Source organism: Microcebus murinus, chromosome 18 (genome assembly GCF_040939455.1).
Source record: "Microcebus murinus isolate Inina chromosome 18, M.murinus_Inina_mat1.0, whole genome shotgun sequence".
NCBI lineage: Eukaryota > Metazoa > Chordata > Mammalia > Primates > Cheirogaleidae > Microcebus > Microcebus murinus.
This window is the reverse complement of record NC_134121.1, coordinates 3,157,286-3,228,635: the sequence shown is the minus strand read 5'-3', so window position 1 is coordinate 3,228,635 and position 71,350 is coordinate 3,157,286. Positions and strand designations below refer to the sequence as shown.

Sequence of the window (71,350 nt, the reverse complement as noted above, 5' to 3'; positions counted from 1 at the left end):
GCAGCGAGCACATCAAACAGATTGCCACTTGTCCTGTCGGCGTCTTTGAGACACACTTGCCCATCTAGGAAAGCACAGTGCAGGTATCTGTGTATTCTGCCACCGTGTGCCGGCCGGACCAGCTCACAGACAGCCCCGCCTGTCTTACTTGGGCTGCTTGGCTTCACTCTCTCAGGGCCTCTGGGCCTCCCTGAGCTCTTCTCCGTGATTGTTGGAATGTGAGTATAGCCGTGTGCTCTGAGTTCCTGTTTTATAATCTCGTGAAGATGTGCTTGATCTGCTTCTGGTCATGATGCAAGGCAGCCCGGGCATTCAGAAGGCCAGGCGCACTGGACTAAATGTTCAGGTTTTAGGATTAAGTTATTTATTGTGGCCTTCCCTTCCCCTGGCCTGTGCAACTGTCTGCCCCAGCATTTTTTTAGGCAGCCAGTTCTGTGGGATTACTTCTAGGTCTTCCCATTCATGCCTTATTCCCCAGGCCCTCAATCTGTGAACTCAGATGTCCCTGGTGGCTGCTGGAGACTCATCCAGCTGGACCGGGGGACCGCAGCCTGTGGGCAGGTTGGCTCATGTTCCTGGGGTGATGGGCCCCCCTTCTGATCTGATCCTTCCCTTTTAGACTCTTAGGGTTTGGGAGTGTTTAATTTTTCCCAAAAGACTCCCATTCTTGCTCTTGTGTGTGGAGGGGCTTTTCTTTCCTCCAGGTCAGGGGGAGAAGAGCAGATACAGGATTTACACCCCAGTCTGTGGATGTGGAGGGCGGCGAGGAGGTGCCCTGACGTGCTCGTCAGTGAGTGAGGGGCAGTGGAGGGGCCGGCGTTCCACGAGAACGAGCACGCCTGGCAACCTCCCCGCTGCCACTGTGTTCTGTCCCTGGTGCCAGCAGCTACTCTGTGGGAACAGTTCTTGGGAAAAGCCAACAACCATTTAGGAGTCAGAGCAGCTCTTTAGATCAGGGCTGTCCAGGAGGACTTTCTGGCATGACAAAAGTGTTTTGGCTCCCTGCTGTCCGCTAGGCAGCCATCGGGCACATGTGGCTGTTGAGTACTTGCAGTGTGGCTGGCATGTCTGAGGAACTGAGCTTGTTCATCTCTCTAATTTTAATTAATTTTAATTGAAACAGCCACATGTGCCTTACACTGGGGTGGTGCTTTGCGACTGCCACCTTTGGTTTGCACACCGGCCCTCGTCACATCTTCACTGAAGTTCTCTGGCAGAGCACGGGCCTTTGGTCCCATTTGACGTGAGGGAAACTGGCTTGGAGTAGCCAGGTGTTCTGCCCTTGGACACGAAGCCAGGAGTAGCTGAGAGGGGACTGGGACCCAGCCTCTTGCCCCCACACTGGGTGCACAGTGCTGGTGTCCCAGAGCAGGAGAGCTGCCCAGTCACTGGCGCGCAGAACAGGAAATCACCCCCTTGTACGCGGTCTCCCCTGAAACAGAGGAAAGTGTCAGGTGCCCTGTGGAAGTTCCTCAGCCTGCTGCGCACCAGCTGTAGCACAGGCTGTTCCTGCATTATCTTTCTGCTTTCTTTGGGTTCCTGAGGAAGCAGTTCTTAGTCTTCCTAGACCTGGGGGTGAGGTTGAGCCTAGCAGGTCATATATCATAGGTAATCAAGCGGCCAGTGTCCAGTAAGTGCAAGGCAACCTGACATACAGACCCAATTTAGTTTTTCCCACACCAGTCCTCTTAATTGCTGTAATTGTTTTTCTCCTTCTGTCCCTTATTACAAACATCCCTCCACTCATGTCTTTTGGGAACCTGTTACATTCAGGCCCAATGCTGGGGAAAACATGAAAACAGTCTCTGCCTTCAGCCTTCAGTGGGCTCCTGTGTCCTTTGTGTGTGGGAGCCCAGGTCGATGCCAGCAAGGGTGCCTAAAGCAAGTGCTTCCGCTATGGTTGGGTTTGGTTCTTCTGGGTCTAGCAGGACCAGAAGATGACGGTGGCTTGCAGGGCACATTGGCCAGTGCTTGCTTGAGTGAAACAAGAAAATAGCATTGCCCTCCTCCTCTTCTCTGGCAGGACTTCGGGGTGTGAACCAGCATGACAGCCTCAGCCGTGAGCAGCTACCTGCGCCCAGACCGGGCTGGCAGGGGTGCACTGGTGTCCTCTGGCTTCTCCACAGGCACCAAGAAGGTTCTGGAGCAGGAAATGAGCCACCTCCTTCTCTCCTTGGCAGTGAAAGGAGGCCTCAGGGTGTCTGGTCACATCACCTGAAGGGATATAGGGTTGAACAAGATTTTTCTTTTTAAGAAAAAGTTTATAATTATATTTCCCATTATAAAAGAAGCATATGTTTATTTGGTTTTTTGAAAAATACAGAAAAGCTGGAAGAAAAATAAAATTTAAAAGTTACCTGAGACCACCATCTGAAGAAAACTGCTGTTAATCTTTTTTTCATGTATAGTACCTTTGATCTTTCCTCCCATATACCTTGTCTTAGATTTTTAAAAATTCTATGTTAAACACATCAAAAGTTACAACATGAGAAACGTAAACTTGCTGCGATGTGCCGGGCAGGGTGGTGGTATGTGCCTGCAGTCCCAGCTACCTGGCCTCCAGGCAGGAGGATCACTTTAGCCCAGGAGTTCAAGGCTGCAGTGAGCTATGATTGTGCCACTGCACTCCAGCCTGGGCAACATAGTGAGACCCTGCTTCTAAATAAATAAACATGATACAATGTGATTCCTTTAAAAACATAATGCTAAATGAAGGAAGCCAGTCACAAAGACCACATATTATACGAAATGCCCAGAATTGGCAAATCTATAGAGTCAGAAAGCAGATCAGTGGTTGCCAAGGACTGGGAAAGGTCAGAGAAAATATGAGTGCTAATGGGTACAAGGTTTCCTTTTGAGATAGTGAAAATGCTCTAAAAGCAGTTGTGGTGGTGTTTGCATAACTGTGGAAGTGCTGAGCCACTGAATTGTCCACTATAAATGGGTGAATTATATGGACTCTGAATTCTATCTCAAAGCTGTTATTAAGGAAAAAAACCCAAACAAATCACGCCTGGCATGGCTTACGGTTGTAATCCTAGCACTTTGCGAAGCCAAGGTGGGAGGATCGCTTGAGGTCAGTAGTTTGAGACCAGCCTGAGCAACATAGCAAGTCTCTGTCTATACAAAAAATGGAAAAATTAGCCGGGCGTGGTAGCTTGCACCTGTAATTCCACACTACTCAGGAGGCTGAGGCAGGAGGATCACTTGAGCCCAAGAGTTTGAGGTTGCAGTGAGCTACAATAACACCACTGCACTCCATCCTGGGGGACACAGCGAGACTCTGTCTCCTAGAAAAAAAAAAATACAAATCAAAACTTGTAGGATGGGCCGGGCGCTGTGGCTCACGCCTGTAATCCTAGCTCTTGGGAGGCCGAGGCGGGCGGATTGCTCAAGGTCAGGAGTTCAAAACCAGCCTGAGCAAGAGCGAGACCCCGTCTCTACTATAAATAGAAAGAAATTAATTGGCCAACTGATATATATATATATAAAAAAATTAGCCGGGCATGGTGGCGCATGCCTGTAGTCCCAGCTACCTGGGAGGCTGAGGCAGCAGGATCACTTGAGCCCAGGAGTTTGAGGTTGCTGTGAGCTAGGCTGACGCCACGGCACTCACTCTAGCCTGGGCAACAAAGTGAGACTCTGTCTCAAAAAAAAAAAAAAAAAAAAAACTTGTAGGATGGCTACTATTAAAAAACACAAAACATAAGGCAGAAAATAACAAGTGTTTATGAGGATTTAGAGAGAAATTGGAACCCTTGTGTACTGTTGGTGGAAATGTAAAATGGCGTAGCTGCTCTGGAAAACAGTATGGAGTTTTTTAATTTTTAAAAACATTAAAAATAAATTAAAACATTAATTTAAAATAATAAAATTTTATAATTTTTAATAATAAAATTAATAATAAAATTAATTAATTAATAATAAAATTAAAAATAAATTAAAAACATTAAAAATAAATACCATATGATCCAGCAATTCCACTTCTGAGTCTATACCCAAAAGAACTGAAAACAGGGACACAAACAGATACTTGTATACCCACGTTCATAGCATCAGTGTGGATGAATGGATAGACAAAATGTGTTTTATACATACAGTGGAACACTAGTCAACCTTAAAAAGGAAGAAAATTCTGATACATGGTACAATACGGATGACCCTCAGAGACATTATTCTGAGTGAAATCAGCCAGGCGCAGAAGGGAAAGTATCATACATGATCCCATGGTGTCAGGCCCTAGAGTAGTCAGACCCACAGAGGCAGGAAGTAGAGTGGAGGTTGCCGGGGCTGGGAGGAGGAGGAGGTAAGCGCTTAATGGGGACAGAGTTTCAGTTTGGGAAGGTGAGTCTTAGAGATGGAGTGTGGTGATGGCTGCATGACAGTGTGAATATACTTAGGTATAGAAGTGCACACGTAAACATGGTCAAGATGGTCAATCTTATATGTATTTTTACCACAGTTAAAGCGATAAACGGGTGTGCTCCCTGCTCAGCCTACGAAGTAAAGAATAGCCTTAACCTTGGTCCATGTGCCCTTCAGCAGAGGCCCCCTTGCTCCTGAGCTGTCACCATGCCCTTGCCACCTTCGTGGTTGCCTGCCCTTGCTGTTGCCTGGCAGCACCTCCGTGACTCTGCGCCTTGTGGTGCGTCTGAAGGGAGCCAGTTGCAGCGTCGCCTGCGTGGCTGCTGGAGCCCATCTCTCGCCTGAGGCCGGAGTCACTTCTGTCCACTCTCGTCAGTCATTTTTGCTCTCATCAAGCAGTGCTGTTCTGAACCTTCTTGTGCAGTTTCTCGCTTTAATGGAGGTGCCTCCAGACTTTGGGGAGCCCCACATTTGAGATCCCTTCCAGGCCAGCCTTGCAGTGGTATGGGGTGGACCACGTGGCTGGGTTTTGGACAGGCTGCCAGGACAGGCACAGGGTGCCCAGATCCCAGGGGGGAGACAGGGCTGTCCTGCCGAGTTTTCGTCATGCCACCTTTTACTGGGGTGCTAGCATCCCAGGGGAGGCCTTTGCCGACTGCCCGGAGCTGACTCAGTGCTGCTCCATGGTGGTGAGATGAGGGCCTGAAGGCCAAGGGAGGCAGGCTCACAACGCCAGTCACAAGTGCCTGTGACCCTGAGGTGGGACAGTGGGTCTCCTGGGGCAGTGTCTGCAGCAGCCCCCTCTGAGGTATGTGAACAGGTTGACACCCAGCTCCTTAGCACTGACGGCTCAGAACGCAAACCCACCTCAGTACTGCAAAAGCGCGTGCTAGAGATTGTGCCAAATTCAAAGGGATCAAAAGTCATTAGTGAAAAGGGGCTTCCTCCCTCCTTCTTCTCTCCTGAGCCAGTCAGGTCTCTCTCTAGTAAGTCATACATGTCAGGTCTGTGTGTGTCCTTTCAGAAATGCTCTATGCATATAAAAGCAGTAGATGCTGGCCGGGCGCGGTGGCTCACACCTGTAATCCTAGCTCTCTGGGAGGCTGAGGCGGGAGGATCGCTCAAAGATCAGGAGTTTGAATCCAGCCTGAGCAAGAGTGATACTCCATCTCTACTAAAAATAGAAAGATAATTGGCCAACTAAAAATATATAGAAAAAAATTAGCCAGGCATGGTGGTGCATGCCTGTAGTCCCAGCTACTCGGGAGGCTGAGGCAGGAGGATTTCCTGAGCCCAGGAGTTTGAGGTTGCTGTGAGCTAGGCTGACGCTATGGCACTCTAGCCTGGGCAACAGAGTGAGATTCTGTCTCAAAAAAAAAAAGCAGTAGATGCTTTTTAAAACATACGATAGCTAGCATACTGTATACATTGTTCTGTACCTTGCCTTTTCCCCTTAACTTGGTTTCTTGGAGACTTTCCTCCTGTGTCAGTGCTCTTATTTTTTTTAACATAGACTCTTCACTGTGTTCTCTTGTTGGTCATTTCACGCCTACAATGAAAAGCAAAAATACAGTCCCTTAGGAAGCCCAGAACTTGAAAGATTCTAACTAGCTATTACTTTTTTCATTTGTTTGTTTGTTTGTTTTGTTTTTTTAAGAGTTAGGATCTTGCTCACCCAGCCTGGAGTGCAGCAGTGGGATCACAGCTCACTGTTACCTCGAACTCCTGGCTCAAGCTCCCCTCCAGCCTAAGCCTCCCGAGTAGCTGGGGCCACCAGTGTGAGCCACATTTTACTTTTTTTTTTTTTTTTTTTGAGACAGAGTCTCGCTTTGTTGTCCAGGCTAGAGTGAGTGCCGTGGCGTCAGCCTGGCTCACAGCAACCTCAAACTCCTGGGTTCGAGTGATCCTTCTGCCTCAGCCTCCCGAGTAGCTGGGACTACAGGCATGCGCCACCATGCCCGGCTAATTTTTATATATATATATATATCAGTTGGCCAATTGATTTCTTTCTATTTATAGTAGAGACGGGGTCTCGCTCTTGCTCAGGCTGGTTTTGAACTCCTGACCTTGAGCAATCCGCCCGCCTCTGCCTCCCAAGAGCTAGGATTACAGGCGTGAGCCACAGCGCCCGGCCCCCACATTTTACTTTTTAAAAAATCTGCTTCCGTGTCTCAGGGTTCAGGTAGCCCAGGTTCTCAGGCGGGTCTGTGGGGGCGGACTCTGACAAAGGGACCCTCTGGCTTTGTGTGTGCCTGTGTTTCGGCTTGAACCTTGCCCTCTCCTTCCTTGTACATCATTATGAGATCCTGGAAATTTACTTCTCTAGGCTTCAGATTTTATCCTTTCCCAATGGAAACTGAAAATCCTTTTCCTTAATTGGCTTTAAAAGCAGAATTGGTGAGTCTCTGGTCTCTGGGCAGTTGTGCCGGGCATTGCCTGCTGGGCTGACTTCAGAGACTGCCTTTGTTTGAAGGTAGCTGGAAGGTTCCTTCAGTATGGCTGTGCTCTTTGTTTTGAACCGGGTGTAGTTGGTTTCCATAGTGGGTAGGAGTGGAGTGGCCTGTCCACATACACTTGGGCTCCAGGAAGCCGAGGCAGTGCTTTGGCAGGAAGAGGGAGCTGATCTCAGGCTTCTCCCGAGAGGAGTCTCCACACGCTCACTCTCAGACTCCTGCAGCCGAGGGCAGAGGATACTCAGGCCCAGTGAGGGTTGAATACCACGTGTCTACTCACTGTCACCCTCTGCACTGTGGGGGCTGATGCTAGGCACACCTGCCCACAGTAGTGAGGTGGGAGCCTGGAGAGCATGGACCTCTCCCAGGCAAGTTGGGACTCGTGGACTGTTTTAACTAGTGATAGGAGATAGCCCTGCCCACCAGGCCCGCCCAACCAACCACAGGGAGCCCAGCCTACAGAGCAGGGAAGGTGGGCCCGAGTAGACGTGGGTGCCAGCCTGGCTCGCAGAGGGTGAGGCAGCTAGGGGTGAGGGCACTTAGGGTTGGGGGTGGGCACCTGCCCACTAATGTCTTTCCAAAATGGAAATGGAGCAGTCTGTTCCAGGGCTTTCAACTGGAATTTCCTGAGTGGGACAGACTGTTTTTTCACTACATTCAGAATGGCTACTGGCTGTGCAGAGAAGGGCATGACACTAGGGTGGATTTGGGTTTTAGCAAGAACATTCTGTAACCCCAACTTGACACCCTTGTTTTCCTTTGGGTGTTTCAGAGGGATGAAAGCTCACTTCTTCTGATGCCCGGCAGCGCGGTGCCCCCAACCTCGCACACGGACTTGAGCGTGACTCCTTTTCACTTGCACAGATGGGTCCGTGATGTGGCCCTGCCGTCCCCCATTCTCCTCTGGCCTCTCTGCCTCTCTTGGCGGATCGACTTGACCGTGGAGGAACTCCCTTGGTTAGGGTGCTCCTGCCTGCCCTCCCCGCACACTCGAGCCACAGCCAGCCGTTGCCACCGCCTTGCCTTCCTAGCGCGCCCATGTGAGTGTCGCTCGGCCCTCAGTCCTTCGTCCCTGCCTCAGGCTTGCTTGTTTGCTGGAGGTGGCTTTTAAAATGCTGAATTTTAGAAGAGAGAGTACCAACTAAAGTGGCCTCCCTCTCACCTCTCCTCTGAGTTAAGTCCAAATGGAGAAATTCCACAAAGGACTTTAAAGGGAAAACCCTCCTTCTCCCATTCCCTAAACTTCAGTGCAGTCTTACAGAGACAGCTCATCAGGCTGTCCCGGGCATCAGGCCGCTGGCGGCTGGCATGGCCGCAGGAGCTGCTTTTGGCAGTCCCCTGTGTTTAGGTGGCTGCTTGTCTGGCCCCCAGGAAAGTGGTTTCCCCCCAGTGCACACAGTTTAATTTGGGCCTGTGATCTAATTAGGAGGCGTTGCCTTAGCCCAGCCTAATTACAGTGACTTTCCCACGGTAAAGAGTTCCTTGCCTGGCACTCTGGGAGGCCGAGGTGGGCGGATTGCTCGAGGTCAGGAGTTCGAAACCAGCCTGAGCAAGAGCGAGACCCCATCTCTATTATAAATAGAAAGAAATTAATTGGCCAACTAATATATATAGAAAAAATTAGCCGGGCATGGTGGCGCATGCCTGTAGTCCCAGCTACTCGGGAGGCTGAGGCAGAAGGATTGCTGGAGCCCAGGAGTTTGAGGTTGCTGTGAGCTAGGCTGACGCCACGGCACTCACTCTAGCCTGGGCAACAAAGTGAGACTCTGTCTCAAAAAGAAAAAAAAAAAAGAGTTCCTTGCCTGAGCCCAGTGCACGTGAGACGTGCACTCCTGAGCGCTTTTTATGAAAGTGGCTCCCACCTGGGAGCGGAGCCTCGCCCTCTGCACTCGTGGGCACAAGTGACTTTCATTTGCTGTGCAACCACAGGAGAGCAATTCAGTTGCTTCTCCAACTAGAATGAAACCTGCCTCTTAGGTTTGCATATTTGTTTGCTGAAAGTCAGCTTGGAAAGTGCCAGACTTGCCTGGGAGCAGCAATGGGAAGGGGTCCCTCTGGTGTTGGACTCTATAGTCTACTCTTTTCCTTTAAGTTTGCCTTTGACATCGGATTTCCATGCCCTTCATGTAGAATTACTTCCACCTTTGACCGGGGGGGGGGGGGGGGGGGGACTGGGTTACCTGATGCTGAACTGAGGTTCTGCAGGTGACCTTGTTTTCAACGTCTTGACTAGTCCCTGCTGTGCTGTGCTCACTGACCAGATAGCTCCAAGCCCAGATCCCTGTGGCGTTCTTCCACATGGCCACTTGGAGTGTGTGTGCCCAGGGTGGGGCCTTCCTGTCTGTGCACACTCAGGGCTGTGCTTCTTATTGGCCGCTGGAGAAGCCCAGGTCCTGTCAGGGACAGTGGGAGCTGCAGGTGGATGGGCCATGTTGACCCATGTGTGCCCTGGTATGCCATGCCAGAGCCTGCAGTGACCACCAGGTCCCTGGAGCCTCATCTCCTTTGTGGTGGAGTCTGACCAGCCTGGGGCTGGGGGCTGCTTTTCACTGAGGCATGTGACAGACGGTGGCTCTGCACAGCCTGGCTAGCAGTGATGTGAGTTAGAAAGCGAGGTGTTCTCCAGAGCTGTCTAGCAACGTCTCTCCAGGCATCTTGTCAGATGAGCAGGAGAAACAGTATGTGCCGATGACAGTGTGGAGATTCAGAAAGATCTGGACAGGTTGAAATGAGCCAAAGGAAACATGACAAGAGAGGTACAGCCCTGCATCTAGGCCTGCCCGTCATGGGTGTGGGAAGACTCATACCACGTTGGCCCATGGTCACTGTCAGAGCTGAGGCCAGGCTGCTGTCTGCCTTTAGCAGAGCTGAGCCTTCCGTACGGTTCTGAATCCCTCTTTGCCTGGTTGAGGTCAGGTCATCTATCCCCGGTCCCGGGTGGAAGGCTGGGGACTAGATCAGCCCCTTGTGTGGGTCTCTGTGGACAGTATTCTTTACACGAGTGAGAAGCAGCATTTATAAGTCATCAGAGTCCTGGGACCACGGGGCCAGAATGGGTGGCATCGTCTGGGCTGGATATTCAACAAGCCCCTCAGGTGACTGTCCTGCCCGCTGAATTTGAGAACCACTGCTGTTCTTGAGATGTCTCCAACTACTCAGTGAAGGGCTGCTGTTCCTATGCAGTGGACTGGCGCCCTGGGTCTCCACGTGGGGAGGAGCTGGGGGCCACCGCCACCTGTGGAGAGCAGTGAGGCCAGAGCAGTGTGGTCTTCTTCAGACAAAGCTGTCCCTTTCTGCCTTTTATTCTGCGGGCTCAGGATGTCCGTCTGTGAACTGTGCAAAGGCCAGGCTGTTTGGCCTTACCTTTCCCAGGGGTGTGTAGGTTTTCGCTGAAGAATCCTCCTATCCTGTACTTGCCCTGCCAGCCAAGAGCAGCTCGCGGGCCGTGGGCCTGCGCTGCGGCCGTGTGCCCGTCCGTGGGATTCTGTGCTGAAACTGTTCTTACCCCTTTGGGCTCCTTTGCTGACCCACAGACCTGTTGGTCCCTTGCATTCCGCTAACCACCAGGCTGGGTACAGATTATAATTTGTTCACTTATTAGACAAGAGGCATTCCTTTTTCTACGTGTTTTTATATTTCACTATTTTATTCTTTCAGAAGAAAAATCTTTACTGATTATCTTGTGTATTGGGGTTTAAAGGAGATAAAAACGTGAGACGTGCACTCCTGAGCGCAGGCTTTCTGTTGAGTCTGAGGCTCAGACTTGCCCCAGCAGCTTAAAGAAACACAGTGAAGTGTTCTCAGCCTAACTGTCTTGTCTCTCTCCCCACCCCCTGTCAAAAGGGTGAGTTTGTCGGCCACAGACTGCTACATCGTGCACGAGATCTACAATGGGGAGAACGCCCAAGACCAGTTTGAGTACGAGCTGGAGCAGGCTTTGGAAGCCCAGTACAAGTACATTGTGATCGAGCCCACGCGCATTGGTGACGAGACGGCGCGCTGGATCACCGTGGGCAACTGCCTGCACAAGACGGCTGTGCTGGCGGGCACCGCCTGCCTCTTCACCCCGTTGGCACTGCCCCTAGATTATTCCCACTACGTCTCTCTGCCTGCTGGTGTGCTGAGCCTGGCCTGCTGCACCCTCTACGGAATCTCCTGGCAGTTCGACCCTTGCTGCAAGTACCAAGTGGAGTACGATGCCTATAAACTGTCCCGCCTGCCGCTGCACACGCTGACCTCCTCCACCCCAGTGGTGCTGGTCCGGAAGGACGACCTGCACAGAAAGAGACTGCACAACACGATAGCACTGGCTGCCCTGGTGTACTGTGTAAAGAAGATTTACGAACTCTATGCCGTATGATTTCAGTAGAACAGGGAGAGAGCAGAACCATCTAGCCTACAAGAGACAACATAGCATTCAGATTGCCACAGTAACATTTTGTGCTCTGCAAGGCAGAGGAGCCTGGGAGGGTGTTTGGTTTATATTTGTTATTTTTTTAAAAATAACACAGATCACGGGTGTACCAAGGGTTTTTCAACTCATTACACTAAGATATGGATTTCCATAACCCAAGAAGGGGCGTCTGGGGCTGTGGAAGTCTGACTGGGCAGTGGAATGTTGATGGAAGCAAATGCTACTGAGGGGTGTGAATGCGCTTGGGGGAGGGCTTAAGAATATTGTTCGACTGTACCATTCAGAGCCAGCCAGAAGCTATTGACCATTAAAATTATGAGAATTTCAACTCCCACTGCTCTCTTTCCATGACTCTGCTGCAGCTGCTGCTTCACGTGGAATGAGCAGGTGCCGTGAAAGCTGCCCTGCTCCTCAATTGCAGGGCGGTGTTGCCACTTGTCGGGAGGACAGGCCTGGATCCAAAGTGGTTTCTGGGCCAGACTTTGCCCAGAAGCAGTCCCCTGGTTCTCCCTGGGCTTGTCGTTCCCAAGGCCAGCACTGCTGACGTGCTGTTCAGGGACAAGGGAGGACAAGGTGGCAAGGGCTAGCAGTCACGGAGTTTCCATTTGGGGCCACGTGAGGAATTCCGGAGCCCATGACCAGAGACTCTGATTTAGGGAGACACAGAAACTAACATCTGCCTTTTCTTTAAGGTACCAAAGCTGTCCCTGATGTGGACCCTGAGTTTAGCCCACTGCCCTAGGCTGAGGGGAGAGTCCTCAAAGTGGTCCCAGGAGCACCCACAGGAGCCGAGTGCTGCGCTTCTCCCTCACGCCACAAGGCATATAGCGTGTCACTTCCACATTCCCTCTAAGGTCTGGATGGATGGAACGTTACCCCCCTGGAGGCTGGGGCCTGCCTTGACTGCTCCATTCCTTCCTAAGGCCTCTGTCCCCCTTTCATCCCCGAGATCCCCACAGCTCTTCCTGCTGAAGGGCCAGTCTTTAAGAGATAACCGCATTGGTTTTTCATCTAGTTGTAAAGGACCTGGTGCTACAGAGTAATGAAGGGTGCTTAACCTGCGCTACGTGGGAGGCTTCAGGGCGGTGGTTGGGCCATTTTTGTAGGGAGATCTAGAACTTTTACCAGATTTACAAACTCATACAAAAGGTGAGTCCTGTGTGGGCCATTTCAGGGAACCCACAGCCCACAAAAAGTTTAAGAAACTCTGATTTAATTCCAAGGGCCCCATAAATGCTCATCACTCAGGTGAATGTTGGGTGGCAAAGTGGTGTCGGGTGCACACGGCTGTTGACATGGCAGTCTTTGGCCATCTGAAAATGGTAGAGGGGACTGCATTGGCTACGCAAAAGTGAGCCCAAAGATACTTCATCTCCACTGCAGCATGAATTGAAAAGCACGTGCCCATGCCCTCAGATGTCTGAGTGCTGGCTTCCCACCTGCTGGGCAGGGATGGCAGGTGTTTGTAACAAACAGGCCCAGACTTGCAAAGGGAGCCCATGCCTGGCCTGGAAGTGCCCTGCCTGCAAATCAGATTTCATAGGAAGGTGGCTGAGAGGGATAAGCCAGACAAGCCATAGTGATCTCAAGTCAGCTGAGCAGAAGTCCTCACCCAAAACAGAACGCAGGTACAAACAGTGGCTCTCCCACCATTCCCCAAGCTGCACTGAACAAAGTGATCAGTCCTGTTGGGACTAACCCAGATTCTGAAATGCCGTCCTAGTTACATGGTCCCTGGCCAGGGAGATGGGGATGAGGCACCTTTGTGGACAACAGGGCAAAGGTTTGGTTGCTTGAGGTGAGGTGGCAGGGAGGAGGGCACCTCTCTCCCTGTGGTCGACGCTGGCCTCTCTGCTCTGCCACCCTCCCGCTTAGGTGAGCAGTCACGGTAAGAATTGCTGACAAGTGGCTACGCTCATCTGTGACATGCCACATTGGTTTTGAAGAAACAGCATTCAATAGCTGCCAATTGAGAGAAAGCAAAGGCCAAGTTGCCTTGGCCCTCCTGTGCAAAATCCACATAGGTGAGTCCTGTGTGGGCCATTTCAGGAAACGGATCATGTAATTAATCTAGTGAATTCATGGAGTGTTAACTACCCAGCCCCGCTCCAACTTCAGAGAAGAATGAAGAGCTTTTATGGAGGACAGCTGATGGAGGAAGCAGAGAAGCAGACCCCAGCAAGCATCTTCCCACTGCATCTCCTCATTAGTCTCTTGCCCCCTCCAAAGTTTTCAAATCTGGTTCAGCAACTGTCTGTCCCTGCAGAGGGAGGGGAAGATTTGCTGTGTGCTGGGCAGGTGCCCAAGGGGGCTGTGCGTTCACTGTTTCCTTGACTCACTGATGAGCTACAGTGCCTCTGCACTGCATGGAGGTGCTGCTATCTGGAACAGCTTACTTGGTTTAATTTTCCAGTCTCTGGTTTTGGCATGAAGCAGGGTAGCCTGTTTCTGTCCTGTAACCAGTGAAACACCAAGAGGCCTGAAGAGCAAAATGGAGAGTGTCTTTAGGCCAGGTGCAGTGGCTCATGCCAATAATCCTAATACTCTGGAAGGCTGAGGCAGGAGGATGTCACTTTAAGGTCAGGGTTTTTTTTTTTTTTTGGTTTTTTTTTGAGGCAGAGTCTCACTCTGTTGCCCAGGCTAGAGTGAGTGCCGTGGCGTCAGCCTGGCTCACAGCAACCTCAATCTCCTGGGCTCAAGCAATCCTCCTGCCTCAGCCTCCCGAGTAGCTGGGACTACAGGCATGTGCCACCATGTCCGGCTAATTATTTTTTTCTATATATATTAGTTGGCCAATTAATCTCTTTCTATTTATAGTAGAGATGGGGTCTCGCTCTTGCTCAGGCTGGTTTTGAACTCCTGACCTCGAGCAATCTGCCCGCCTCGGCCTCCCAGAGTGCTAGGATTACAGGCGTGAGCCACCGCACCCAGCCAAGGTCAGGGGTTTGAGATCAGCCTGAGCGACAGTGAGATGCTATCTCTACTAAAAATAGAAGAATTAGCCAGGTGTGGTGGCATGCCCCTGTAGTCCTAGGTACTCCGGAGGCTGAGCAGGAGAGTCGCTTGAGCCCGTAAGTTTGAGATTACTGTGAGTTATGATGACACCCCTGCACTCTACCCAGGATTGACAGAGCAAGACTGTCTCCAAAAAAAAAAAAAAATATGTCTTTGAACTGTATTAGATATCTAAAGGCAGAACCAATTAAAAATGGTGCTTTTCAGGCCTCCTTGGCAGAATTCAAGGATGAAAGAGGGGTCAAAACAACAACAAAAAACAAACCAACACCTTTGAGGACAGAAAATAAACTGGAACAGTAGCAAGACCATTACCTCTGGTGGCAAATTTTTCATATTCAAACACTGGCTTGAAAAATCCAAGAGCAAAATCAAAGATTGCTCGAGGCCTGATGGGAGGCTCTTTGGGCTGGCAGTGTGGGTGGGTCTCACCCACTGGAAGGTGCTTCATCTGTTGCTCAAGTTATGACAACTCTAAAGGCTCAGTAAGCTAGTGCTCTCTCCAGGAAGGGATGACTCCCAGGATACCCACGATGATTTCAGGACACCAGCTGCAGGCGCTTTTAGTTGCCAGCTCTGAGGCCAGGTAGAGTGTCTAGTGTGTCTTGAACATCTCTCTAGGATTTGCCAGCATCCTCCAGAACGCTGCCTCTGGCCAACAGCTGTATCTAGCTAGATTTTAATGATTGTTCAATTTGCATTATATTATTTTCTATTCATATGGTGGAATATAAAGTTTCTAAAGTTTTAGAAAGTGAGTTGAATTCTTTTTAAATATTAGATAAACACCCAATGATATTGAGATATGGCTAGTTTATCACATCAATCTCCAGCTGTTAGCCATTTCATTTAATGGAGAGGAAATAAACTTTAGAAATGAAGTTGACCTACTCAATAAGCTTCAACCATGCATTTCTAATAAATCAGAAAGGTGGAAGGAGGTGTTCTTTCTAGCTACAATCCAACTTGTTACAGCAAACAGAGGCATGTAGGTTAAGTAAGCCTTTAGTGCCACTCCTTGTTCATATGCCCCACACCACAGCTGTGAGTCAGGTCTTGGAGGCTCCTACTTCCTTGTCACAATAACTCCAAAACTAACACCCTCAACAATGTATTTGTGTTCCTGTCTCCTGATGACGGAGTGTGCTGTTATTAAATTTGCCTTCCTCTGAGGGCAGTCTACACATCCACCTCCTCCAGGTGCTGACCGTTTTAGTTAATGGAGAAGACAGGACAGCACCTGGACACAGGCCCTCTGAAAGTAGCAGCCAACAGTATCCAAAGAGAGAGCTAGTTTCCATCTGCCATTACTGAAAACCTGCTGTGCACTTGGCACTTTCATTTAACTTTAGACTTGGGCTGAGCTTTAGAATAGCTACAGTCACTGCTGTCTTAGTCCCAACTCTTGCTTGGCTCTCCCGTCTCTAATGTCAACACTAAGGAGACAGGAGAGAGATGATTTACATGGAAAATGAAGAACCAGCCAGCACGTCTGTATCCACATTTCACCCAAAGGCTTCTGGAGCATCCAGCGAGCATTGCAAGCCAGGCAGGTCACCATATCTAATCTTTCACTCACTGTCCTACTCCCAGGAAACTTGAAAGGCTCTGACACCCTAACCACAGGCTGACTGTGCCATTTTATCATCTGTTGGGGCAGTTGCTTAAAATACAAGCTGAACAGGGCCAGAGTTAGGACATACTGTGTTTCCCCAAAAATAAGACCTGCCCATAAAATAAGCCCTAGCAGGATTTCTAAGCATTTGTGCAATATAAGCCCTACTCCGAAAATAAGCCCTAGTGATGGGCGTGGCTATGCAGCGTATCTGCACAACCCATGCATTTCATCACGGAGCGGTAAGGAAGACGAGCAGCCCTTCTCATCTACCCCATCGTGACAGCTACCATCCCAGAGGTGACCGGAAAGGTACAGGCAGTCCCACCAACAAGGTCGGCTCCCCCTGTCAGGTCCCGGCCATCCTGTGTGTGCTATAAATTGAGGCTTTGAGGGGAAAATAACACATCTCCTGAAAATAAGCCCTAGGGTGTCTTCTTGAGGAAAAATAAATATAAGACCCTGTCTTATTTTCAGAGAAACACAGTAGTACAGATGTCAGCATGATATGCTAGATTTTATTCCAATTTGGGGAAGTCTACAATGGACCCACAATTTCAACTTTTAGTTTCAGTAATAGGAAAATTTTCTTCCTAAACTTTAGAAATGAAGCTGATCTACTCAGCCTCAATCATGTATTTTTAATAAATCAGAGAGGTGGAAGCAGCATTCTTTCTGGCTATAAAAACTAGTTACAGCTAACGGCTTAGCTTCCACCAGATTAGGTGCTGTAGAGTTGCTTCCACCCAGCCAGTTCCTGATTCATTCATTTTCTAGAGAATACATGGGGGCCGTGCAGGGTTCTCTCCCTTTTGGCTGCTCTTTAGTAAATTCCTCTTCTGTGGAGAGTGGTGCTTGGCATCCTTCAGGGCTGTGGCAGGGGTCAAGGAAAACTGGGGAATTCCTATCAGGTGCTCAAGCTGGCATCACTTAGGATATGCCAGATATCACTAGCCCATTTATTTATTTAAAAAAAATTTTTTTTTAAAGGCTGGTCAAGTGAAGCAGTGGGAATGGAGAAGGCACAAAGGTATCTGTAACTGATTGTGATCAATTAGTTGTAAACACCACTGCACTCAGATCAACCACTAGCCCATTTTTTATGTTGAGCAAGATCATAGGAACATGGGAATGGATATGACTACAGATTTCCTAAAACTGCAGCCTTTTTCCTTGAAGTAGGTAGTCTCTGAAGCTGGTCTCTCTGCTAAAAGAATTAGGTAACTGGTCTTGGGTAAGTCAAATATGAGCACAGCTGGGTCAGATGATACAACATCTTCTGATCCAAGATTGAAAGAATTTCTAGGAGTTGGTGAGGCTGGAATCCAAAGGGTGTGTAGTTCTAGTCCTTGGAGATATGACTGTTACTGTTCAAGTCATTTATTTCATTTTAGAGTTAAAACCCAGACTCCCTATTTATTTCTTAAGTGTTACCCCTCAGCCCTGCAAAAGCAGCTTGTTGCCTTTTGCTTCCCCTCCTCTGCCAGCAGGGACCTAGCCAGGGACCTGCAGAAGTATTTCTTGAATCCCACTTGTGAGACAAATCTCCACAAGACCTCAACAAATGCAGTTGTCCCCCATAGAGGTGTTGCTTCTCTGCCCCGGCTCTGGCTGGTCGGAGATTTGGCTCTGACGTAGCACTAGGAGTTTTTGGCTTTCCGCTCTTTTCTGGCCCTGGAGGCCATAAGGCTGAAGAAGAGCCCAGGAGCCAGAGTTCGAAGATAAATGGCCAAGGAAGGCAGTAGGTCAGCCAGGATCACATCCTTCTTCTTCTTCCCCACGGCAGCAAGAACATTCTGGGCCACCTCCACAGGGCTTCGTCCCTGAGCTGTGGTCTTGTCCATGACTAAAACAAACAAAACAAATGAAGCACATGAACTTGGAAACAGAAGTCCCTTTCTCTTGAGGACTTGAGCTGGTGTGAGCCGTCAGTCACTTGCTGCCCTTCCCACCACAAAGCACCAACTGCTGTCTGTCAGAACGCAAGTTGTATGCCACCATCCCTGACAGTTTTGTACTACAAGGAAATGAGGGTCCGTTTTGCAGTGTGATGTGGTGAGTGAGGGTAAGGGAGATGTGGGCGAGACGTGGGAACAAGGCAGGCTGGGAACCCCAGGAAGTACGTGGAATCAAAACGGCATTCTCCCCAGTGGGCTCTGACAAGGGCAGAGGCTCAGGGGGTCCTCAAAGAGTGAGCCGCTCACTCTGCTTCTGAAGAGGAGCTTCCTGACCTTGGGAATTAGCCAGTGACTAAGGGATGCTGCACCACCGAATGTGTCTCAAGGTAGCTGGGCTCCAGGGCTGCCAGTTGGGAGGGCGGTGGAGCCTGTGTGACCTGCAGATGCGCTGCAAGGCTACTGCAGCATGAGGAGACAGATGTCCCAGCTCCCAGTGTCACGTAGCGACTGGATGAGGAATGGGAAGAAATCCTTGGTTTGTTTTAGGTGTTAGAAGGGACAGCTGGGAGAGATTAGGATGTGTTAGGTTAACACAGGGGTCCTCAAACTTTTAAAATATGGGGCCAGTTCACTGTATGGTCCCCCCTCAGACCATGGGAGGGCTGGACTATAGTTTTAAAAAAACTATGAACAAATTCCTATGAACACGGCACTTATCTTATTTTGAAGTAAAAAAACAAACGGACAAAAACACCCGCATGTGGCCCACGGGCCATAGTTTGAGGACGCCTGGGTTAACAGCAACTGATGTTCCTTCTTCTCTAGTAATCTAGATAATTTTGCAGCAAAGCAGGACCAGTTGGCAGTCACTAGCTCAGAGTATTTGAAACCATTCTTTTTTTTTTTTTTTGAGACAGAGTCTTGCTTTGTTGCCCAGACTAGAGTGAGTGCTGTGGCGTCAGCCTAGCTCACAGCAACCTCAATCTCCTGGGCTCAAGCAATCCTTCTGCCTCAGCCTCCCGAGTAGCTGGGACTACAGGCATGCACCACCATGCCTGGCTAATTTTTTCTATATATATTAGTTGGCCAATTAATTTCTTTCTATTTATAGTACAGACGGGGTCTCGCTCTTGGTCAGGCTGGTTTTGAACTCCTGACCTTGAGCGATCCTCCTGCCTCGGCCTCCCAGAGTGCTAGGATTACAGGCGTGAGCCACTGCGCCCGGCCTTGAAATTATTCTTAAGTTGTCCAGTCTGCCTGAGCTCCCTCGCTAGCATCTGTTCTCATTATGTTTTCAACAACACCAAATAGGAACTTTCTGATTGTTACTTATTTTTAAATGCTACAGGGAGAATTTTTAAAACAGTATCTTGTAGGTATAAATAGGTATGAAGCTGGAGGAGGCCCCATGCCTCTGATGGTTTCTGCTGTGGGAGGACAAGACTTGCTGCATGAGAGAGCAGCTGCCACCAGGACATGGGCAGGGCAGTCTTAGTTTAGGCCTGGCTGGTGAGGGTGCAGGACCAGGAGACCCCTGGCAGATGCTGCAGCACAGACCCTAAGAGATCACATTCAGGGGGACAGGACACAAAGTACTTGAGGTGTGGGCAGACCCCGTTTCCAGGACAGGAAAACAGAGCCAGCTCCTAGGGCTCCAGCACTGTTGGGTCAACTGGTCTCTGCTTGGCCTGGGCCTGAATGCTGGGCCCAGTCATTGAGCTGAGCAGTGACTACAGGTTAGCTCATTGCTATCTCTGTCTGAAGACAGATGGAGGTTTTGAGCCTGCCACTCCTAGCCTCATCTGAAAACTGAGAAATCAGTCATTTGTCAAGCCTACTGTGTGGAGACCATTAAGGTCAAGTCCCTATACTTGTCATGAAGTTAATTCACTTAACCCTGATCCTGATAATATTCCTTGGGCCTTGGGATCTGGGAGTGGATTACCTGGAAGTCTGGTGGCATTTCAGCTTGGGGACTTCCTTTCTACCCCTCGGAGTCCCACCCACAGGCATCCTGTTCTGAATGCTGTGACTTTCAGGATAAGAGTGATTTATGGTGGGGGAAATGAAGATTATTCAATAGTCCATATCTATAACTAATACCCGTGTCAAGGTGTTTTGTTTTAAAAATTATATTCAAATTAAAATGACCAAAGAATCACTGAGGTTAGAGCATTATGTCTCACTTTGGCCGACCAACAGATTTTCACAGAAAAGAGAAACTGGGCCTCACCTCCATATCTGGACCCATCAGCAGTGATGGCATTCAGAGAGAGGTTAGTGTGGATGTAGCCGGGGCTGATGACAGTCACCTCAATTTCATACTGTTCCATCTCTGCACGCAAACAGTCAAAGAATGCCTGTGTTGCATGCTTGGAGGCCGCGTCTGCACATGTGGATGGAAAAGCAGGCGAGTGAGTGCACTGAGGCGTGCCTTGCACCCACCTATCCAATCCCATTCACTAGCTTGTTTTATAAAACCTGGTTTTCTAATTTAAGATTACAGTGTTACAGCAATAGTCACTTCCCGATTTTAAGAAGTGCACTGTGTCGTGCTGCTTAGGAAATACACCAAGGTAGTTGGGAGTAAATAAGCATCATGTCTCCAGCTTCCTTTCAAATAGTTCAGGAAAAAATTATAAATGATATACACATGTAATTTATATACATGTTATAAGCCATACATGTACATATGTTAATACATAAATTATGAACTATATATATAAATACACACATGGGAATATGATAAAGCAAATAAGGTGACATGTTAACTGTTGGGGAATTTGCATGAAGGGTACATGGGAGTTGTTTGTGCTGTTACTACAACTTTTCTTTAAGTTTGAAATTATTCCAAGTTAAAAGTTAAAAAGACTTAATGCCTACTGGTAAAACATTTAAATAGTACAGGACATAAAGTAAAAAGTGAAAGTCTTCCTGTCTTCAATTCCATTCCCAGAGGTAATCAATGCTAACAGCTTCTTGGGATTTATTTTTTATATATCCTATATACATACATGTGATTTACATATAAGTAAACTTTTTTTTTAAAACAAATGAGTTCATACTGTTCCCATTATTCCTGCAAATAGCTTTCTTCACTTGGTAGCAGAGGGGACACCTCTATGCTGGCCCTGCAGACCTGCCAGGTGGCTCTGGCTGTCCAATCCTCCCTGGGGTCACCAGGTGACAGAACTGGCCCTATCAATGGATCTTCATGGATTGTTTTCATTTTCTGCCACTGCAAAGCATGCTACCAGCAAGCATCCTTGCATGAGAGTAGAAGTGAATGAAATCCATGCTTGGCTTCTTAAATATTTCATTGGCCCACCTTCCAGGCAGTACCTTTTCATCTAGAAGAACTATAGAGCTTGCTCTGCCTGTGAGAAATGGAGCAGAAATGGAACCATGTCTGCTCTTCAGTAAGGGCATCACAGCCCAGTGAAAGGTACTCTGAAAGGGAACACAGTGACCCTACAGTGATGTTCTTAGGAAACATATTGGCGTCTCCACAGAAAATCAATTTCCTCCAATTCAGAGTTCTAAATGTTTTAGCTTTAGGAAACAAGGGGCATCTGTCACCCAAGAAAAAAGGCAAGGAAATGTTGCAAGCAAGTCACAGTGTCTGAGATTGCTGCAGTGCCTTGCTGGGCCTGCTCCTTTGGTTTGGGGCAGAGTTGCTGGGGTCTGGATGAGTGAGCTGTGGGTAAGTGGAGAGAACTGCTTCTATCAGCCATGATTCCAGGGGTATAGCCCAGGCCTAAAGAGTGGGAAGAGTGGGTCATCCTGGGGGGTCCCCAGAATAGAAAGCTATACCCTGACAGCTGAGTCTCCCCAGAGCTTTCAGGCTGTGGGTTCTCAACCAGTGCTGACCTAACTCATCACTGCTGTTGATATCAGTTGGCCCCACTTATGCAAGGCACAGTGCTAAACACACTGCATGGATCATCTGACTTGGTCCTAACATTAGCAGTGTGGGGAAGAAATGCTGTCCCCCTCATTTGATAGATGAGAAGACCTATTCATTTGGGCTAACCAACTTGCCCACAAGGCACTGCCACATTTAGTCTGGTCATTATAAAGCTGACCCAGACCAAGCATGTATGCCTTACTTAAGTCAGCAGGCCAATCAGAGAACAAAAATCAGTGGGATTAAATCAAAGTAAAATTTGGAAATAATTTTTAGTGCAAAGAACTCTGGGTATCCTTTACCCCATTTACCTATTATTAACATTTTAACTCATTTGCTTTATTATTTGTGATTCTACATAGACTATTTTTTGCCAAATTATTTGAGCAGCCTTAGATGGCTGTCCAATCAAAAGGTGAAATAAAATATTAACAACCAGAAAAATAACAACCATAGAAACAAATATGGACACAGCACTTTATAATTTACAAAGGACATCTCTAGTTGTCTCTTTTCATCATTAAACCAGCCCTGTGAAGCTGGTTTAATGGTTTTAAGTATCATTGATAAATAAGGAAACAGGATGAGAAAAGTTAAGTAACATGTCCAAGAACACATAACTAGAACCAATAGGCGGGGCTGGGATTCAGATTTTGGGAGAAAGAGCAAGTTTCTGTTAAACTTTCAATTTAATATCTACACTGTATCATCAAATGGACGCTTGTTATTGCCCTTTCGAAGTGCTGAGACAGCCCTGCCTTTGCCCCTCGTGCACTGACGAGGCTGTGGCCGGGTGCGACTGAGCCCAGCCTTTGGAGGTGGGATAGATGAGGCTGTTACACGCAGTATTTCCTTTTAGAGGCTGAAGCAAAGAAGGGAGTTACTAAAATAGTTTATGAAATTACCTTTGAAACTTTTTTTTTTTTTTTTTTTTGCGACAGAGTCTCACTTTGTTGTCCAGGCTAGAGTGAGTGCCGTGGCGTCAGCCTAGCTCACAGCAACCTCAAACTCCTGGGCTTGAGTGATCCTTCTGCCTCAGCCTCCCGAGTAGCTGGGACTACAGGCATGCGCCACCATGCCTGGCTAATTTTTTTTTACATATATATCAGTTGGCCAATTAATTTCTTTCTATTTATAGTAGAGACGGGGTCTCGCTCTTGCTCAGGCTGGTTTTGAACTCCTGACCTTGAGCAATCTGCCCGCCTCGGCCTCCCAAGAGCTAGGATTACAGGCGTGAGCCACAGCGCCCGGCCTGAAACTTTCTTTTTTGAGATGGGGATCTCATTCTGTTATCCAGGCTGGAGTTCAATGGTGTCATCATAATTCAGTATAGCCTCAAACTCCTGGGCTCAAGGGATCCTCCCACCTCAGGCTCCCAAGTAGGGACTACAGGTGTACTCCACCATACCTGGCTAAATTTTTTTTTTTGGTAGAGATGGGGTCTCACTATGTTGCCTATGCTGGTCTTGAATTCCTGAGCTCAAGGGATTCTCCTATCTTGGCTTCCCAAAGTGCTGGGATTACAGGAGTGAGTGACCGCACCTGGCCTTAAAACTTTTTAAAATAGAACAAAACACCACCTAGATTCTGTGTGCTTGCTGGTATAACATGATGGCAGACAGATGAATGTAATGACATCTTAAATTGTGGCATAGCCTCTCTCATATATGGAGGCGAGAATGTGAATTGAATTTCACAGTTTATATCACATGTATTGAATGGCTTACTATAAATCCACTCAAAAGGCTGAGGTAAATCAATATATGCTGATGCAGAAAGATATATTATCAGGTAGAATAAGCAAGCCACAAAGCAGTATGCATAATGTGATCTTATTTTTGTATATGTTTGATTATATTTAGAAAAAAACTAGCAGCAAATGCCCCAAGTGAAGGAATGGTTTTATCTGTGGGATAATGAGTAACAGTAAGAGTGGCTGACACATGTCCAGTGCTTAGTGCCTGGGCAGCTCCAAGCACCACACTCATAGCAGCCCCTTGGGCTGACACTGGGACTATCCATTTGCTCACAAGGGTGGGACACAGAGATGTGGGGTCATATAGGGTAAGGAGTGAAGCTGGGATTTGAATTCAGGCATTGGCTCTGGATAACACATTTTGAAGTTTCTTCACAGTCTCCATAGTATATTTGTACAATCTCTGAATTCTGGATACTAAATGTGTTATTTTTGATTGATTGACTGACAGGGTCTTGCTCTATTGCCCAGGCTGTAGTGCAATGGCCTGATCATAGCTCACAGCAACCTCAAACTCCCAGGCTTAAGTGATCCTCCTGCCTCAGCCTCCCAAGGAGGCTGGACTATAGGCATGCACTACCTCACCTGGCTAATTTTTTTTTTAATTTAAAGACAGGGTCTCCCTCTGTTGCCTGGGCTAGAGTGCAGTGGCATCATCACAGCTCACTGCAACTTCAAACTCCTGGGCTCAAGTGATCCTCCTGCCTCAGCCTCCCAAAGCACTGAGATTACAGGTGTGAGCCCCATGTGGGGCTTAAATGTGTTATTTTTATAATCAGGAAAAAACAATAAAGAAAAACACTTTGGGGAAGGGAGAAGGAAGTACTCACAGGCAGATCGGAAAGGAACGCTGATTTTGCCCTGGACGCTGCTGACGGCAACGACGTGGCCTTGCCTCCTCCTGATCATGGAGGGCAGGAGCGCTGAGGAAGAAGGAGAGACATAGACAAACACCTTTCTTCTGGTCCCTGCACCTGGTGCTGACAGGAGATGACCTCACAATATTTAGCCAGAGCGAAGGAGGATGGTGAAATCCCCTCAGGAGTAGCTGTGTTGGAACTCTCTACCTCCTGTGCCCACAGGCCAACAGGCGGGAGGAGGGGAAGGGAACGGGATGGAGGCCACAGCCCAGTCACTGTGGTCAGCTCAGTTCCCTTTTCCTACGGGAGCCTCTCCCTGGATTGAAATCCATGTTTATGCATAAAATATCCCCACTATGTAGGGGTTTACAGACACCATGACAAGGAAATGCAGGCTGTCATCCATTGAGACTGTCATCCATTGAGGCTGTCACTGAGAACATCTTGGTTTGAAGCTATAAAGCAGATAAAGAAAGCACCCAAACTGTAACAACAACACCTACTCCAAAGTAAAACAGAGGATGGAGACAGAACATTTAGCTGAAAAGGAACTGAGGAAAGTAAAAACAATGCTAAGTGCTCTTTTTTTCTTTTAATCCAATACTTTTACCTTTTGTTAGAGCAACTGGGCCAAAGTAGTTTGTCTCCATGACCCTCTTGTCCACATCCAGTGTGGTGTCCATGATGGCACCACGGTAGCTGATCCCAGCATTGTTGACAAGTATGTCCACATGGCCAAAGCACTGCAGGATCTCAGCTGCTGCTGCAACTATGGCCCCAGGGTCTTCAAGGTCGAAGGTCACTGTGTAAGGCTTGTGTGTCTGCACCTGGTCAAAAACAATGGCCGCCAAACACACCTGAGTGACAGGCCATGTGAGCTATGTGTCCCACAGATCCCTTAGGCTCAAATCAATAATGTACCTTTACACTTTAAGGAACTACAAAAAGAATAGCAAACTGAAACCAAAGCTAGCAGAGTCAGGAAATAAAAGTTAGAACAGAGATAAACAAAGCGGGCAATAGAAAAACAATAGAGAAAATCAATGAAACCAAAAGTTGGTTCTTTGAAAAGATCAACAAAATTGAGAAACTATTAGCTAGACTAATAAGGAAAAAAGAGAAAAGACAAATAACTAAAATTAGAAAGTGTGGATGTTAATACCAAACTTACAGAGATAAAAATGGTAGTAAGAGAATACTATGAACAATCATATGCCAACATGTTTGATAATCAAGAAGAAATGGACAAATCCCTTGAAACACACAAATCACCTAAATCGACTCAAGAAAGAAAATCTCAGGAGACCCAGAAGAGGTAAAGAGATTGAATAAGTGATCAAAACCCTCCCAACAACAAAGAAAAGTCTAGACTACATGGTTTCATGTTGAATTCTACAAAACAAAGAAGAATTAACACCAATCCTTCTCAGGCTTTCATAAAAAACTGAAGAGAGAAAACACTTCCTCATTCATTCTGTGAGGCCAACATGACTTTGATACCAAAGCCAGATAAAGATATCACAAGAAAATTATAGACCAATATCCCTTATGAATATAGATGTAAAAATATTCAACAAAATACTAGCAATTGGATTCACCACACATTAAAAGGATTATTCTCCATAAACAAGTGAGATTTATCCCAGGAATGCAAGGACGGTTCAACATAAGAAAATCAACCATTATAATACATCACATTAATAGAAGGGAAAAAAACCACATGATCATCTCAGTTGACACAGTAGAGATTTGACAAAATCCAACTCCCTTTTAATGATTAAAAAAACATTCAATAGGCCAGGCATGGTGGCTCACGACTGTAATCCTAGCACTCTGGGAGGCCGAGGCGGGCAGATTGCTCGAAGTCAGGAGTTCAAAACCAGCCTGAGCAAGAGCGAGACCCCGTCTCTACTATAAATAGAAAGAAATTAATTGGCCAACTAATATATATAGAAAAAAATTAGCTGGGCATGGTGGCGCATGCCTGTAGTCCCAGCTACTCGGGAGGCTGAGGCAGAAAGATTGCTTGAGCCTAGTAGTTTGAGGTTGCTGTGAGCTAGGCTGACGCCACAGCACTCTAGGCAGGCAACAGAGTAACAGAGTAAGACTCTGTCTCAAAAAAAAAAAAAAAAAAAAAAAGAAAAAGAAAAAGAAAAAGAAAAAGAAAAAGAAAAGAAAAGAAAAGAAAAGAAAAGAAAAGAAAAGAAAAGAAAAGAAAAGAAAAGAAAAGAAAAGAAAAGAAAAGAAAAGAAAATGAAAAGATGATCTACTGAATGGGAAAAAATATTTGCAAATCATATATCTGATAAGAGATTAATATCCAGAATACAAAAAGAACTCCTAAACGCAACAACAAAAATAACCAACCTGATTAAAAAATGGGCAAAAGGCCGGGCGCGGTGGCTCACGCCTGTAATCCTAGCACTCTGGGAGGCCGAGGCGGGCGGATTGCTCGAGGTCAGGAGTTCGAAACCAGCCTGAGCAAGAGTGAGACCCGTCTCTACTATAAATAGAAAGAAATTAATTGGCCAACTAATACATATAGAAAAAATTAGCCGGGCATGGTGGCGCATGCCTGTAGTCCCAGCTACTCGGGAGGCTGAGGCAGGAGGATTGCTTGAGCCCAGGAGTTTGAGGTTGCTGTGAGCTAGGCTGACGCCATGGCACTCACTCTAGCCTGGGCAACAAAGTGAGACTCTGTCTCAAAGAAAAAAAAAAAAAATGGCCAAAGGACTTGAATAGACATTTCTCCAAAGATCTATAAATGGCCAAGAAGCAAGTGAAAAGATGCTCAATATCATTTGTAAATAGGGAAATGCAAATCAAAACTACAATCACTTCACACCTTTTAAGATGGGTATAATTTGAAAACAACAAACTCAAAAAACAGCAAATGTTGGGGATGATGTGGAGAAACTGGAACACTCCATTGCTGATGGGAATGTAAAATGGTACAGCTGCTGTGGGAAACAGTTTGGCAGTTCCTGAAAAGGTTAAACATAGAACTAGCAATCATTTAGCAATTCCACTCCTAGGCATATATCCAAAAGAACTGAAAGCAGGGATGCAAACATATCCTTGTACATCAGTGTTCACAGCAGCAGCATTATTCATAATAGCCGAAAGGTGGAAACAACTCAAGTGCCCACTGACTGATGAATGAATAAATAAAATGTAGTATATACATACAATGAAATATTATTCAATTTTAAAAAGGAAGGAAATTCTGATTCATGCTACAACATAAATGAGTCTTAAAGATGTTAAGCTAAACAAAATGCACCAGACACAGAAGGGAAAGTATTGTATGATTCCCCTTACATGAGGTACCTTCAGTAGGCAAATTCATAGGGACAGAAAGTGGAAGAAAGGTTTTCAGGGACTAAGAAGAAGGGGGAAAGGGAGTTATTATTTAATGAGTACAGAATTTTTGTTGGGGATGTTGAAGAAGTTTTGGGTAGAAAAGTTTGGGTATAGTGGTAATAGTTGCACACATTGTTGATGCATTTAACACCACTAAATTGTACACTTACAAATGGTTAAAATGGTAAATATTATGTATATTTTATGACAATTAAAATTTTTAAAGTCATCACCAAACCCCACTCCCACCCAATGAGTAGAGCTTAGCCAGGTAAGAGGAAGAGGGAGAGCAATCTCCACAGAGGGAACTTCCTAAACTCACAGCCCCAGGAAGTGGTGGTGTCAGGATGTAAGCCACAGGACAGTTCTAATTCCTCAGGCAGTGGGCCCTGTTTGCTGTGGAGACCTGCTGCCTTCCCATGGACAGAGTGACACATAGCATTCTGCAACCCAGGAGGTCAGGAATAGGCCACTATCTCTTCAGGTGCCTACCTGAAAAGATGGACTGCACCCTTTTCCCATGGAAAACATGCCCCTGGGCTCACCTTGGTGGCAGAAGAAGTGGTGAGTTCTCTGGTAAGCTCTTCTAGGGCCTCCCCATTCCGGCCACAAAGCACCAGCTTAGCGCCTGCAGCATAGAAGACTTTTGCGCATTCTAGGGGAAGAGAAAAGAACCGTGAGAGTGGAGATCTGACGCCATTCTTCCTCAATGTAGTTCTGTTCTAATTCACCCAATGTTGTCTGTTTCTTCATATGCTTGACATAATGTGTTGCCTCTGCTGTGGACCAGCATGGAGCTAGGAGGTAGGGCCCAATGGAGAGCTCACATCCAGTAGTGTTACAGACATCCATGAGATGAAGAGAGAGGCAAGGAGGGTGGTTTGATTCATTAAGCACTATGCTCAGAACTTTCCATAATGCTCCGGTAGCCACCTGTGAGCACCATGCCCATTTAGCAGCTGAGGAAGCTCAGCAAAGTCCGTCAGGCAGGCCATCTACCTTGATTGGCTAGGACAGGTAGGGCCGGCTATTACGGTGCTGTGATCTGCCAGGGCTATGTTCCAGCACTACCCAGGCTGTTTCCCAAGTTGTCAAATGCAATTAGCACAGGTCTACTGGGAGTACTTAAATGGATCTATAGAAAAACAGGGGGCATAGTGTGGGGTGGCCCTCCCCGGGAATCCTGAAGTCTGACAGGCTGTTTCCACAGAGTGTTCGAGGCAGAGGGAGCCGAGGGAGCCAAGGGAGCCTGACGCCCCCAGACAGATGAAGCTGGGCAGAAAGTAAAGGGCCTCACAGCCTTACTGGGCTGGGGGAGGGGCTCGGGCAACAACGCACAGCTGGATTTACTGAGTGAACCGGGGCAAGTGTGCCTGCCATAGCAGCGGAGGATCACAGCACGCTCCTGCTGGGTGGGTGGGAGGGACGGGCACTGGAGGAGCCCAGGCTCCACTGACCCTGCTCCAGTATTCCAGGTGACAACTGAGGACTTCAACTGGGACCACAGCAGGGAGAGAGTCCAAAGTGAGTTGAGCACCTCTATTACTCTATTCTTTTAGTGGCAAGAAACAGAAACTCAACTCACGCTGGGGCAAAGCAAAAAGAGAATTTATTAGAGAGATTCTGGGGAAGCGCAAGAACGAGGAGCAGGAAATGAATGGCCAAGACTCAGGAGGGACTGCAGTGCTGACTGCCTGGGGCACTCTCTGTGTCCTGCCTTGGCCTGACTTCTCTGAGAGACAGGAACTGTGAGCAGCTCTGGGCTCACATCCACACAACTCTCCTGCTGCATGGGAGAGGAGTCTTTGTCTTGTCTCCTCCTAGCTCTGGTGTCACAATGCCAAGGAAGGCTGTGATTAGCCTTGGTTGAGGCAGCATCATTAGGACTAGTGCCCACAAGGTCACATGTAAACCCCTGTGCCTAAGGGGGTGGGGCAGAGAAAATACTACCTGCAGCAAGAGGTGAACCATCAGGAGGGGAGCTAACCTATTGGGGAAGAGGGAGCAGGGAATGAAGTGGGAGGGGGCAAGTGGGTGACATCTCTTACTTCTTGCTTACCCTCCCCCTCACATTGCCTCCCTAAATGTTCAGTGCCCTAAAAATTTACAGCTATGACAAGCAGTACAACCCAGAGGTCAAGAGAATGGATTGGACCTAGACTTCTGTGTTCAACTCTGACTTCCAACACTTACTGGTTCTGTGATTTCTAGTAAGTTAGAACCTCTGTTTCTCTTTCCTCTTTAAGATGCAGATAAAGATAGTGCCTAATTCAGGAGTGACTATGGGTCTGAATGAGTTAAAGCAGGTTATCACTTACTACAGTGCTTGGTAGATTAAAAGCACTACAGAAGTGTTAATTGTTTTTGTATTTCTGAGCTGCCTTGTTCTAAAAACTGACTGATGCCAAGAACTGAAATTTGTGGGTTTAAAGAGGCACTGGCTGTCTTCACGTGAGATCTAGTCTCCCTCAGACAGTCATGAGCAGATCTGCACAGGACACCTCGGCCCTTGGCTGGCCATGACACAACGAGTGAGCCACCCCCGTGGTCCCAGACCAAATCTCAGAGGCCCAGGTGGTTGAACAGCATCCTAGTCCCCAGGTTCACAGCAAGGACAGGCCAGCCCTTGTAGGCAGGTCGAGTGCTGCAGATAAAAACAGCACAGTGCTGCACCAAGGGATCAGGGCTGTCACCTGCTGGGCTGGGAGGGAAGAAGGTCAGAGAGTTCAGACAGTGTCTTGGTATGAACAGCCCTTCCCTCAGAGGTGTCCAACTTCTTAAAGCTAGAATGACTGGAAACAGGAGAGGAGAAGAAATTCCAGCATCCTGCTATCTGTCTTATAAAGCAAAGTGTAGGGTTTGTCTTTGGGGAAGACAAAGTTGTTTTCTCCTCTGAAAAAACCTCCTACATGATTGGCTGGGGGAAAAAAATGAAAAAAGAAAAAGCAATTCCAGCATCCTTCAGCACACTGGGTTCTGAGATGTTCAAGATGCCTGATTGTCTCAGAGTGCAAAGCCCTCTTTACACTCTACAGCTCCTGATTTAGCTCCTCCTATTGCTTTTATTTGCCACCCCAGGCGCCTCTCTGCACATCTTCACATAGAGTTTTCTGGAAGGAAGTGCTCAGTAAACTAAATCAATACATTTTCAGGTGTGCACCATCTCTGAAGGAGATTTGGTTGGTTTGTTCACTGGTTTATCCTGACAAAGGGCAAAAACCTATGGCCTGTTTCTGCCCATCCTGGGTGGTGTGGGCTGGCCCCAGCACCTGCCCCTGCCTGGTGGGCCTCCTGAGCACTGCAGCAAAGACCCCCAGGAATGGGGTGCTGCACTCCAAGCCCGAAGCCAGCATTTCTGAGGCTAGAACTGCTTGCCCAGTTTACTAAAATCATTCTCACTGACTGGGAATCTTGGGCCCTGTTGGCTTCCTTACCCCATTTTGTCCTGTCCTGACCAACACATAGGACATTTTGTGAGGTGCCACCAAAGGGTATGGACACAGAACCAAAGGTGGGAGTCATGCTGGTATATAAACAGCTTCTGGAAAATGATCACCTAAATTCTGCTTAAGCTTTGCTTCCTTGCAAAGCTAAAAAGGGAGGAAATTAAAGTTTGTGCAGGGAGTGACAGAAATGAAAACAACAGATGGGAGGGATTTCATTTTCATTTCTTGAAAAAGCTGACACAGGGAGGCAGGGGGCTCAAGGGAAAAAGGAAAACAGTTCCAAGGTACCATTTCTCTTGGGCTGCAGACAATTCTCCAGTGTTGCAGGCATGCCTGGGCTGCAAATCAAGGTGGCTGTACAAGGCCATCTGGCTCAGGCTGGCTAATGTAGGCATCCAGAACATTCTGTTCCTTTAGTCAGTGGTCCTACTATTCTACAAGGACAAGCTCATGTAGCTTAAGTACACAAAACAGGAGACAAGATAGAAATACAGACTCCTCACATAACCCCAAACCTTCAAGGGTGGCTGGCACAATAGGCAGAGCCACTGGGGACAACGGGGCTCTTCCTCTTCCCGGGAGCAGCAGCAGTGGGTATTTGTCCTTGAGATGGCCAGTTAAGGATCTGTTCCTACTTTGTCCCTAAGATGTTAAAGGGAGCAAAATATAAGCAGAGCGACTGGATTGCAGGGAAGGCCTGACATCATATACTGTTTCTACAGTTTGGTTATCTCAGTGCTATTTTCTATTCCCTTCACCATTTGGTACTGGGAGAAGAGATACAGAATGATGAAGAGGACAGTGTCCTTCTCAAACACTCATGTATTGGAGCACCTGCAACTCATGGATCTACCTCAGCCAGCTCTCAAATACTCTTCAAGGACTTTTTAAAAAATGCTTCTCCCTGAGATCAAGAGAAACGGCTGTTGACTACCCTATATATAGTAGCTGGGTAAGGTCAGAGGACTGACTGATGGCAAAGGGCCTGCAGTCGGCTGTCCTTTCAAAGGTCTGAATATCTAATGACAGCTCACTTCTGGAGACCTTGCCTCACATCCACAGCAGCATACAAATGGATCCACACTCCTCAAAGCCTTCCCAGGCTCCCCCTGGCCGACTGCAAACCACTTATTCTACAGACAAGGCCCCATCTGCGCATTGTATTCATGTAGCACCCGACTGCTCATAACTCCCTGGACCGCCATGCTGCTCCCAGCCCTGGGGCCTACCTGGAATGCTTTCCCTAATGCCCATCCTTCCTTTTACGTGGGCATCTCCCCCTAAGGTGAGGCTTTACAATTATGAGTTCTGGAGTCAGAGAGGTATGGGTTGGAATCTTGGCTTTGCACTTACTTTCTGGTTACAAGTCATACTTTCTCTGAATCTAAGCTGTGAGAATTCAGAGAGATAATGCATGTAAAAATGCTTAGCACAAGCCAGCACTTGTAAATGTGCCTTTCCCCCACTAGGCCTGGTTGGGAACACCCATTACTAAAATGGCAATGTGCTAAGTCCTCGCCTTTTTCTTTGAAATGTGGACTATGAACTCCTTGAGGGAAGGGACCCTTTCTTTCATTTGTCTGTCCTAGCACTTGGCCCAGAGCCTCACACTTAGCAGATGTTCTGTCAGCTCTGACTATGCTACCACCAACCAAAAGATGCAGCAGTGGGTGGGCTTACCTTAATCCAGGGAGCTCCTTAGCTTTTTTCCATGGAATTGAGCTTGAACGTGGATGGTATATGGAGCGGGTGTTTGTGTGTAGATGCTGAGGCAGGAGGGCAGGAGGCTCACACAACATGCCTGCATTTACCATTCATCTGGGCTGCCAAAGTCAATATATGCGTGTGGAGGAAAAACAATGGGGCCTTGCAACTGTCTGTATGGGCTTCAGGATTAGAACAAGGGAGGCTGGGTTGTGACCTCCTCCAGGCCCAGCACACAATCCCTGAGACTCTGAAGTTCAAGGTGTTCGGTGAACTAGAATGGACCTAGACTGGAGAACCTGGTTAAGGAACAGCTGAGGCACCACTTTTCCTGTCTATGACCCTGCCAAGGATGGGGAGGCATGGAGTAGGCGAACACCAAGGCCGTGAGCTGGGGGTGCTGGCTGAATCCAGGAAAGGGCATGTTTCATTTGGGCCTCACAGAGGTAAGAATACTTTTCAAATTAGCTGTCCACATTTGAAAATTGGGAGATTTCATATAAAAATTCCTACTTCCACAAGCAGCTGGAGCTGGGTGAGGCTGCCCTTTGGCGGGGCATGCGCCTTCCCACTGGCCAGCCTTCTCTGCCTGCTTCTGCCTCCCCACCTGAAGCTGGTAGTCAGGGCCACTTCTCATTGTGCTTCAGCTCCTGCTTTTTCCTCATGGACTAAGGACAGTAACATCCAGCCCACTTTTCTTATTTGCATTTCCTGCGTTCACTTTGGCCACTTGTGCTGGTGGTCCCTGTGCAGCTGAGCCACACATCATCCCTGGCTGACGTCTGCCAGCGCCTGACAGCACTGCCTCCAGGACCCACCTTTTCCCAGTCCTGAGGTGGCACCTGTAATCACCACGACAGCCTTCCGCAGGTAGGCCTTCATGCGTATCCACTGCAGCAGCTGGACCAGGCCGAAGATGCCCAGGCATCCAAGCAGCAGGGGCAGGACGGCCGTAGAGGTGATAAAGTCCATGACCCTTACCTTCAGCAGATTCTTCCTGGAAGAACCAAAATCAAATATACTAGTGACAAAGTAAAACTCCAGGGACTTGCCAAGGCTCTTCCCCTAGTCTGATAAAAACTTCAGGCCGGGCGCTGTGGCTCACGCCTGTAATCCTATCTCTTGGGAGGCCGAGGCGGGCGGATTGCTCAAGGTCAGGAGTTCAAAACCAGCCTGAGCAAGAGCGAGACCCCGTCTCTACTATAAATAGAAAGAAATTAATTGGCCAACTGATATATATATAAAAAATTAGCCGGGCATGGTGGTGCATGCCTGTAGTCCCAGCTACTCGGGAGGCTGAGGCAGGAGGATCACTTGAGCCCAGGAGTTTGAGGTTGCTGTGAGCTAGGCTGACGCCACGGCACTCACTCTAGCCTGGACAACAAAGTGAGACTCTGTCTTAAAAAAAAAAAAAAAAACTTCAGAGCTCTCTTCTGCAGACTTCAGCTCTGAACCTCAGCAAGTATCTTTCCAGGCCCTGCACTCTATGCTGACTGTCCAGCACTGTGGAACTTGTTTTCTTTCTCTCTCTATTGATGTGCGCAGACAGCAAAGCCATAGGCCTCATGATGCACCACAGAGAACAAGCTGAGACTGTCATTCAGCTTAGACTTGGTTACCCAGTGTTACTGGAAGAGGTAGCTTATCAGTACTCACCTGGTTCTGCTTCGGAAACCTGTTGTGGTGTTACCTCTAGTAACGCCCATTATTATTTTCAATCCCTGAGTATTTGTGAAACTAGAAAGGTTTTTTTTTTAAAGGAAAGGAAAAAGGAAATCATATCAATCCTTGTACTCTTCAGAGCAGACACTTGGGGGATGGATGTTTCTGGGTGGGGCAGCCCAAAGATGGTATACATGGTGGCCACAGATGGACTTCTGACCACAAGCCTCACAGACACCCACAGGGAATTCAGTGCGGGGCAGAGCTGATCTGTGCCAAGCGTCAGCACGGACTCTGGCTGGCAAGCTTGTTGCCCCGCCATGCACATGGCATGTTCTCTCTGAGTTCTCCAGTGAGCCAGTTGGCCAGATGAAATTGGGAGGCCACAGGAGTGTTTGTGCAACAGTATACAGTCAATTATTAGGAAACACATCCATTTTTCCTATAACTGCCCTCATTTCCCCTGAATCTCTCCTGTTTCTCAGTACTCACCTATGTCCCTGTGCCCAAAGCAAAAGCTAAGAGGGGAGACTCAGAATTAAAGGAAAGTCAGGGATGAGCTGGAGAGGAGCAACACCATGTGCTATCACTTTGAAAGAAATACCCTGTAAGGTCACTTGAGCAGGCCAGAGTTTATTAGACAAAAGGTTCCCCACAATCTACCTCCAGGACTGTGGTTTCATAAGCATAGTAACCTTTTTCAGGAAGGAAGACGCTGGAAACCAAGAATAGCATGCTAGCAAACCAGCCTGAAGCTTTAAATTATTTGTCAGCTTGGGAGTAACCATGTAAAACCCTCACCTACCTCTAAATGTCCCATCTCCTCAACCCCACATATTTATTTGATTTGATTTGATTTTCAAGACAGAGTCCTGCTCTTTTGCCTGGGCTAAAGTGCAGTGGCATCAGCCTAGCTCACAGCAACCCCAAACTCCTGGCTCAAGCGATCCTCCTGCCTCAGCTCCCGAGTGGCTGGGACTACAGGTGTGTGCTACCACACCCAGCTAACTTTTTCTATTTTTAGTAGAGACGGGGTTTCGCTCTTGCTCAGGCTGGTCTTTAACTCCATACCCCAAGCAATCCTCCTGCCTTGGCCTCCCAGGGTGCTAGGATTATAGGCATGTGCCAGCATGCCCAGCCAGCCCCACATATTTAAAAAAATATTTCTGCTTTCTTTCCTAAGACAGTATCAACTCTATGGATGCCAGAGTGAAGCAAGAAACACTGCATACTCCCAATGTGCATCCACCCATCACACTAAGTTTCTCTGATCATGAAGTTCATGTTTACAGTGGCTGTCCTGATCTAAGCTAAACTGCCCCACTGCAAAAGGGTACTGCTCCAACTTGAACTGTCAACTAGCTTAGAATTTAAGTTTTGACTTACCTTTCCAAATACATCTAAATTCTTGATCACCATAAAAAATAACATTCTTGACTATAAAAATGACTGTTTTTCCTCAACCACTACTTAATCCACTTCTGAAAAATTCTCAGCTACTACCCACTGAGTGGACACAGCTCCCTCTCACTCTGCACTGTGCCAAGCCTATGCTGGATGAACTGGGGTAGTTAAAGTGACATCTAAAGTGCCAAACTCTTTGCCTGGACACTTACTGGCACCATCCACTGCCCCAACAGGAAGCCCAGGGCAGGTATTCTAGCCTACAGGGCAGGCTGGGTCCTAAGGAGATGCTGGGACCCAAAGGCCCTTTGGCACCTGGGAGGAGCTCAGTAAAGGTGTAGAGCAGGCACCAACGCCTATGCCATTCCAGGGTTCTTCAGGTGCTGCCTAGAGTCCTTCAAAGGGCCCAGGCCCTGAAACCGGAGATGTGGGATGGTCTCCCAAGTGCAGGAGAGGGGCAGGAATGGTTGCCAGTTTGTTGGAATAGCTTTACCAGAAAATTATAGCCATTGACAGAAGGCATGATTAGGCCCTGAGGTAGGTATAGTTTGGAATGTTCATGTATTAATAATAAACTGAGGGTGGGGTAGATAGATTTCAACCTAGATGGATGGCTGTTTGGGTAAAGCTTTTTTCTCACTGCCATCCCAGGTCCTTGCACCAGGCAGGTATCAGGGTGGGACCACCTGCCTTGTCCAGAATAGCCCAGGGCCCAGCCCCTGTCCTGGATGAACTGAGGTGGGAGGAGTGGGGTGCTGCTCAGGGGAGGATGGCATGACTCAGCCTCTGGGGCTGGGCCCAGCGCTCCACCAGGTGTGCAGAGGGGGTGGAAACCACTCTGCACAGTCCTCCCATGGGCACCTGGAGACCAGAGCCTGTGTAGTCAGCCCCATTTCAAACCTGCAGTGTGGGGCTGAGCCAGAACTTCACTGAAGGCCATGGTGGTCAAGCAGCAAGGAGGCAGCCTGTTGCCTCCCAAAATGGACCTCCTGAGAAACCACTAACTGCAGCAGGATGATGGCTGTGCAGGGGTCATGAGGATAAACTCTAGAATCAGCCTGGCTGGGGTCCCACCTTGGTCAGCCACTTGCCAGCCTGACGAAGAAGGGACCTGCCACCATGGGCCTCAGTGTCATCTCTAAGATGAGTCTTAGGGAGCCTTCTTTCCTGCTGTGTCACGGCGTTGGGTGAATTCCTCTGACACCTCTGCCTCTGGGTGAGCGCTCAGCGAGCACAGCTGTCATCAGCATCACCATGACCCACAACTAATGCAAGGCTCCTGGCCTAGGGACTCACGTCAGAGAGATCAGACTTCCAAGGTCTGAAAGAGCCCTGGGTTTATGAGTACTGGCTCTTTCCACATAAAGGAAACTCATTAAACATAGAGTTCAATGTGCTTTAATTTTTATACCTTCATAAACTCATTAGTTTAATTAAATTAACAAATAGGAAAAAAACAAAACCCTGTCAGAAGAAGTCAGGATCCCACATCCCAAGTCTTATGTCAGATAATGTTGTTATCAAGGCCAGTGAAGCAAGGAGGGCACCTACAGGTACCAAAACGTCCCTCAGCCCCCTTTTCACACCCAGGGAGGAGCAGGATGAAAATAAACCAGCTCAGCAAGGCTCCCCAATGGAAGATGATTAAAGCTCCCAACAAATTGCATTTTCATGCAACCTAATTAAAACTCAAGCCAGCAATCTATGATATGAAGAAAAGAGAGAAAGCTATACACCGTCTTGTACACTTCTGGGATTCTTTGAGCACCTGACACAACATCACAGGCCAGCCTTGGTCTCCTGGCCCTGGGGACCACTTTGCCTGAGGCAAACATGGCGCTGGGTTAATGGGATCCATCCTTCACCCCTGCCGCTTTCTGTGGGGAGAGCGCACATGTGCATTCAGTCTGGCAAGTTGTTACAGAATCAGAATGCAAAGTACATTTAAAATTAGTGCTGACTCTCCCCAGCTAACACAGGATAGTGATGGTGGGAAAAGCCACCCTAGAGCAAGCCATTTATTTGAGAATCAGGTTCAACTTCATCATAACTTTCCTGACCAGAAGAAGCTGTTCACATTGACAATCCTGACTCTTTCCGGGATGTTTTCAAATTCTTAAAGACTCTTAAGTTTCCTTCCACTCTGCAGTGCACATGGCAATACCAATGGGCACCTGGCCCCTGGGCCTCCTCAGGTTCTCAGAGACAGCTGTGCAAACTCTTTCCTGGCTCACCCTCGGCAGTCACGATGGCCACAAGAGGTAGCCACAGATAACCCACTGACTGCCTTGCTGTGGTGTCTGTGGGACTTCTCTCCGTAGGAGAGATAGCGCCAAAGTGGAAGAAAGGAATTGTGTCCTAGCTGGCCACATTTCAGATTAAGAAATACATCTATATACAGCAAAGACAAAGGGAGACCTGTTTTCTTTGAAAATGGTATATAAAAACTTTAATATGTTTATAATGTAGGCATTTTATACCAAAATGCTTATTAACTGCTGGTTTCAGATATATATGGTCAGATCATGGACTGAGAAGGCAAGACTGATATTATAAAAAGGGAATGGGAAAAAAATCCTGCTCACAATTCCTAGCATTTAGAGATCAACGTGTAGAGAGATCTGTTCAGCACCACTGTGGGCCACAGCAGAAAGCAGAACAGGTACAGAGAGAGAGTAAGGTAGGAAAAGGAAGGTGAGAGCCCTCAAATAGCAGCCATGGAGCACCCGTGATCTGGAAGCACAGGCTATACACGTGTGCACGCACCGTCACGCCCACTCCCCAGTTGACAAGGAAGAGACCTGAAGCGGGATCTTGCACTAATGAGCCACACAACCTGGTCTGAGGAAGTTAGATTGCTCAGGGGTCATAAACTAAAGCTGTCTGTCTGTATTTCCATACATCACAAGATGAATAAGCTCTAGACCTAAGTTAAACGAGTGCAAAGGTAAGAAAGTCCCCTCATGGGTGAGTGTTTCTTGGGCCCAGGCAGCCAGAGTTTATGGGTTCTCACTGTGACTCTGGAACTTTGCTGCTCCTCTATTTTCCACAGAACTTGAGCTCTCTAACTTCTTCACACCAGATTATGTGGCTCAACCCTTTTTAAGGGCCTCTGGAAGCTCAAATTAGAAATGAGACCAAGAAATCAGCTTGGAGCAGAAATGTCACCCTTTATACCATCCCTGCCATTCCTTGCACTTTGGCCAGTATTCTCCATTGCATTTTGCAGATGAAATCTGTTCCTAAGATTCCTTTTTTCTCTCAAGCAATTAAAAACAAAAATCCAAATTCATCAATAAAAGCAGGTTGTTGGAATCTACTCAGAAACCACACATAGAAATCAAACTATTAATAGCCACATCTGAGAATCAAAGGAAGGGATCTCAAAATCTTCTGATGTTTTAAAGAAAGAATGATTTCAAGTCTGAAGAAGGATTAGTCGTGAAATTATTTGCCACACTATACACAAACTCAGGCTAACGGGCAGATAAGGGTTCCAGCCGGAAGGCAGGATGCTGAAATCATGCAGCAAACAGTGGTTCAGTATCACCAAAGCAGTTAGGATTCCATTCCCACAAACCCACACCTACTCTTTTATTTCATAATTGACGGCCAGTTCTATTCAGCTGCTCTATTTAAGGTGACATAAGCTACAGGGCATGCTATGACCCATACCTAAAAATGTATCTGAAAATTTATATCTCTTTTCAGAAAGTCAAAGCAGAATACAGCTGCTCTTTTTTTTTGTCTCAAGCTTCTGAGAAGCCACAGCTTAGGTCATCTTCAACTAGAAAGAAAGAACAATATCCTACGTCAGATGGCAGCTATTTTGCCAGTGGCGAGTCCTGGCACCAGTGTCTTCTCTGGTCTTTGGACCTGGGGCAGCGTGACTTAGACTAAAGGCCAGAGGATACCTTCAGGTCAGCAGGCCCTCCCTGGAATGCCGGAACAAGCCACAGACGAGTGGCTTGTGGAGTGTATTTTGGGATGCCAGCCTTAGGGCCCCCGGTTTAAAAGAGTGCAGGCTGTCCTTAGTACCAACAAAACCCAAAGGAAGGCTGGAGAATCTCTCAGACCAGGCTCCTAAGTGTGCAATATTGGGAAGAGCAACCACGTTGAAGTGAGCCATGCTCTTCAGTAAGATGCCAAGCACAGGCTTTCCAGCAACCCAGCCAGGGAGGGTGGGAGGAGAGGTGCCAAAGTCCAGCCCAGCCCAGCCCCTATGGTGTGGCTGCACAGGAGCATGGGGATGGGCGGAGTATGGGAGGCTGACCCTTCATTATGGCATTTACTATAGCTACCTAGACACTCTGACACAAAAAACTAATTTTGGTTTCTAATATGCCTTTTAAAGTAAATTTAGTGTTCCTGGAAGATGCTGGAATGATCTCACCCTCTGTCCTAGAAAACACACAAGAGGCCCACAACCCCTACCCCCACCCAAAACTGGACAAGGCATTCACTGTAGTGGTGAAGCAGAAGAGTACTGTGTCAGCCCCAGGAGCTAGGTGCAATGCCACCCTGCATGTACTTGCTGGGTGACACAGGCAAATTTATGCTCTATCCATGACTAAGTGTCCTCATGTCAGAATGGGGATGATCGCTCCAATGAGAAAACATGTGGGAAAGCACTTTGTAAAAGTACATCCTGAACCAAAATGCTGCTGAATCACCAACTAACTGAAAAAAGGCAATTCCCAGAGAGGATTTGAGAAACGTTCTGAGCAATAGCAGATGAGCTGGCAGCTATAAGGGTTCGCCATGTTTAAGTATGTTTGGTAAAAAGATCAACCTTGTTACATTGCACCCACACCTGTGGATCTTCTCAGGTCCTGGATGCCATTTGCTCATCCACCCAACCACTATCCTCCTGGTGCCGTCTGTACCAGGCCCTGGGCTAGGACCAGGGCAGGCAATAAAGGAAAGAGATATGCTGTCTGATGATCTCATGTAGTCAGCCTCGACAGAAGCCTGACAATAAACAAAGAAATACAAAATATAATGATTCTAATTGAGATAATGGAAGACACAATCAGTGTAAAACAACAGGCTATCCAAAGTATAAGCCTTGCCTGAAGATTTCATTCAGAGTAAAAACAATTCAAACTGCTGTGCTGGCCAAACACATACCTGGCCCATGGGTAGACTGTGACTCCTGAATCTTAGGTTATTACCTTAAAATATTACATATAACAACAGCAACAAGACATACAAAATGCCAGTGTAAACACGAGGTCAGGAATCCAGTGTGTTTAAAAGGAGCTGCTGGAACCTAAACCTGAGTATCTAATAGGAACTATACACATGCGTCAGTTTCAGAAACTTAAGAATAAAGCACACCAATTCACAAACATTCAATGTTGAATGTTTGCATTCAACATTGAGGACAATTACCTACTCTCTCTGCGGAAATATAGATTCATTCAACAAATGTTTACTGAACACCTACTGTGTGCTAACTGTTCCAGGCTCTGGGGTGCAGTGACCAAAATAGGGAATTACTGTCCTCATAGAGATGACATGGTAATGGGAGAGACAAACAATAAACAAGATAAGCTAATAAAATGTACATTATTGTATATAACATGCTGAGAGCTGCTAAGAGGAAATAAAAGCAGGTGGGGAATTGAGAGTCAGTTTGCCTGAAAACCTCAGGAAACATCTATAGTTGATGGATATGATTTGAATTCAGCACTTTTTCAATTATGTTCCATTCATTTGAAACATTAGCCCCTTTATATTTCTTTTTTTGTTTTTTTTGTTTTTTTTTTTTATTTCAGGATATTATGAGAGGACAAACATTTTGGTTACATTTTATGTCTTTGCCCCTTTATCTTTCATTCCTTCTTTCAGTTAGCTAACAAATATTTACTGAGTAACCAGTAAAGATGTGAGGCTAGGGTGATATCAGTGAATAAGCAAGACCCAGACCTTGATACCATGCTGTTTATGGACTATGGCAGTGAAGAGATCTTTCAGTAAACAAACCATTACCAGGTGGCAAGGGCTCCAATCAATGCCATCTTTTTTTTCTTTTGTAATTGAGATTTTATTGGTTGTGTTGAGGATCAATACAGACATTTCAATTTCCATACAATTCTTAACATAAGTACCAAAAATCTAAAAAGCCATTTATTTTAATTCTTTTTAAACCAGTTATGCCAGTGACTTTCCAGCTTAAAATTTGGAAGCACATTTTCCTTAAGAGGATATCAAATGCCAGTAACTTCAAATGTTGATAAACTGTTACATAAGTCCCACCAGTTCACAATTTATTATCATATATACTACATACTCAAATTTTCAATATTTCATAGCACATTAACAAAGTTATTAGAAAAACAGGACAACCATGATCAAAGATGTTACAGAGCATACGCAATTCTGACAGAGAAAGGCATGATCAAGGAGTGGTTTTCTTTAGGAAACAAGCCTACTAAAAAACAACATGGGAATAGAATTTAAAATGTTCAAGAAACTAAATGCAGGACTGGGACTCCATATTGCCATTTAGTATACTTTGTGTTATAGGATATAAAAACTAACCCCTATCTATGGAATGTTAAGCTTACACCCAAGATAGTCAAAGCCTCCCATAATTCAATATCCCACACTATTTTCTGGTTGTACCAAAAAATAAACAACCAGCAAATGATTTTACTTCTTAAAAGAAAGCATTTACACTTTTAAAAAGGGATGAGGTGGGATTCCCTACTTCTTAAAAATGCTTCCAGAGTACTAAAAAACTTACATTTGCAAAATAGTTGATAAAAATATTCCTCTGGATTGTACAAGATGGGAGACGGGGACCACTGATAAGACCTGGTGTATGATATTAATCAGACTTGGCTTCTTTCTCTCCTGCTTCATCAGAGGCTGGACTCTCCTCAGTTTTAGTTTCTCCACTTTCTGCAGGTAAATCTTTAGTTTCTTGGTTAGCTGCTTCGGCCTATTTTCCCTTTGTCCCCCTTTTCCCTTTTGGTTGCACTTTTTTGCCTGAAGATTTATCCTTTGCTGCTGTCTTTTGGGCTTCGTTTCCCCTTTTACAGGAGCCAGGTTTAGCTGACTACTGTGCAGATCGCCTCTTGGGGTCTTCCTTGCTCTCCCTTGGGCTCTCCCTCTTCCGCACCTTCCTTTTGGGCATCTTGGTGGGAGGGCACGTGGCCAGCCTGGCCTGCTGAGAGCCTTGATGAAGCTGGGCTGCCTGGCCTGCGTGGTCACTGCTGCTGTTGCTCCCGTGGCCCCACCTACCCAGCTGCTGAGACCTGCCCAAACCAATACTATCTTAAGCAGATAGCTAATGTGTTCATTTGTACTGCTTTTCCCTCCAGTAATGCTGGATGGGATTTGCTTCATGAGAGCATTCAAAGTGGGAGAAGGAAGGCACCTCATTATTAATACTTTACAGTAAGCAGACTCTGGGAGATTTGCAGCAGGAAAAGCAGCACAAAAAAACCAATTTTAGTGTCTGATCTGCTTTTCAAAGTGAACTTGATTCACTGAAATATGACAGTCAGGACAAAGCCTCGAGAAGCCAAATACACAAGTTGAGTTTTTACTCAAGGGTAAATGTGTCCCCACTATCCTGGATGATGCACCAAAGCCATCTTTCAAATTTAACTTAATATTTAGATTAAAATTGTATTTTCAATGGTACCAAGGATGCTAAAAAAATACTAAATAATAATTTTAAGAGGTTTCATTATAGAAAACATTCTTTTGATGATTAACATTTTGGTAAATGGGAAGCAGAAGAATATCTGGGCCTGGGAGGGGGTTGCTCTCGCCTTGGTAACTCCCATCCAACCTTCTAGTCCCACTTGGGCTTCACCTCCTCCCTGAAGCCTTTCAAGCGAGCCAGCAACACCGAACCGACATCCATACCTGGACAGTGTCGATCACTTCCTTTTCAGTGCAGCTTCTGTGGCTTGTCACAAAGCACCAAGATGGTTTCCCTACACAGCTACCTCCCTCCCTAGGTGGCAGTCTTCTCTCAGGTGATCTAACCTTTCCTTCTCTGCCTCCAACACCTGCTGTGTGGAGAGAATTTAATGAATGTTTGTTGAATGAGATTTAATCAAGGAGATAATCTAATCCAATCTCCTCAGATTACAGAGAAAACTGGGGCCCAGATTTGTTGTTTTATTTGCCTGCACTCAGCGAGTGATGAGCAGAAGCCCAAATCTGAAGCCTAAGGAACAAAAGTACTCACAATCCGTTTTACCTATTTGCCAGGTGCCATGAGAAAATTGTTCATTTCTGTAAGAACTCACTTAGACAAATTAAAGCAAGTCACATCCCAGAACAAAAGTATGTCATTCACAAGGGATTAAAAACTAAATGTTGTTTAATTTCAAGTAGTCTTATGGTTGAAATCAGATTATTTTGAATTCTAACAAATTACTGTCTTAGTTTCCTCACGGATTCAGATAAATCATCTGTCTCTCTCTTAGACAACCTGCCTTAGTATAATTTATCTAAGATGATGGCTCACCCTGAATTCCAGGTTATTTTTAGAACTGAAAAACATTATTGTGAATTTTAACTAGGAAATGCCCTTTACTTCTGAAGCAGCTTTTGAACAAAAGTTTTTATAACGATTCTACTTAAAACTTGCAGTACACTGACTTTAATGCCAGAAAACAGGAAGGGCACAGACTGGAAGGACCGATGGGAAAGGAAAACACAATGACCTGAGAAGGCTCTGCCACCCCCAACTCTATCCTTTCATTTAAAAATAGCCCAGAGGTGCCCTATCACTGTCTTTTACCAGGCGTCCTAGCAAACATTTCCCTGACGACACAGCTGTGTCTCTTCAGGACAAGCCCATAGCAAGTTCAACCACTGGTAGCAGACTTCCCATCCAGGGCCTTCTCAGACTGAAAAAAATATTATATATATATATATATGTATATGTATATATATATATATATATATACACACACATATACATATAGCAAATTCCAGAGTATGTATTAAAAGAAAAAATACCTTAAGTTGAAAAAATCTTTAATACATTCATCATAGTTCTTGTCAGAATGTGTAATGGCATAAGGGCAAGCTTTTTAAACTGCATTTAAACTAGAAAGTCAATATATACTGTTACATACCAAAGTTTATATATCTATACTTTTGTCATATAAGCATTAATAGAATTAACCACAGAATGAAGTAAAAGCAAACACATTTTAGAATCAAATATTTGAGTCAGGAAATGGAAGATGTTAAGTTTCTTCTCTTCCAGTGTGGCAAAATGCTGGTGGTGGTTTTAGCTGGGTGGCGAGTATATTCTACTCTGTGTAACTTTGAGCACTTCCATAATTTCTCTTTCATGTTCAACTTTGCTCAAATGAGCTTGCAAAAGGGAATAAAATCAGCTCTATTAGAAGTATCACCCTGTATAATAAAATTAGCTAATAAATACTACCAGAAGCACCCATGAAAATGCAGATCAAGGGCCCCACCCAGCGCAGACCTTTGAAATCACTAACACCAGAAGGGGTGAAACCTGGGAATCAGGACTCTAAATCCTCTGAGGATACTGATGAGTACTAAAGTCTGAAGCCTCTGAAGATCTCTGCAGTTATTTACCAAGGGGGATGTGCCACCCTGGGCGTAGAGGGATCTGCTGACCTTCATCCACAGGGTCAGGGCTAACACCACCTCTCCTCCAGCCTGTCAGCAGGAGTCCAGTGGAGGCTCCCACCAAGTCCCTCCACCACATCCCTACCCCGATGCTCACCCCCACCATCCCATCTGCCTGGAAACCCCTATGACCAATCTCTTCATGCCTTTTATCCCTGTTTACAGGTCACCACAGGTAGCCCAGACATCCCTGGGCTCCCAAACCCCAAACCACTCTGTATACTCTCTTCTCCAACCCCATCTCCCACCCCTCCCAATGTTCTGAAACTCTGAGGTCCTCTTGTTAACAGAGTAGTTTCACTACCTTAAAAATCCTCTGTGCTCTACCTATTTATCTCTTCCTCCTCCCTAGCCCCTGAAGGTTTAACCATTTCCAAAGTTTTACCTTTTCCAGAATGTCATAGTTGGAACCACACAGTATGTAGCCTTTCCAGATTGGCTCCTTTCACTAAATAATGTGCATTTACATTTCCTCCATCTTTTCATAGCTTGATAGCTAATTTTTTGTTTAGCACTGAATAAATGAATATTCAATTGTCAGGATACACCACAGTTTATCCATTCACCTCATACTGAAGGACATCTTCATGGCTTCCACATTTTGACAATTATTAAGCAACTATAAACATGTGTGCGCATGTTTTGTGTGAATATAAGTTTTCAATTTATCAGGGTAAATATAAAAAATGTACAGTTGCTGGATTGTATGGTAAGAGTATATTTAGTTTGGTAAAATCAGCCAGGCACACTGGGTCACACCTGTAGTCCTAAGCTATTCAAGAGGCTGAGGCAGAGAGACCACTTGAACCCAGGAGTTCGAAGTTACAGTGAGCTATGATTGTACCATTGCACTCCAGCGTGGGTGACAGAGCAAGACCCTCTTAAAAAAAAAGTTTGGTAATAAACCACCAAACTGTCTTCCAAAGTGGCTGTACCATTTTGCATTCCCACAAACAATGAATGAATGCTCCACTTTCTTGCCAGCATTTGATGGTGTCACTGTTCTGGATTTTGGCCATTCTATTTGGTGTGCAGTGGTATCTCCTTGTGGGTTTTTTTTTTTTGTTTTTTTGAGACAGAGTCTCACTTTGTTGCCCAGGCTAGAGTGAGTGCCGTGGCGTCAGCCTAGCTCACAGCAACCTCAATCTCCGGGGCTCAGTGATCCTACTGCCTCAGCCTACCGAGTAGCTGGGACTACAGGCATGAGCCACCATGCCCGGCTAATTTTTTGTATATATATTTTTAGTTGGTCAATTAATTTATTTCTATTTTTGGTAGAGACAGGGTCTCACTCAGGCTGGTTTCGAACTCCTGACCTTGAGCAATCCGCCCGCCTCGGCCTCCCAAAGTGCTAGGATTACAGGCGTGAGCCACCACGCCCAGCCTCCTTGTGGTTTTAATTAGCATTTCCCTGATGACAAATTATGTGGAGCATATTTTCATATGCTTGCCACCTGAGCATTTTCATCAGTAAGGTTTCTCTTCAGGTCTTTTGTCCATTTTTAAATCATGTTGTTCATTTTTTTGTTATTGAGTTTTAATAGTTCTTTGTATTAATATATTTTATTTTGTATTTTTTAAGAGAAAGGATCTTGCTTTATCACTCTGGCTGGAGTGCAGTGGCATGATCATAGCTCACTGCAGCCTCAAACTCCTGGCTAGGCTCAAGTGATCCTCCTGCTTCAGCCTCCCTTGTAGCTGGAATTACAGGGGTATGCGACCAAACCTGACTAATTTTTTTTCTTTCTTTCTCTCTTTCTTTTCTTTTTTCTTTTTTTTTTTTTTTTTTTTTTTGAGACAGAGTCTCACTTTTGTTGCCCAGGTTTCTTTTTTCTTTTCCTTTCCTTTTCTCTCCTTCCCTTCCCTCCTTTCTCTCTCTCCCTCCCCTCTCTCTGTCTCTCCCCCTCCCACCCTTCCTCTCTCTCTTTCTCTCTCTCTACCTCAAGCCATTCCCGCCTAAGCCTCCCAAAGTGCTGGGATTAGAGGTGTGAGCCACTGCACCCTCTTTGTGTATTTTAGATAATAATTCTTTATTGGATGTGTCCTTTGCAAATATTTTCCTCTAGTCTGCAGCTTGTCTTCTCATTCTCTTGATATAGTCTTTCTCAGAGAAGTTTTTAATTTCAATGAAGTCCAGCTTATCAATTATTTCTTTCATGGATCATGCCTCCAAATCATTACCATACCCACAGTCATCCAGATTTTTTCCTATATTCTAGCAGTTTTATACTTTTGCTTTTTATACTTAGGTCTATTGCCCATTTTGAGGTAACTTTTATGAAGGGTGTAAGGTCATTTTTTCTGCATGGGATGGTGTTTCAGAACCATCTGCCGAAAAACTATCTTTTCTCCATTGTATTGCCTTTGCACCTTTGTCAAAGATCAGTTGGTTGTGTTCGTGTGGGTCTATTTCTATGCTCTCTATTCTGTTCCATGGATCTATTTGTCTGTTCTTTCACCAGCATCACTGTCCTGATAACTGCAGCTTTATAGTAAAGTAAGACATGGAGTCAGGTAGTGTCAGTCCTCTGACTTTGTTCTCCTTCAATATTGAGCTGGCTATTCTTGGACTTTTGCCTCTCCATATAAACTTTGGAATCAGTTTGTCAATATCCATAAAATCACTTGCTGGGATTTTGTTTGAGATTGCATTGACTCTATAGATCAAGCTGAAAAGAACTGACATCTAACCCATATCATTTTCTTTCTCCCTGAAAAACTTCTTTTAAGATTTCTTGCAAGGCAGGTCTACAGGCAACAAATTCCCTCAATTTGTGGGGGGTCTGAGAAAGTCTTTATTTCTCATTCACTTTTGAAAGATAATTTTGCAGGGAACAGAATTCTAGGTTGGTGGATGTTTTTCTGAACTCTTTAAGTATTTAAATATTTCACTTCAATCTCTTTTGTTTGCATGTTTTCTGAGAAGTCAGATGCAATTCTTATCTTAGGTAGAATTGTATACAGGTAAAGTGTTTTTTCCCCTCTTGCTTCTTTAAAAAATTTTTTATCTTTGATTTCTGAAGTTTGAATATGATATGCCTATGTATAGTTTTTTATTCTTTAGGCATTTATCCTACGTTATGGTTTGAATGCTTTTGTCCCTTCCAAAATTAATGTTGAAACTTTATCTTCAAATGCAACAGTATTAAGAGTTGTGGCCTGCCGGGCACAGTGGCTCACACCTGTAATCCTAGCACTTTGGGAGGCCAAGGCAGTCAGATTGCTCGAGGTCAGGAGTTCGAAACCAGCCTGAGAAGAGCGAGACCCCGTCTCTACAATAAACAGAAAGAAATTAATTGGCCAACTAATATATACAGAAAAAATTAGCCGGGCATGGTGGCACATGCCTGTAGTCCAGGCTACTTGGGAGACTGAGGCAGCAGGATTGCCTGAGCCCAGGAGTTTGAGGTTGCTGTAAGCTAGGCTGATGCTGACGCCACAGCACTCACTCTAGCCTGAGCAACAAAGCGAGACTCTGTCTCAAAACAAAACAAAACAAAAAAAAAAGAGTTGTGGCCCTCCTTCTGAAGGTGACTGAGTCATGAGGCAGAGCTCTCATGAATGGGATTAAGTGCCCTTATTAAAGGGCTTGATAGAGGTGAGATTATCCTGTATTTTCTGGGTAGGCTGTAGCCCAGGCTAGACCACAGTGGCCTGATCACAGTTAACTATAACCTCAAATTCCTGGGCTCAAGCAATACTCTTGTCTTAGCCTTCCAAGTATCTGGGACTACAGGTGGACACCACCACACCTGGCTAATATTTTTCTTTTATGTAGACACGGAGTCTCTATATGTTGCTCAGACTGGTTTCGCACTCCTGACCTCAAGCGATCCTCCTGCCTCAGCCTCCTAAAGTGCTGGAATTACAAGCATGAACCACTGCACCCAGCCTCCCCAAGGACTTTTTAAAACAATTTTTTCTACTACTAGCAATTAAAACTGATGATAATGGACACAAAAACCTAATCACATAAAAATTTTCTCTCAAATAATCCTATCTGAATGTCTTCATCATCAAATACTGCATGTCGATTAGAAACTTTAAAGAAAAATGTCTTTTAAAATGCTATCTGTGCCAAGTTAAATTTTACAATGTTGGGGGTGAAGGGAAGGCCATATCCTTAATATCAAATTTATGAGAAAAAAAGAGATACTAATACTAGATCATTGCAAAACTGTTTGTTTTGTAAGAATTCACATTTCCTCACTCTATCCAGTACCCTTGGCCTGCTATCAGTTGCTACAGTTGTCCAACCACATCTTCCTTTTGACTCAATAAGAAACCAATTTTGTTCCATACAAGTCAGTGTTTTTTCCACTATATAACTTCTGTTTATTTATTTTATTTCTTATTTTTTTGAGACTGAGTCTCACTTTTGCCCGGTTAGAGTGCCATGGCATCAGCCTAGTTCACAGCAACCTCAAACTCCTGGGCTCAAGCAATCCTCCTGCCTCAGCCTCCTGAGTAGCTGGGACTACAGGCATGTGCCACCATGCCCGGCTAATTTTTTCTATATATTTTTAGTTGTCCAGCTAATTTCTTTCTATTTTTTAGTAGAGACGGGGGTCTCACTCTTGCTCACGCTGTAGTAAGCAGGCATTTTAGGGATGTAGTTGCAAGGTGCTGGAGGAAGGGGAAATGTTCTATAGTCCTATGATTAGGTCTCAGTTTTTCAGTGAGCCTGTGGACTATAAACTTCACGAGTGCTTTTCAGTTTTTCCCCCCTTAGGTGGGACAGAAAAAGTAGAGAAGGCTGGAGGTGGACATTACAATTCCCCAAAGTAGATTAGGCTCTCATAAAATCCTAGCGGGTTTGGTTCTGGTAAATGTAGTTTCTCCTGAAGGCAAATGTTGTTGAGACAGGCAGAATATTCTGGCACATTTCCGAATGGCGACTGTCCCCCTCTCCCTGTTGGAAGCACTAGGCGATTTTTCTCCAGTATTCACTGTGAGGAGCTAGTAGAACTCTTAAAGGTAAAACCCACAAAAACATGGAGCGCCCCATGACTGAGTCTCACTGAAGTTTTTAACTCTCAGACTTGTTCACATGGAGTTTCCAACAATTTGTTAATTACAGGTTGGGTTTTCCTACCATAATACTGGTTCTCATAGAAATTTCTGCTCAAGGATTTCTGCTCTAGTAAGTGTGATTTAATGTATCCACCTGTCTGCATCTCTAAATTTGGGGGCAGCAGTTTGCCCTATGACTTCATATCTCTGATATATCTAGGAAGAATTGTTGGTTTTTCAGTTTGTTTGGCTTTTTACTTGCTATTAGGATGAAGTGGCAATCTCTAAGCTACTTATATACTGGACTGAAAACTGGAAGTCCTGCCACCATTCCTTATAATGAGAAGTTAGTCATTAATCCATTAATCATATAATCGTTTCGTTACATGTGATGAGTAATTTTTCTTTTATTGCTTTCAAGTTTATGTCTTTGGCTTTCAGCAATTTGACTATGATGTATCTAGGTGTAGACCTCTTTGTGTTTATTCTACATGGGGCTCATTGAGTTTCTTGGATATGTATATTAATGTTTGTGATAGCCTGAATAATACTCCCCAAAGATGTTCACATCCTAATCTCTGGAACTGGTGAACAGGTTACCTTACTTACATGGTAAAAAGGACTTTGCAGATGTGAGCTCCTGAGCTCAAACAATCCTCCTGCCTCGGCCTCCCAGAGTGCTAGGATTACAGGCGTGAGCCACCACGCCCAGCCAGGAGATTTTATTTTTAATTTACCCCAACATAAATACAGAGAACATTCTATACCCCATTCTGGGACACCTCACAGCTGCTTTCCCCACCTTGATTGCTTCCCTCAGTATAGGAAAAATATTCCTCCCTAACAAGAACTTTTAGAAACTTTACAGCCCATTCCCCTCATCTGAGTGCCAGCCAAATCCTCTAACGTTATTGCCTTTGAGAAACCTCCATGTGGATCCTTTCAAAGACATCTTTGTCAAAACTGAACTGGTCATCCTCTAGGGTTTCCCTACCTCAGATACACAAGCCAGAAAAGAAGTAACCCAGACATCTCTTTCTCTTCTCACCCCAGAGCCAACCTATCACCAAGCCCTATTGATCCTACCTCAAAAACAGCTCTTAAAGCCATCAATTTCCGCTTCCACTGAAAAGCCAGAGTGACCTTTTATAAACACACACATGATGGTGCTAGTCCCCTGACTGAAACTCTTCCGTGGTTTCCCATCATTCTTAGAATAAGCCTTTAATCCTTGGCGTGGCCTATGTACCTTGCACGATCTAACCCCTGCCTACCTCTTCAACTTCGTCTCCCCAACTCTCTCCTTCATCTGTCTTCCAGCCCCACTTCGGAGCTTAAGCTCCGTGAGGACAGAGGCCATGCCTGTTTGCTCACCACTGTGAGCGGTGGCTCACACCTGTAATCCTTGCACTCTGGGAGGCCGAGGCAGGAGGATCGATTGAGTTCAGGAGTGCAAGATCAGCCTGAACAAAAGCAAGACCCCATCTCTCCTAAAAACAGAAAAATTAGCTGGGTGTAGTAGCACATGTTTGTAGTCCCAGTTACTTTGAAGGCTGAGTCAGGAGGATCAGTTGAGCCCTGGAGTTTGAGGTTGTAGTGAGCTATGATGCACTCTATCCTGGGTGATAGAGTGAGACTTTGTCTCAAAAAAAAAAAAGAACCAAATGTTGCTAAAACAAATGTAGTCTCTTAGATGGAAGGCAAATAAAACATTAACTAAATTATGCATGGTGGAGGGGAGAGTGTGTCTTATTCATGTTTGTATCCTACGTGGCTAACACAGGGCTTGGACCATAGTGAGGCTAAAAAATGTTTGCTGATTAAGTCTTACATTTAGGTATTTATCCCTCTTCTCATCCCCAACCCCTCCTGTGGGCAACCCAGAGGTCTAACCACCTGTTTGACGATAGGAGACTAGGCTCCAAGACAGAGCTGGAAAAATAGACGTGGTCTGTGGAATTGATTGTACATTCTGAGAAACAAATAAACCAAGAGTGAGGAGCAGTAATGCTCTAAGGATAAGATCCCTACCTACATTTGGCATTTGACATTACAACATTCTCCACCTTTGGGCCAGACAAGCCTTTAAGATACAAGCTCTTCTTAGTCTCAAGGCTTCACACATGCCCTTCCCTTACCCTGGTAGCTCCTTGCCCAATTTAACTCCAACTCAGTCCTTGAGGTCTCAGCTAAATAATGTTTTCTCAGGAAAGCCTTCCTGTCTCTCCCCACTCCCTGCCCCTGCCAGTGACCCCATTATATATTCTTATAGCACCCTCTACTGTCCTCCATAGCATGTTTCATAACCATAATTAATATTTAGTTTTAATTATCTATTTACTGTCTATCTCCCTTGCTAGATTTATAAGCAACTTGAGGACAGGTGCTATATCTGTTTCGGTCATCATTGTATCCCCAACACCTAGCACATTGCTGGTAACAATAAATATCTGTTCAATATCTGTTCTGTTGTTTATTGAACAAGATCGTGTTCAATAAATATCTGTTAAATGAAGGAAAGTATAAAATACATACATAAGCACGAGGCCTTGAAGTGACATGGTATGGGCTCTGCCTTTACTAACTCTGTGCCTTTTGGATAAATTTCTTACTATCTCTGAGTGCATTTCTTCCACTACAAATGAAGAAAATAGTTCCTATTTTACAGGGTTATTATATAATTGAACAATCCAGTAAAGTGCTTAGCACAGTGCCTGGAATATAGCAAACACCCAATAAATATTAACTATTATTATTATTAAAGAAGAAAAGGGGGTATGTATATGGTAGAGAAAGCACATTACATGCCCTTAACTAGGGGACATAGCTCCCTTTATGCCAACACAGTGTTGCAAATCTGAATAAAACAAATATTTTAAGTATACTATAGAAACATATCCTCTAAAAGAACCCTGAAACAGGGATCTGCTTATAAAGCCAAGAATCTTTCTCGATATAAAGTGATCATGTACTCACTCATATGGCTTGCACACTTTTGTGTACAGGGTCCAGTTTTTCCAAAGCAAAGTGCACCAGGAATCCATTACTTTAGGCAACAGGGTTCCAAACCTTAGCTTCAAAACCTACAGGACCTCAGTCTAGCTATGTTGCCTTTGTCCAAGGATATTCAAATAAGGCAACATCCTTTTGCTTTCAGGACAACTGCCCTTCCCCTCCTGTAGAAAACTCCATGCCTCAATGAGAAAGTGTCCCTTCACTTTGGTGTTCGTTAGTATCCCGGTGTCACCACCTCCACCCACCCATCCCACTTCCTGGAGCCTTCTCCATTCCCCAGCAGACCCATTTTAAATTTGTTTTGATTTTTCTTCGATTTTTCCACTTTGGATACATCATTTAACCTTTCTGAGTCTCAATTTCTTCATCTATAAAAATGGAACTAAAACAATACTTTCCTGTTGGATAAATGACACAAAATGGGCCATAAATTAGCAAATGGTAACCATTGTTTGTTTCTACCAGATTCCTAATCAATCTACAATGCAGAGAAAAATTAGAACAAAGATGTTTTCCAATGTTATAAATGATTTTTTCAGAGTCTGCATTTTTTACAACAAAAGAAACCCTAATCTACCCCATTAGCCAATGTACTAGAATAAAATGTATGATCCAAAAAAGCTCCAAATGTTGCAAAGCAAAAAAAATTGAACAAATTAAGAGGTCCTCTTTCTCAAAAAAAAATTAATTCAGTAAAACATAATTTATGTAAAACCATTTTTATAAGGCCTTCATTTAAGGACTACATAACCTTTAATCAATTGTCAATCTGGAAGCCTCACCATATTGCTTTGAGGGTTTACAGAATGCCATCCTGGGAAATCCCAGCAGAAAGGAGAGCTGTCAGTCTTACTGGTCACCACAACCAAGGCCCCATTATGATTATTCCTGCCGTCTCCCTTGCTCCCATAATAAGCCTCAGGAAAATAAAAAGCATCATTATCTTAGGAAAAAATTGTGGGGGAGCTCAATATGTTGATCATGTTATGGCAAGGCTCCTGATTATCTTTTAAATATAATTTATTTAACGAGGACCCATTGAAAGGCAATTTTTTTTTCTTTGAAATATAGTCTGACTTTCTTACACAGGCTAGTGCCATGGCGTCAACCTAGCTCACAGCAACCTGAAACGCCTGGGCTCTAGTAATCCTCCTGTGAAAGGCAATTTTGTACTTGAATGAGCATAGGCTTTGCAGAGAGGCCTGGGTCTAAATGCATGCCTCCCCCACTTATTTACTGTAGGTAATCTTAGCCTCCATAACTCTTTTAAAAACACATGGTGATACCACTCACTTTACTCTGTTGTGGTGAGGAGGAAGAAAGATTTTTAAAACAGCCATTCTGGCAGGTACTCAAAATAGTTCCCCTCCTGCCCTTCTGAAAAATTATGTCTTTTTTTTTTTTTTTTTTTTTGCTAATCCTAACTCTATAACACCAAGCTAAGGATTAGATCCTTTTTTTCATCACCCTGTTCTCTAGAAACCGACTTACTCTTTTTCTCACCCACACGGGCTGGAAAACCTGAAAAGCACTTTCTAGCAATTTCAAAGAGAAGCATTCTGCTCACTATATATACGTGTATATGAAGCCCAAAGTTACTTCAAAAGCAACTTCTCAACACTCAAATCACTACACCAAAGATTCGGGAACTGAAATGAAAATTGTACGGATACCATTTGTCGAATGCCAGACACTACCTGAGTACCTTGCACGTGCAATCTCATTTATCCTCCACGACAACCTTATAAGTAGGAGTTACTGTCCCCAAAGTTACAGTTGAAGAAACAGACGCTAAGAGTTTAAGACATCTGCCCAAAGTCTCACAATCAGGAAGTGGCAGAGCAAGGACTGGAGAAGTAAGACATCTCAAACAGCCATTCGGTGGATGCTCAAGAATCAGTACCCTCTCCTGCCCTCTGAAAAATTGGATCTCCTTTGCTAATCCTAACTGTCCGTCACCAGGCTAAGGTGTCACGGACTCCCGTGCTCCAGCCCACCTGCACACGCTGCTGGGCCTCCCTATTAGGTCCGTGCAGAGATTAGTAGACAGGCGCGAGCCAAGGCACTTTGGGCGCAGTGGCCTTTCACACTCACCGCCCACGCCCAGGGATGGTGGGCTACGCGCAGCACTGCAAGCATTTCCAGCCGCGGAAACCGAGACTCCAAGACCTCAGAGACCGGCGGGAGCTCCCCAAAGAGAACACGCCAGAGCCCGGATTCTAGCCGCAGTGCCTGACTGAGTCTTCCTTCAGAGTTGGGCGCCGCCGGGATACAGAAGGCGCCCGGGACCTGGCGCGCTCCCTCAGGGCCCGCGGCCATCGCTCGGCCACCACACCGCTTCCCCTCACCCGGCCGGGAATTGCCTTCAGCTCAAGGCCTCATTTCACAGGCTGCCTCCTCCCCAGCCCCTACCTGCTTGCCTGAGACACCATGGTCAATCAGCTTCAGCCTCCCGCCTCGGAAGTGACGTGCTCCCGCACCGCTCCGTCCAATGCCGGCTTTCAGGCTGCGCATGCGCGTCGGAGTTCGACCCGCAAGGCGTAGGTAGGACCGCCAGTACTCTGGAGGTCTGACTAGCGTCCTCCAGTCTTGGTTCTTTCCCTTCATCTTCTGGAGGGAAATTCGTAAGGGCGTGATTTGGGTTCCGTGGACTTTCCAAAAACAACAAAGTTGGAGAATTTACCATACAGACCATACGGTTCTCAAGATAAACTCATAGTAACTGAGAACAGTGTGATATTGGCGCAATAATTAAATAAAAGGAGAAAGAGAGAGAGAGAAAGAAATGAAAAAGAAGAGAGACCAGAAACAGACCTGCAGACAGGTAGTCACTCCCTCCCTCCCTACTAGTAGCCACTGTAACGCAATAAGTAAAGTTATTTTCAGTAAACAGTGCTAGGTCAATTAAATGTCGAAAATGAACCTTGATTCCTACTTCATACAGAAGAATTCATTTTAGATGGATCGTAGACCTAAATGTGAATGATACAACTTTGGACAATAACATAGCAGAGTATCTTGACCAAAAGATAGGAAAATACTTTTTAGCAGAATACAAAAAATATCACCTCTAAAGGAAAAGTCTGATAAATTGGGCATCATTAAATATAAGACATCAAACTACACCATTAAAAGAGTGAAAAGACAAGCAATAAAGCAGAGAAAATATTCATAATACAGTCGTGCATGGCATAATGACTAATACTGCTTGTAAACTAAAAATAAATTCCTAAGTCCCGCCTCCTGACTGAAAGGATCCCCTCTTGGCCAAGGGGACTACAAAAAAACCTTAAAACTGAGTTCCCAGCCGTAAAGCAAAGGGAAGTCAAATACAACTCATTATACTCCCGCCCTTTTGGAGGCTAGGCACAATTGACAAAACAAACTCTTTGTGACAGTAAGATACTATTTTTTTTTGAAACAGAATCTCACTCTGTTGCCTAGGCTAGAGTGTGGTGACATCATCATAACTCACTGCAACCTCAAACTCCTAGGCTCAAATGATCCTCCCACCTCAGCCTTTCAAGTAGCTGGGACTATAGGTGTGCACCACTACACTCTGCTAATTTTTTTATTTTTGTAAGGACAGAGTCTCACTATGTTGCCCAGGCTGGTCTCGAACTCCTGTCCTCAAACAAACCTCCCACCTCAACTTCCCAAAGCACTGGGATTATAGGTATGAACCAACATGCCTGAACAAGATACTAAATTATTAACAGAATCTATGACCATGCAAAGCAAAGTTTGTCACTCCTACAGGTCATCCATTTGCTTAACAGATCACTTGAGTCATTACATTATATTGTGACTTGCGCTCTGATTAACAGACTTCCTTACCCCAACTTAAAACGTTCCAAGTCTTTAGACAAAGTTTTATTTTTTAACCAATTACAAATCAAAGAATCTCTGAACCCACCTGTTAACCTGTAAGCCTCTCCTTCAAGATGTCCTACCTTTTGTGCCAAACCAATGTATAATTTCCATGTATTTATTTATGATTTTACCTGCAATTCCTGTGTCCCTAAAATGTATAAAACTGGTTTCCTTGGGCACACTTTCTCAGGAGCTCTTGAGACTATGTTCCCAGGGCCGTTGGTCACACATATTTGGCTCAGAATAAACCTCTTCAAATTATTTTACAGAGTTTGATTTTTTCCAGCAAATGTGGTCAACAATGGACCACATGTACAATAGTGGTCCTATACGATTATAATGGAGCTGAAAAATTCCTATTGCCTAGTGATGTCCTCTTTGTCTTAACATCCTAGCACAAGGTGTTACTCACCTGTTAATGATGCTGGTGTAAACAAACCAACTACACTGACTTTTTTTTTTTTTGGCATATGATGGGGGTACAGATTTTAAGGTTTCAATAAATGCCCTTTCCCCCCTCCTCCCACAAGTCTGAGTCTCCAGCATGACCATCCCCCAGACGGTACACATCTCACTCATTATGTATGTATACACCCATCCCCCGCCCCCCTGCCCAATACCCTATTACTGTAGTACCTATGTGTCCACTTAGGTGCTGCTCATTTAATACCAGTTTGCTGGTGAGTATATTTGGTTCTTGTTTTTCCATTCTTGGGATACTTCACTTAGTAGTATGGGTTCCAGCTCTAACCAGGAAAATATAAGATGTGCTATATCACTGTTGTTTCTTAGAGCTGAATAGTACTCCATGGTATACATATACCACATTTTATTAGTCCATTCTTGGATTGATGGGCACTTGGGCTGCTTCCACAGCCTTGCAATTATGAATTGTGCTGCTATAAACATTCGAGTGCAGGTGTCTTTTTTGTAGAGTGTCATTGGATCTTTTGGGTAGATGCCCAGTAATGGGATTGCTGGATCAAATGGTAGATTCACTTGTATCGCTTTAAGGTATCTCCAAATTGCTTTCCACAGAGGTTGAACTAGTTTGCAGTCCCACCAGCAGTGTAGCAGTGTCCCTCTCTCTCCGCATCCACGCCAGCATTTGTTGTTCGGGGTCTTTTTGATAAAGGCCATTCTCACTGGAGTTAAGTGATATCTCATTGTGGTTTTGATTTGCATTTCTCTGATTATTAGAGATGTTGAGAATATTTTCCTATGTTTGTTAGCCATTCTTCTGTCTTCTTTAGAAAAGTTTCTGTTCAAGTCCTTTGCCCATTTTTAATAGGGTTATTTGATTTTTTCTTGCTGATTTTCATGAGTTCTAAGTATATCCTAGTTATCAACCCCTTATCAGATGCGTAGGATGTAAAAATTTTCTCCCACTCTGTAGGTTGTCTGTTTACTCTCATGACTGTATCTTTGGCTGTGCAGAAGCATTTTAGTTTGATCATGTCCCATTTATTTATTTTTGTTGCTGCTGTGATTGCCTATGGGGACTTCTGTTTTTTTTCGAGACAGAGTCTCGCTTTGTTGCCTAGACTAGAGTGAGTGCTGTGGCGTCAGACTAGCTCACAGCAACCTCAAACTCCTGGGCTCAAGCAATCCTTCTGCCTCAGCCTCCCAAGTAACTGGCACTACAGGCATGTGCCACCATGCCTGGCTAATTTTTTCTATATATATTAGTTGGCCTTTTAATTTCTTTCTATTTATAGTAGAGACAGGGTCTTGCTCTTGCTCAGGCTGGTTTCAAACTCCTGACCTCAAGCAATCCGCCCGCCTCAGCCTCCCAGAGTGCTAGGATTACAGGCGTGAGCCACTGTGCCCAGCCTTTGGAGACTTCTTCATAAACTCTTTGCCTAGGCCGATGTCTAGGAGAGTGTTCCCAACATTTTCCTCTAGAATTCTAATAGTTTCATACCTTAGGTTTAAGTCTGTTATCCAGCATGAGTTGATTTTTGTGAGAGGTGAAAGCTGTGGGTCCTGCTTTAGCCTTCTACAAGTGCCTATCCAGTTTTCCCGGCACCAATTATTGAAAAGGGATTCTTTTCCCCAGCGTATGTTTTTGTCTGCTTTGTCAAAAATTAGATGGCTATTTGAGGATGGTTTTATATCAGGATTCTCAGTTCTGTTCCATTGGTCAATATTCCTATTTTTATGCCAATACTAGATTGTTTTAATTACTACAGCTTTGTAGTATAGTTTGATATCTGGCATATTAATGCCTCCCATTTTGTTTTTGTTGCCTAGAATTGCTCTTGATATTCAGGGTCTTCTTTGGTTCCATACGAAGCATAAAATTATTTTTTCTATATCTGTGAAGAATGCTGATGGGATTTTAATAGGTATTGCATTGAATCTGTAGATCAGTTTGGGTAGTATAGACATTTTGATGATGTTGAGTCTGCCGATCCATGAGTATGGTATGGATTTCCATCTGTTTACATCCTCTGCTATTTCCTTTCTCAGTGTTTCATAGTTCTCCCTGTAGAGGTCTTTTACCTCCTTAGTTAAGTATATTCCTAGGTACTTTAATTTCTTTGTTGCTATTGTGAAGGGAATTGAGTCTTTGATTTGGTTTTCAATTAGATTGTTGTTGGCATATATGAATGCCTCTGATTTCTGTGTATTGATTTTGTACCCTGAGACTTTACTAAATTCATTTATCAGTTCCAGGAGTTTCTTGGTTGAATCTTTAGGATTTTCTAAATATAATATCATATCATAGCAAAGAGTGAAAGTTTGATCTCTTCTGCCCCTATTTGGATACCTTTAATTGCACTTTCCTATCTGATTGCTGTAGCCAGGACTTCCAGCACTATGTTGAATAGAAGTGGATATAGTGGGCAGCCTTGTCTGGTTCCTGTTCAAAGTGGGAATGCTTTCAGTGTTTCCCCATTCAGTATGATATTGGCTTTGGGTCTGTCATATATGGCTTGTATCAGTTTTAGGTATGTTCCTTCTATGCCTATTTTATTAAGTGTTCGTATCATGAAAGGGTGTTGAATTTTGTCAAAAGCTTTTTCTCTAGCAGAAAACTTGGTTCCTTAAAAAAAAAAAATAAAATAAAAAAGCTTTTTCTGCATTTATTGAAAGAATCATGTGGTCTTAGTTTTTGTTTCTGTTTCTGTGGTGAATTCCATTTATAGATTTACGTATGTTGAACCATCCCTGCATCCCTGGGATGAAGCCCACTTGGTCGTGATGGATTAATTTTTTGATAAGCGTCTGGATTCGGTTAGCTAAGATTTTGTTGAAAATTTTTGCATCTATATTCATTAGGGATATTGGTCTGTAGTTTTCTTTTTTTGTTGCATCCTTTCCTGGTTTTGGTATCAGAGTAATATTCACTTCATAAAAGGTGTCGGGGAGGTTTCCGTTCTTCTCGATGTTGTGGAATAGTTTCTGCAAGATAGGTACTAGTTCTTCTTTGTAAGTGTGGTAAAATTTGGGTGTGAAACCATCTGGACCGGGACTTTTCTTTTTAGGAAAATTTTTTTTTTTTTTTTTTTTGAGACAGAGTCTCGCTTTGTTGTCCAGGCTAGAGTGAGTGCCGTGGCGTCAGCCTAGCTCACAGCAACCTCAAACTCCTGGGGTCAAGCGATTCTTCTGCCTCAGCCTCCCGAGTAGCTGGGACTACAGGCATGCGCCACCATGCCCGGCTAATTTTTTATATATATATCAGTTGGCCAATTAATTTCTTTCTATTCATAGTAGAGACGGGGTCTCACTCTTGCTCAGGCTGGTTTTGAACTCCTGACCTTGAGCAATCCGCTCAGAGAGCTAGGATTACAGGCGTGAGCCACCGCGCCGGGCCTTAGGAAAATTTTTAATTGCTGTTTCTATTTCAGCTCTTGAGATTGGTCTTTTCAGGGGATCTATTTCTTCCTGGTTGAGCCTAGGGAGGCTGTGTGTTTCTAGAAATTTGTCCATTTCCTCCACATTTTCCAGTTTGTGTGCATAAAGATTTTTGTAGTACTCATAAATTATATCTTGTATCTCTTTGGGATCAGTTGTGATATCTCCTTTTTTGTTCCTGATGGAGCTTATTAGAAATTTCTCTTTTCTGCTTTTCGTTAGCTCAGCCAATGGCGTGTCTATTTTGTTTATTTTTTTCAAAGAACCAACTTTTTGTTTTATTGATCTCCTGAATAGCTTCCCTGTTTTCAATTTCGTTTAGTTCTGATTTGATCTTGTTGATTTCACTCCTTCTGCTGGGTTTGGGGTTGGTCTGTTCTTCTTTTTCAAGCTCTTTGAGTCATTTCATTAGATTGTCTATTTGTGATCTTTTTGACTTTGGGCATTTATGGAGATAAACTTTCCTCTCAGAACTGCTTTAGCTGTGTCCCAGAGGATTTGATAACTTGTCTCTCCATTGTCAATTTGTTCATAGAATTTTTTTATTTCCATCTTGATTTCTTCATTTATGAAGTAATCATTTAGTAGGAGGTTGTTTAATTTCCACGTTTTTGTGTAGAAATATGAGTTTCTGTTATGGTTGATTTCTACTTTTATTCCACTGGGATCTGAGAAGATACATGGTATGATTTCTATTTTTGTAAATTGCTTGAGGTTTACTTTGTGTCCTAGGATATGGTCAATTTTAGAGAATGTCCCGTGAGCTGATAAGAAGAACGTATATTCAGTGGATTTTGGGTAGAATGTCCTGTAAATGTCAGTCAGTCCCAATTGTTCTAGAGTTTTGTTTAAGTCCATTATTTTTTGTTAATTTTCTGGTTAGAGGATCCGTCAGTGGGGTGTTGAAATCTCCGGTGATTATGGTATTGCTATTAATCAATTTGTTTAGATCCAGTACGGTTTGCTTTATGAATCTGGGTGCACCTAAGTTGGGTGCATATATATTTAAAATTGTTATCTCTTCTTGTTGAACTGTGCCCTTCACCATTATATAATGACCATCTTTGTCTTTCACTACTTTTGTTGGTTTAAAAACTAAATTGTCTGAAATTAGAACTGCCATGCCAGCCTTCTTTTGGCTTCCACTTGCTTGGAATACTGAACTCCACCCTTTTGCTTTTAGTCTATATGCATCCTTGCAGGTTAGATGTGTTTCCTGAAGACAGCATATACTTGGCCTGTATTTTCTTATCCATTCAGCCAGCCTATGTCTCTTGAATGGAGAGTTTAAGCCATTCACGTTTATTGAGAGAACTGATAGGTAAGGTAGATTACTGTTCATTCTGTTGGGTTGGATGTTGTTGCTTTGATTTCTCTCTTGAGCCATTATGATATCTGGCCTTTAATCTTTGGGTTTTGGTTGTTTTTATATTCGTGAGTTTTTATTATGGTGTTCCGTGTGTAACACTGTTTTGAGTACTTTTTGTAGGGCTGGTCTTGTCTTGGTGAATTCTCTGAGGCTTTGCTTGTCTGGGAAAGTCTTTATTTCTCCTTCATATACGAAGCTTAGTTTTGCAGGGAATAAGATTCTAGGCTGGGCATTGTTTTGTTTCAGAAGAGTGAGAATGGGGCCCCAGTCTCTCCTTGCTTGTAAAGTCTCATTAGAGAAGTCTGGTGTTATTCGAATTGGCTTTCCCTTGTAAGTTACTTGCTTCTTTCTTCTTACAGCTCTTAGAAGGGCCTCTTTAGTTGAGACTTTGGTCAGTCTGATGACTGCATGTCGTGATGTCTTCCTGTTTGCATTGAATCTCCCAGGGGTCCTCTGAGCTTCTTGAACTTGTATATGGAGATTTTGAGCAAGGCCTGGGAAATTTTCCTCTATTATATCTTCAAAAAGCTTGTCCAACTCTTGAGTGATGTCTTCTTCCCCTTCTGGTAACCCTATAACCCTCACGTTAGGTTTCTACACTGACATTTTATCATTACTTTAGAGAGAGAGAGAGTGTGTGTGTGCATATATATACGGCCTCAGGCAGGTCCTTCAGGAGCTCTTCCAGAAGAAGGCATCATTATCACAGAAGATGACAGCTCCATGCCTGTTATTGCCCCTGAAGACCTTCCACTGGGACAAGACGTGGAGGTGGAAGACAGTGATGTTGATGATCCTGACCCTGTGTAGGCCTAAGCTAATGTGTGTATTTGTGTCTTAGTTTTTAACAAAAAACGATTAAAAAGTAAAACAAAAAATTTATCAGAGAAAAGCTTATAGAGTAAGGACATAAAGAAAAAATATTTTTGTACAGCTGTACAATGTGTGTTTTAAGCTAAGTGTTACTGCAAAACAGCCAAAAGTTTAAAAAGTTAAGTTTATAGAGTGAAAAAATTACAACAACCTAAGGTTAATTTATTACTGAAGAAAGAAAAATATTTTTTATATATTTAGTGTAGTCTAAGTGTACAGTGTGTGAACTAAAATAAAATCCTACACCTCCCCCCTGCCAACTGAACAGAACCCTTCTTGGCCAAGAGGACCCCATAAAAACCTTAAAACTGACCTCCTGGCCATGAAGGGAAAGGAGGTCAGACCCAGCTGAGACAATAAGATACTGAATTATTGACAAGACCTAAGGTCACACAGAGCAAGGGTTAAATCACCTGCAGACCATAAATTTGCTTAACAAATCACTTGAGTTGGTAGATTGTGGCTTGTCCCTAACAGACTTCCTTCTGTCAACTTAAACATTCCAAGCCTCTAGACAAAACTTTATTTCTTTAACCAGTTACAAATCAAAGACTCTCTCAACCCCCCTATAACCTGTAATACTTGCAGGCCCCGGGCCCCCTGCTTTAAAATGTCTGGCTTTTTCAAGCCAAACAAAGGTGTACTTTGTTGCTTTGTTTTCTCTCTTGAGCCATTGTGGTATCTGATGTATATCTGAAAATGACTTTTATTCAGAATATATAAATAATTCTTGCAAATAATTTTTTTTAAAGACCTGAAGTGGTAAGAAGAAGCATGAAGAGGATGCTGAGAGAGTAACCACGGGGAACACTCACAGTTCAAAATTCAAAAGATGGCAAGAGTGTGAAGGGTGAAAAATCTCCCTCCCTGCTCTCTAGGCACCCAGTTCCTTCCCCCTAGGTACCAATAACACTCTTCACTCTGCGTGCCCTTCCAAGCTATCTTATTCGTGATCAAGCAATTATATATATATTCAGCATCCCTCCTTGTTACACAGGCAGTAGTGTACTGCAACACTGCTCTACTTGCTTTAACTCACTTTAGCCAATTAATATATCATGGAAATTCTTGTAGATATCCACAAAATCTAGAAACAGAGGAAATTTATTTTTTACTAAATTCCAGCTACATTTTCAAATAATATATTCAGTATGTTTTCCTTTGACATTTTCATAGGAATTTATATACCCTCCTGGCCTTTCTCTACTGTTCTGGAAACTCTAGATGCCTGCTTACTAATTCACAAAATTTGAATATCCCAGTAACAAACCCAATATGAATCTGAGTCCTTACTGCAAGACTGAACCAGTTTCTCAGGGTTAATTTCCCAGGGCTACTATCCTTTTAGCCACACTTCAGTCTTGCTTGGAGTTTGTTCGGGAAGAAAAGACAATAGGAGACAAAAATGCTGGAGTAAAGCTAACCTCCTGGATCCCTGTGCCCAGAGAAAGAGTGGTAGATCTCTGTCTCCTACACATGAGTGGATCACTCCCCCTCAAGAACAGCATTGTGAATTGGCAGAGAATCAGCGTGGGGCACACAAAATGGGAAAAAAAGGTGAATGGGAGATAGGATCTGGAAATCTGGAGAGTGCGAGACAAACAATAGAGCAGGCTGGCCACATGCCGCCCGCCTAGGATATTTATCCAGCCTGCCGCCGGGTGTTTTTGCCACAGCTACCTGTCCTGCTTAGCAGCAGACTCATCCCAGGCCCACAGTGCGCACTCTCCAATGGTCTGAGGGACGGTGAACTGGCCCCCTGTTTAAAAAATTTGAGGATCCCTGCCTTAGAGAATAGAGTGTGGGATGGCTGCACCTGCCTGGCCAGCAAGTGAAGTGGGATCAGACCCACAGGAGGACATCTTACTTCCCCACTGACCTCCACACCCACTCAGACAGGAACCTGCCTGAAGTTGGTGCAGAAGCGCGGCAGGAGGCGTGGGGCTCTGTGGAGAGGAGACAGTATTGGAAGGCATCTTGAACTCCCTGGAGCTCTGTGCCAGGACTGCACTGGGCAGGGGAGGGACTGGTCTGAGCTACCTCTGGAGTAGCTAGGAGGTAGTTAGGAGACAGGAAACTTGCCTCTGGCACCCAGGGGGTCCAGATCAACAGAGGTGATCAGTATGTAGAGGACTCTAACCTGGAAACTGCGCGGGTGAATAGGCCTGCTCACGGTGGGTAAGAGCAAAAGCTCCTGCTGGACAGGTGTGACATTGTGGGAGGGTGACACAGAAGAGACAATGGGGCATCCTGATGACTCTGCTACCCAATCCAGCACCTGCCAACTCCTGAACAGTTGCTCCCAGTGCTAGCGCCCTGCTGGCGTACGGTCGCCATTTTGGGGGTCCATAACCCAGCCACTGTGGTGTGACACAGTGTCCGGCAGCTCCCTTACCCCAGCCCAGGACTCTCGAGACAAAGTCTGCCTTTACATGACCTATGGTCAACTAGCCAGGCCTGTTTTGATGGGTGAATTCTAAATACTTCCCTAATCATGGGGGCTAATGCCTGTGGGACTTACAGGTGCCAAGCGGAACTGGGGCACCACCCCTTCCCCTAGCCAGCATCTTTCACACTGAAAGTGGTAGGCTCCACCCCTGGAGGTAGGGTGAGACAAGAAAAGCCACTTTCCCTCTGCGACTAGCATGAATCTGTGGGGCCTTGGCACTGACCAATAGTTGACAGCCCAGTGACTTTGATCATCAGACAGGTTTAGATCACCCAGTAGGATCATAATTCTGAGGTCGGATTTCCGCCTCCAGTCAGCCGCCAACAGGTACGTGGTCAGGGAACAAAACTCCTGGCAAGAGGCCAAAACAAGCTCCCAAGTAACCCCTCCCATCAGAAGCAGCCTCCCAACTGTAGAAGAACCCAGAACAACATGTTAGTGGCTCCCCCTAGCGGCAGATCAAACAATCATAGAAGTGCACACATCCAGGCTGGTAGACAGCAGCTGTGCTCTGCCTTGCTCCTGTAGCATCTACTGAAACAGAGCCTATACAGGGTGTGTTACTTTCTAAATGAAAACTGAAAGGTAAGAAGCAACAGCTGATCCAGATGGGAAGGGCTCAGCAAAAGAACTCTGGAAGTATGAAGAATCAAACAGAAAGCACCCCCAAAGAGGAACACCAGCCTTCTAGCAATGGATATTAGCCAAATTCAGAACATTAAAATGACAGAAGAAGAATTTCAAACATAGATTGTAACAAAACTCAATGATATGCAAGAAAAAAATGGATAACCCAACACAAAGAAACTGCAAAAAATTCCAGGACTTGGGAGAAAAATTCACTAAAGAAATTGAAATATTAAAGGAAAATCAAACTGAACTCCTGGAAATGAAGAATTATTTCAGGGAACTACAAAACACAGTGGAAATCCTCAAGAACAGGGTAGATCAAACAGAAGAAAGAATATCAGGGATTGAAGATAACACCTTCGAATTAAATAAGTTAGTCACAGAGACAGAGCAGAGAAATAAGAGAAAAGAGCAAAGCCTACAAGAAATGTGGGATTATATGAAAAAGCCTAAAGTGAGAGTTATAGGCATGTCTGAGAGTGAAGAAGAAAACATGCAAGGGTTGGATAAGCTATTTGAGGATACAATAGAGGAAAATTTCCTGGGCCTTGCTAAAAATCTAGATATTCAAGTACAAGAAGCTCAAAGGACCCCTGGGAGCCCTGGGAGATTCAGTGCAAACAGGAAGACACCATGACATGCAGTCATCACACTGACTAAAATATCCACTAAAGAGTCCCTTCAAAAAGCTGTATGGAATCTGTACCCCCATAATATGCCAAAAAAAAAAAAAAAAAAAAAAAGCTGTATGGAGAAAGAAACAAATAACATACAAAGGAAAGCCCATTGTAAAAACTCCAGAATTCTCAACTGAAACCTTACAAGCAAGAAGAGACTGAGGCCCCATTCTCACTCTTCTGAAACAGAAGAATCTAGTCCAGCTTAGAATCTTGCACCCTGCAAAAGTAAGTTTTGTATACGAAAGAGAAATAAAAACATTCTCAGATAAGCAAAGACTGAGAGAATTCACCAAGACAATACCAGTCCTCCAAGAAGTACTCAAAACAGAGTTACACATGGATCAGCACAATAAACATGCAAGAATGTAAAACCACTCAAAAGCTAAAGATCAAAGGCCAGATGCCACAATGGCTCAAGAGAGAAAACAAAGCAACAAAGTTCAACCCAATAGGATGAACAGAAATTTGCCTGATGTATCAGTTCTCTCAATAAATCCCAATGGCTTGAACTTCCCACTCAAGAGACATAGGATGGCCAAATGGATAAAAAAAAAAAATACAAGCCAAGGATCTGCTATCTTCAGGAAACACATCTAACCTGCAAGGATGCATTTAGACTCAAGGTAAAGGAGTGGAAATCAATATTTCAGGCGAATGGAAGCCAAAAGAAGGCTGGTGTGGTGGTTTTGATTTCAGATAACTTAGTTTTTAAATCAACAAAAGTAATGAAAGACAAAGAAGGTCACTATATAATGGTGAAGGGTACAGTTCAACAAGAAGACATAACAATTCTAAATATGTATGGACCCAACTTATGTGCACCCAGATTCATAAAGCAAACTCTACTAGATCTAAACAAATTGACAAACAGCAACACCATAATAGCTGGAGACACAACACCCCACTGACAGCACGCACAGATCCTCCTAATGGAAAATTAACAAAGTAATGATGGACTTAAACAGAATTCTAGAACAAATGGGCCTGAGTGACATTTACAGGACATTCTACCCAAGAACCACTGAATATACATTCTTCTCATCAGCTCATGGGATATTCTCTAAGATTGACTGTATCCTAGGACACAAAGCATGTTTCAGAAAAATTTTTAAAAAACAGACATTATACCATGTATCTTCTCAGATCACAGTATAATAAAAGTAGAAATCAACCCTAACAGAAACTCTCATCTCTACACAAAGTTGTGGAAGCTAAACAACCTTATGCTGAATGATTACTTCATAAATGAGGAAATCAAGATGGAAATCAAAAGATCTTTTGAACTAAATAACAAAGGAGACACAAGTTATCAAAATCTGTGGGACACAGCCAAAGCAGTCCAGAGAGGAAAGTTTATCTCTATAAATGCCTATATCCAAAAGTCAGAAAGATCACAAATAGACAACCTAATGAATCGATTCAAAGAGCTGGAAAAAGAACAACAGACCACCCCAGACCCAGCAGAAGAAGTGAAATAATAAGATCAAATCAGAACTAAATGAAATTGACAACAGGAAAACTATACATAAGATTAATAAAACATCTATAAACTGGCTCAAGTCTGAAAAAGAAAAAATATAAAAACTAAAAATAAAAGAATAAAAAAATAAAATAAAAAAGATTAATAAAACAAAAAGTTTGTTCTTTGAAAAAATAAACAAAATTGACATGCCTTTGGCTAGACTAACAAAAAGCAGAAAGAAAAATCTCTAATAAGATCCATCAGAAATAATAAAGGAGAAATTACAACTGATGCCACAGAGATACAAGATATAATTTATGAATACTACAAAAACTTTTATGCACACAAACTGGAAAATGTGGAAGAAATGGACAAATTATTTTTTTTATTATTTTGGCATATTATGGGGGTACAGTTTTTAAGGCTTCAATAAATGCTGGTTGGACAAATTTTTAGAAACACACAGCCTCTCTAGGCTCAACCAGGAAAAAACAGAATTCCTGAACAGACCAATATCAAATACTGAAATTGAAACAGAAATAAAAAACCTTCCTAAAAAGAAAAGTCCTGGGCCAGATGGTTTCACACTCGAATTCTACCACAGCTACAAAGAAGAACTTGCGCCTATCCTGCAGAAATTATTCCACGACATCAAGAAGTATGGAATCCTCCCCAACACATTTTATGAAGCCAACATACCCCTGATACCAAAACCAGGGAAGGATGCAACACAGAAAGAAAACTACAGACCAAATATCCCTTATGAATACAGATCCCAAAACTCTCAACAAAATCCTAGCAAACTTAATCCAGGTGCTTATCAAGAAAATAATCCATCATGACCAAGCGGGCTTCATCCCAGAGATCCAGGGATGATTCAGCATATGCAAATCTATGAATGTAATTCATCACATGAATAGAAGCAAAAACAAAGACCAGATGATCCTCTCAATAGGCACAAAAAAGGCATTTGATAAAATTCAACACTCTTATGATAAGAATGCTTAACAAAATAGTCATAGCCAAGGCTTACCTAAAAATGATACAAGCCATATATGACAAACCCACAGCCAAAATCATACTGAATGGGGAAATTTGAAAGCATTCCCACTTAGAACTGGAACCAGGCAAGGTTGCCCTCTATATCCACTTCTATTCAACATAGTGCTGGAAGTCCTTGCTAGAGCAATTAGACAAGAGAGCAGAATTAAGGGGATCCAAATGGGGGCAAAAGAGATCAACTCTCACTTTGCTGATGATATGCTATTATATCTAGAAAACCCCAAGGATTCAAACAAGAGACTCCTGGAATTGATAAATAAGTTCAGTAAACCTTCAGGATACAAAATCAATACACACAAATCAGAGGCATTCATATTCCCCAATAACAGTCAAACTGAGAGCCAAATCAAAAACTCAATACCCTTCACAAGAGCAACAAAGAAAATAAAGTACATAGGAATATATTTAACTAAGGAGGTAATAGACCTGTACAGGGAGAACTATGAAACACTGAGGAAGGAAATACTAGAGGATGTAAACAGGTCAAAAACCATACCATGCTCGTAGGTCAGCAGAATCAACATTGTTAAAATGTCTATACTATCCAAAGGGATTTACAGATTCAATGCAATCTCTATTAAAATACTAACATCATTTTTCTCATATCTAGAAAAAATAATTTTACATTTTATATGGAACCAGAGAAGACCCAGTAAAGTAAAATCAATCCTAGGCAATAAAAACAAAATGGATGGTATCAGTTGACCAGACTTCAACCTATACGACTAGACTATAGTAATTAAAATATCTTGGTATTGGCACAAGAGCAGGGACAGTGACCAGTGGAACAAAACTGAGAACCCAGATATAAAACCTTCCTCATATAGCCATCTAATTTTTGACAAAAACATACACTGGGGAAAAGAATCTTTATTCAATAAATGGTGCTGGAAAACTGGATAGTCACATGTAGAAGACTAAACAGAATCCACACCTTTCACCTCTCACAAAAATCAACTCATGCTGGGTAACAGACTTAAACCTAAGGTGTGAATTAGAATTCTAGAAGAAAATGTTGGAAAAACTCATATAGATATTGGCCTAAGCAAAGAATTTATGAAGAAGACCCTAAAGGCAATCACAGCAACAACAAAAATAAATAAATGGGACCTGATCAAATTAAAAAGCTTCTACACAGCCAAAGAAACTGTCAGGAGAGCAAATAGACAACCTACAGAGTGGGAGAAAATATGTACATGCTAAACATCCAATAAAGGGGTGATAACTAAAATCTATTTAGAACTCAGGAAAATCAGCGAGGAAAAATCAAACAACCCCATTAAAAATGGGCAAAGGACATGAACAGAAACTTTTCAAAAGAAGACAGAATAATGGCCAACAAAAATATGGAAAAATGCTCAACATCTCTAATCATCAGGGAAATGCAAATCAAAACCACAATGAGATATCACTTATCTCCAGTGAGAATGACCTTTATCAAAAAGTCCCAAAACAATAAATGTTGCCATGGATGTGAACAGTTAGGAACACTCCTACACTGTGGTGGGACTGCAAACTAGTACAACCTCTGTGGAAAGCAATATGGAGATACCTTA

The 71,350-nt window shown here is 44.5% G+C and overlaps 2 protein-coding genes and 1 pseudogene across 6 annotated transcripts in view; 1 reads left to right on the top strand and 2 right to left on the bottom strand.

The window, feature by feature from the left end:
* The window catches only part of TMEM11 (transmembrane protein 11), a 14,901-nt gene extending 3,341 nt beyond the window's left edge, over window positions 1-11,560 (top strand). Inside the window, exons 2-3 of one of the 3 annotated variants that reach the window (XM_012737923.3) lie at window positions 1-218; window positions 10,662-11,560. The exon at window positions 1-218 is cut by the window's left edge and continues 78 nt beyond it. In XM_012737923.3, the coding sequence (XP_012593377.1) occupies window positions 217-218; window positions 10,662-11,178 (519 nt within the window). In that variant the 5' untranslated portion in view covers window positions 1-216 and the 3' untranslated portion in view covers window positions 11,179-11,560. Of the gene's footprint in view, window positions 219-7,622; window positions 7,859-10,661 lie in introns of those variants that run through there. The other 2 variants (XM_012737924.3, XM_012737921.3) reach the window with 2 other exon arrangements.
* Window positions 11,561-17,226: 5,666 nt separating this feature from the next.
* Window positions 17,227-56,016, bottom strand: DHRS7B (dehydrogenase/reductase 7B). 3 transcript variants are annotated; one of them, XM_012737925.3, is made up of 7 exons: window positions 55,948-56,016; window positions 33,615-33,793; window positions 28,192-28,301; window positions 24,894-25,110; window positions 24,254-24,346; window positions 19,994-20,146; window positions 17,227-17,708 (listed from the first exon to the last, which is right to left on the bottom strand). In XM_012737925.3, the coding sequence occupies exons 1-7, from the start codon at window positions 55,965-55,967 to the stop codon at window positions 17,503-17,505; spliced, it is 978 nt and encodes a 325-aa protein (XP_012593379.1). In that variant the 5' UTR covers window positions 55,968-56,016; the 3' UTR covers window positions 17,227-17,502. The 3 variants fall into 3 exon arrangements, with proteins under 3 accessions (XP_012593379.1, XP_012593380.1, XP_075850133.1); XM_012737926.3 differs by lacking the exon at window positions 55,948-56,016 and adding an exon at window positions 43,747-43,969; XM_075994018.1 differs by lacking the exon at window positions 55,948-56,016 and adding an exon at window positions 40,676-40,812.
* Window positions 40,903-43,740, bottom strand: LOC105856323 (non-histone chromosomal protein HMG-14 pseudogene; annotated as a pseudogene).
* Window positions 56,017-71,350: the final 15,334 nt, after the last annotated feature.

Excerpts from the sequence above, each read along its gene's own strand:
- DHRS7B (XM_075994018.1), bottom strand. The coding sequence starts at position 40,812 with ATGAGATCATCAGACAGCATATCTCTTTCCTTTATTGCCTGCCCTGGT. Across the intron at positions 25,111-28,191 it reads CCACTTCTTCTGCCACCAAG|GTGCAGACACACAAGCCTTA; the intron begins GTGAGCCCAGGG and ends GTTTTTGACCAG. Across the intron at positions 20,147-24,253 it reads CGTTCCTTTCCGATCTGCCT|ACGCGGCCTCCAAGCATGCA; the intron begins GTGAGTACTTCC and ends CCACATGTGCAG.